General features: G+C 33.2%; 5 protein-coding genes across 7 annotated transcripts in view; all 5 read left to right on the top strand.

Annotated features, from left to right (window-relative positions):
- The first annotated feature begins 16,247 nt into the window (after positions 1-16,247).
- LOC132721056 (neuronal acetylcholine receptor subunit alpha-7-like) lies at positions 16,248-45,799 on the top strand. Of its 2 annotated transcripts, none has more exons than XM_060705306.1 (2): positions 16,248-16,558; positions 41,481-45,799. In XM_060705306.1, exon 2 carries the CDS (start codon positions 43,677-43,679, stop codon positions 44,928-44,930), a length of 1,254 nt encoding a protein of 417 aa, XP_060561289.1. In that variant the 5' UTR covers positions 16,248-16,558; positions 41,481-43,676; the 3' UTR covers positions 44,931-45,799. The 2 variants fall into 2 exon arrangements, with proteins under 2 accessions (XP_060561289.1, XP_060561290.1); XM_060705307.1 differs by lacking the exon at positions 41,481-45,799 and adding an exon at positions 21,052-24,174.
- On the top strand, positions 29,362-36,216 carry LOC132721055 (uncharacterized). Its single transcript, XM_060705305.1, has 8 exons — positions 29,362-29,883; positions 31,287-31,436; positions 32,053-32,227; positions 33,025-33,206; positions 33,661-33,826; positions 34,362-34,519; positions 34,965-35,090; positions 35,360-36,216. Exons 1-8 carry the CDS (start codon positions 29,571-29,573, stop codon positions 36,145-36,147), a joined length of 2,058 nt encoding a protein of 685 aa, XP_060561288.1. The 5' UTR covers positions 29,362-29,570; the 3' UTR covers positions 36,148-36,216.
- A 3,327-nt stretch (positions 45,800-49,126) lies between the features above and the next one.
- LOC132721045 (neuronal acetylcholine receptor subunit alpha-7-like) lies at positions 49,127-51,135 on the top strand. The gene has a single exon (XM_060705293.1). It carries the CDS (start codon positions 49,266-49,268, stop codon positions 50,508-50,510), a length of 1,245 nt encoding a protein of 414 aa, XP_060561276.1. The 5' UTR covers positions 49,127-49,265; the 3' UTR covers positions 50,511-51,135.
- An 11,724-nt stretch (positions 51,136-62,859) lies between these two features.
- LOC132721054 (uncharacterized) lies at positions 62,860-65,414 on the top strand. The gene is made up of 2 exons (XM_060705304.1): positions 62,860-63,016; positions 63,490-65,414. Exons 1-2 carry the CDS (start codon positions 62,984-62,986, stop codon positions 64,726-64,728), a joined length of 1,272 nt encoding a protein of 423 aa, XP_060561287.1. The 5' UTR covers positions 62,860-62,983; the 3' UTR covers positions 64,729-65,414.
- Positions 65,415-70,766: 5,352 nt separating this feature from the next.
- The window catches only part of LOC132721052 (uncharacterized), a 4,219-nt gene continuing 2,896 nt past the window's right edge, over positions 70,767-72,089 (top strand). The window contains exon 1 of one of the 2 annotated variants that reach the window (XM_060705301.1): positions 70,767-70,944. The gene's annotated coding sequence lies outside the window, so the exon portion shown is untranslated. Of the gene's footprint in view, positions 70,969-72,089 lie in introns of both variants that reach the window. The other variant, XM_060705299.1, reaches the window with a different exon arrangement.

Below are 72,089 nucleotides of genomic sequence, written 5' to 3'. Positions count from 1 at the left end.
AGCTAGAAGGTAGATTGCTATCCACAAATATGATATATTTATCGAATCTATTTCAATTGCAACACTTACTTATTAATGTACCTGCCTTACATGATCGTTAATACGAGTTTGTTTGTCAGCTTATTCAATAAAAAATATTGCATAGCTATGACTGTGTTAGTTTTCAGAAAGTCACATTAAAGATACGATAAACACAGCTTTACAGAAGTAAAGGATATAAAACAATGCTTCACATAAATCCGGTTGCTGACACATACTTTTTAGTAAAGTATGTTATATTATATATGCATACCAAAATCCCTCACCGCTGTGGGTTTGAATCCCGACAGGGACTTTGGATTCCTCTCTGTGAGGAAGCTATCCGGCTAGATTACGGAACGTCGGTGGTTCTACTAAGGTGCCCGTTCGTGCCTGAAATAATGCACGGAAGGGCACTTGAGGTCTTCCTCCACCAGTAAAGCTGGAACGTCGCGATATGACCTTTAATGTGTCGATGTGACGTAAACCCAAAAACAAACATACAGAACAAACATACCAAATTGGGTGGAGAAGCAATGCAATATTTCTTGATGTATTATGTATTGGAGAAAACGTACACAATATTTTGTTTCATTAATATAATCAAATTCTTATGTCTCAATATTACAAACCAGCACCGGAAAATAATGACAGGACACTTTTCCGTGTTGTAAATCTTCTTAATATCCTGAAATATCTTGGATGAATGTAATGTTAAAATTCCGATATTTCGACACCAAATGACGTAAAGCGGGATACATAATTTAGGACAAGTGAAAGTGGAAATCATTGGTTTAATACAATATGACAGTATGACCCGACAAGTGCAGTTGGATTAAGCACTATTTCTAGGTTGGTGATTTATTAATAGACGACAAGAGTCTTACAAGAAGCCCTCCTCCGGTAGGCCAGTAACAGACGCTTATAACAACGCAATTGTTGCTCAAAGTCCCAAGTCTGATAGAAGAAATTGTTTATGAAACGGGGATAAGTAAAAGTTCCGTTTATGTTATTCTGACGCAGAATTTACACATGAGAACAATTGCTGCTTGTAGGGTGCCGCACGCACTCCCAGAAACTAAAAAACATGTCTTCTAATTTGCACTGGATTATTGAAAAGATATTCAGAGGAGGGTGAAATTATGCGGAATAGAGTGGTCCTATCAACGAAACATGGATCCGGTCATTTGAGACAGAATTAAACCGCCAAAGCTCTGACTGGTATACTCCAAAATCGCGAAGATCTATGAAATATCGGAGCAGTATGAACTGTCAAAAGATGCTAATGAACTCCGCTTACGATATTAACGGCGTCTTGACAACACACGGAGTTCCACATGGAATTACAGTTAATAAAGAGTACTATGAATGGTATTTGACTAAAATTCTTCGACCACTGATACGCCGCAAACTTCTTATGTTCAAACTTCTCTATTTGATCACCACATCGTCGTTATTAGTGCCATGTGATGGCTGTCAAAAGTCGATCTGTACATTCCATCAAAGGAGTTATATTTCCGATCCTTAAAGGTCGTTTAACACGACATTATTGTTGTGTTTGTGGTATTTTTTAGTTTCAACTATTTAGCTTTTTCGATTTGGATGGTTCCAATATTCTTACTTGAATAATGTTGAATCAACCTTAGGGTATGTTGCCTTTGTCTTTATACGTCTGATCTGTGATATGCAGGCTTCATAACCTCATAACATTTTTATGCCCCCGCCATATAATGGCAGGGGCATATAGTGTTACCCTGTTCCGTCATTCCGTCATTCCGTCATTCTGTCATTCCGTCCTTCCGTCCTTCTGTCATCATCAGTTTCCGTTCATTATCTTAATAACCCTTGCACATATTGAACTCAAATTTGACATATGGATATGTCATGAGAAAATGAAGGTCAAGTTCGAAATTGGTCATGGTTCGATGATTTTTGGCAGAGTTATGCCCCTTTTACATTGAAAATAATATGAAATTTTCAGTTTCCGTTCATTATCTCCCAAACAAATTGACATATGGATATGTCATGAGAAAATACAGGTCAAGTTCGAAATTGGTCATGGTTCGATGATTTTTGACAGAGTTATGCCCCTTTTACTTTGAAAATAATATGAAATTTTCAGTTTCCATTCATTAACTCCCCAACGGTACAACACATTCAACTCAAACTTGACATATTGATATGTCATGAGAAAATACAGGTCAAGTTCAAATTTGGTCATGGTTCAATGATTTCTGGCAGAGTTATGCCCCTTTTACTTTGAAAATAATATGAAATTTTCAGTTTCCATTCATTAACTCCCCAATGGTACAACACATTCAACTCAAACTTGACATATGGATACGTCAAAGAAATGCGCAGGTCAAGTTCAAATTTGGTCATGGTTCAATGATTTTTGGCAGAGTTAGGCCCCTTTCACTTTGAAAAAATATGAAATTTCCAGTTTCCGTTCATTATCTCCCCAATCGTACAACACATTTAGCTCAAACTTGACATATCGATACCTCAAAGGAATGCGCAGGCCAAGTTTAAATTTGGTCATGGTTCGATGATTTTTGGCAGAGTTATGCCCCTTTTACTTTGAAAATAATATGAAATTTTCAGTTTCTGTTTATTATCTCCCCAACAGTATTAAACATTCAGCTCAAATTTGACATATTGATACGTCAAAGAAATGCGCAGGTCAATTTCAAATTTGGTCATGGTTCGATGATTTTTGGCAGAGTTATGCCCCTTTCACTTTAAAAATAATATGAAATTTTCAGTTTCCGTTTATTATCTCCCCAACAATATTACACATTCAACTCAAATTTGACATATGTTTTTGGAATGCGCAGACTAAGTTCGAATCTGGTCATGGTTCAATGATTTTTGGCAGAGTAATGCCCCTTTCACTTTGAAAATGATATGAAATTTACAGTTTCTGTTCATTATCAACCCAACAGTGTTATATATTCAACTCAAAATTGACATATGGATATGTCAAAGGAATGCGCAGGTCAAGTTGGAATTTGGTCATGGTTCGATGATTTTTTGGCAGAGTTATGTCCCTTTCACTTTGAAAATAATATAGATACATCTTAGGAATAAGCAGTTTAAGTTTGAATTTGGTCGTGGTTCAATGATTTTAAACAAACTTATCTTTCCTGAATGTTGGAAAAATTTTGAACTTTCAGTTTCAGCACTCATACTTTTGTGGAAATGTATATAGCCATTATGTTGGCTACAAATATGCAATATGCTATTTTTAAAAGGTTAAGACTGAATAATTTCAGTGCCTTGAACATTGTATAAAAATGGTTTGTGTTAACATTGAAAAGTTTTAAGGGCTTTGAACATAGAATGAAAAAAATAATTTGTGCAAACAAATTTGGAACTAAATATTATAACATTTGAAATTTTGGCTGCATGCGGGGGCATCCGTGGCATGATGACACATTTCTAGTTTTTTAATTCCGCCTATTGTTTTCTCGTTTATGTGACACGCTTTCTGTTACTTGGGGACCATAAGCCGCTTTTCATGGAATGACACATACGTGTCACATTTAAGGTTCCATGATAACTGCCATATGAACATATCTGCGGATGTTTCTTAATTCAAAATTTCACCGATTTAATTTTATAATAATGAATTTGCTTAAGCCGGTACTAGGTGGGTGGGGTGGACGGTAGTTTGCATTTGACACTACCGTCCACGAATATGCTCAATCAAACCGAGTCTGCAACATTTTCAATTTGCCGTTTTGGACTTTCTTTAGGGGTTCTTATTTTCTCTATTCCTACAGTAAACGCCATTAATTGCACATGATAAAACCACGCCGCACAAGTTCGGCGTTGTTAGGGACTTGTTTTGAGCGGTACCACTGGGAAGTTCTTAAACATCCGCCATATTCGCCAGACTTTAGTCCTCCCGACTATGGCCTGTTTCCAAAGCTTAAAGAACCACTACGAGGAGTCCGATATGACGATTTGAATGAACTATATGCCTCCGTGAACGCGGTCATTAGGGACATCAACAAAGGTTGCCTAGGAATGGGAGTTTGGGATCTGCCAAAAGGATGGGAGTCGATCATAGCATCCGTGGGGACTATAAAGAGATATTGTGGGTAACACTTGTATTTTTTACGTAATTACGTTACTCTCATTAATTTCTGGATGGCCCTCGTAAGTTTCCTTTTGTTAGAAAATTTATCAAACATTGAACCACTCGAGATATTGTTTTAAAGACATCAAGAATGGCCTGTTTTCCAAGTTTACAAAGAAGGTGGAATGTGTGTACTCTTTTATTTGGAGTCCGATGTGGAAAAAGAGAGCCGTCTATACGACAAAGATTCATACCACCATGCATAATTTCGAAATCCAACAGAAAACTCTTTATCACGTTACGAACGTAATTTCGCCAGTTCTGTGTATCACGATTCTAAGTTTTGTTTCATTTCTTTAACCTTAAGAAAATGACGAGAAGGTTCTATTTTTATTCAAATATTCCAAAGAATTTCTGTTTTCATGACAACTAATAACAGTTTGCTGCATGAATCATCTCAGAAAGTCGCATCCTTCAGCGTTTATGCTGACAGTACTGGAGATATATTATACAAGATGGAAATTTTTGGAATAAAGTACCAGTGCTGTTAGTCTTTCCACATGGAAATTTCTCCTTGGACCCCTCCTGCTTTTGCTGTACATAAATAAACTTCAAGGCACAGTCAGATCAAGATTTTGCCTTTTTGGCTGGTCATAAGAAGGAGAGTAGAATCTGCCAGTGTGGACTCTGATAATCTGGCGAGCAGGAATGGAAGATGACTTTAAACATTGACAAATGTCATATCATGCATATTACTAACTGTCCTATAAAACCTTGAATTCTGCTTAAGCCGGTGATAGTCGGCGTTGGCAGTAATTTGCTCTTTCCAAAACTGTCCATGAACAGACTAACCGCGCCTGTAACATTTTCATTAGTTTATTGTAGGCGTTTTTATATTTTACGGTTAATCAAACAAAAACTTCATTCAGCTTCACAAAGAACCTATATTAGCTGTTTAAGAAAAAGTGTTTTACTTCCTCATAAATCCTTATATTACAGGAAATGTCCCAGACGCATGGCGTCAAAGCATCATAATTCCTCTGTATAAATCGGTTGATAGAATTATAGAGGGATTTCATTAATGGATGTTATTAACAAAATATTTTTGAACATTATTTACGGATGGTTAGATAAACGAATAAATCATTTTGATATTATTGAAGATGCTCCAGATGGTTTTAGATCCGGTATTCTGTTACATTCCGCTACGAGATGTGACACATATGTTTGTTTGTTTGATTTAACGCCTTTTTCCAACAGTATTTCAGTCATATAGGCGGGTAGTTTCCTAACCATCGATCCTGGAGAGTTACACCAGTACTAGACTACCTTCCTCCGCGCTTAACTACCAAAGCATCTCCCGGGGATGGAACCCACGCCAGAGCGGTAACTAGATTAGATGTCATCGACTCTAACCCCTCGATCACGGAGGCGGTGCGATGTGACACATATACTTCATTTAAATTTTTATTGAAAATTAAACAATACTTATCGATTGCTTTGCCATTACCTTTTACGAAATCACTGGCGCGTTTCAGATGTTCAAATCATTTGTGCGATATTATGGCATTGAAAAAGTATATGTCCATACTGAGAATATGTAACTTATAACAAATCCGCGAACATTTCTAGCTTCAACCAAATATAAACATAAACATGCAGAATATTTATTATAATCTTATTACACAAAAAAAACAACATATAAACGCAGGTGTTATAGAAATGTGTAAAGAAATATGTATGTATGTTATGGATACCTGTTTTAACCCTGAAGAAAATAAATTGTCTATTGATAATAATTATCATGCTTACTGACGCTATTCGGTAGTCACGACTTATACAAAAGCATTTACAGTTTGCGTACATTGAATGACTTGGACTTTTTTTGCTTGTAATAGGTGTAATCCTTTGTTAAAATTACAATAGCGATCAAGTGCTACATTGATAAGCAGCTGTTATGTTGTTATAATATAAGCGATGTTCAGTCCGATACTGTGTAAAAAAACGTATCGACATTTTGAAAATAAAGTCAGTTATGATTCTGATTATGATGAGGATAAAAGCTAACGGATGTGACTATATCTTACTTAATCACATAATGAAAAATGTAAGGAAATAAGATAAAAATGTTCACGGAACAACTGTCTGTGTTCAACTAGTCTATAGATGAAAAGGGATTAAAAAATAAATTAAAATAACCCAACAGGCGAATACATGTATCACAAACGTAGCCTCTTTATGCCGTTACGACTTAATTTTCGCGGAATCCGCGAATGTTTGTATCCGCGAAAATGCCGACGTTGGGAAAAACGTGAAATACTGTATTCGCGAACATTTATAGGAATACAGTTATAGTAACCCTTAAGTTAAAATCAGTATCATGTCTTTTTTTATTTGCCTACAGTTTGATAGTATCATGTGATCATGTTATTATTTCGGGGAAATATTGTTTGATGTCTTTTTGCAAAATCATTCAGAGACTACCTTTATTGTACACATACAGTCGTTACGTGTTCGGTAGTGACGTCACTACCAGATCATGTGAATCTGAACGCAGGCAAAAAACTACCAAAAATCAAACAAGAAGTATGAAAACAAAATGGTCTTATTATTATTATTATTATTATTATTATTTTCTTGTTCGTGTTCTCTTTTCTGTTTGATAAAATAATATTAGATATTGCTTCCAACCCTCGAAAAAGAATGCAAAACTCGGTATTTGCATCCTCTCACATTATTCCTAGCTCCAGTTCAAGGGTCCCATTGGTATAAAGGCCGACTTACAAAATGCATGCACACAAAGAATAGTATAGTATTTACTCTGGTTGATCAAAGAAGAGTTTTTGCGTATATCAAGAACATTAAATAAAATAAGTAGATTTTTTGAAATTGCGTATAGACACATATTTTTTTCACTTTCTTGGTAAACATTGTATGTCGGGGCACGACCTACAGAAAGTTATACTACTACGTTGATAATGAATTTTAACTAAAACGCGTTCATTTGTAATAAATCAATCTAATTAACTAATGTATCGATCAATTTTCCATCCAATAAATAACTCTCAAAGTAGAAATATTCTGATTGTCAACTATTACAAATTCATTTTTAGTGTAATTTTAGTGTAATTAGTGTATAAAGTTAAAGAAAATTCCAATCTTCATTTAGCTATTATACTCTTATGAGATGTACATTTGGACCTGTTTGTCATAGTAAGATTCTCCAATTCAATTCTTCTTTACCTCACTATGCTTAACATATAATTTTTTAATTCAGGTTAAAAGAAAACAAATCTCAAGTAGCTTCATTGTTGAAATCAATGTGAATGCCAAAAATATAAAACATGTTTACTGTATTTCATTTTCGTTGAGTTTTTTACGGAGTAGTATAGTCGATAAACTGTACTACGATCATTCAATAAAAAAATCGTCTGCACACGAGTTTGCTTATATCTCAAAATCTGATAAAATGTGTTATGAAAGCAAACGTTGCAACATTTATTCATACACATACGGAAATTGCTTTATGTCTATACAAAATAAGTAGATATTAAATCAAACAACAAATATGTATATTGGGCATGAAAATTACTTTTTACGACGAACACCGATCTCAATATTTCAAAACAGTGTTGTATGGTGAATACTTCTAATAACTGAAGTATTATTAAACTTTGTGACAAGAAAATCTATCCAGAGTAATTCTATTATTAAATCTTTTAAAATATACTATGAAACTGCGTCATATATATACCATACCCGACTGGAAGCTTGCACGTAATAGATGATGCCGTGGTAATGAGGGCATTCGTAGTTAAATTAAGCAGATTCATCTAAATATCAATGTCCTAAATCATAACTTAAATTTTGATATCTATGTGTAGTTTAAAATTAAGATGAATTAGTTTACACAAGTTAAATATAATTCAAAAATAATGAAATTAAGTCCTTTTTATGATTATAATTTGTCGGATATTTAATCAATTGTCGACATGAGGACTTTCTTACACGGATAAAACGTATTCGAATAAAAAAAATAGTTGTATATACATTTCTGATAAAAAATGTTTAAAAGTTATTGATTATTCTAAATTTCATTTCCAGGTTTTATTGGTTGTTTTAACATGGTGTCCGATATAATGTACGTGTATGGAAAGATATGAGAGGTAAAGGAATCAGGAGAAAATTATGGAATGCGATGTTAGAAACTGCGGGTAATAAAATTGTTGGACTCGATAGTGTTTCAGAAATGAGGGAATGGTATAAAAAGCAGGGATTAGTTTACGAGGGAGGAATTTACTGTAAATTGCTACAAAGGAAAGATACCTAATGTTGAAACTGTCATTTCTGCAGACTCCTCATACATCTGCGTACCTTTAACAAATGAACACTTGTCGGCGTTACTTGTATATGATCAGAAAATATATCCTTATTCGAGGGACAAGGTGTTATTGGCATGGTACTTCGGATCCGATAAGTACAGTTTTGTAGCACTGTGTGATAACAAAATAGTCGGGTATGCAAATTATCACATGAAATCAGATAATGAATGTTTCATACGAGCATTATACGCAGATAATGACATTATAGCAGATAGATTACTGGTAAAACTTTTGTCTAATATCCCGAAAGGTACCTTGATAAGATTTGTTATCTTGGACGACAAACCACTACCGAAATATTTTTCAGACTTTGTGAATACGGGAACTGAATTTAGACTTCTTATGAAAGAAATGCCCGGTATTCAAACTGACAAAATGATAATTAATGCAGGTCGTGCAGTTTGACGATAACAAAGATGTCTGCCAACATTATTTGACGCTACTACGTTTTCGTTTGTTATACAACAACTTGATATATGTGCGACTGGTTAGTTTCATTTAGAGTGAAATTATGTTTTTTCCCAACATTTGACTTAGACACTAAGTAAGAAATTAAGTAAAAGCTAAACATATCTTCTGCCTACAGTGCAATTAGGGTTATGAATTTATTTATTTATTTGAGAGTTAGAAAAAATGCATGAAAATTGTGATTTGTTTTTAGAGTTTTAGTAGTATAAGGATACTATTTTTCCTAACAGTTAATCATAAGAGCATCACAGCACGGGGTGAATGGGATCGACAGTGCAAATGTGAATAAACATTTGAATGCAGACTTAATTATAAACTTATTGACTTGGGTTTTTTAGGAAACCAATGTGGAAGTTACTTCTTATAAAAATACTACACCACACATTGTAGTTTGTGTGTTTTTGAAATAAAATGTCATCGAAAGATAAAATTTCACCACAGACTTGTACATTTATATGGGACTAGATTATTAATACATGTTTTGTCCTACGAAAATACATCTAAGTAAAGAATTTACAATGTTTATCCTGCTGTTATTCTTAACGTTGTATTTTGTAAATATTGACGTAAATTGTAAACACACACATTAAGTGGTTGCAAGTAGATCAGTTGGTTGCTGGTATAAATTGTCCGTTTTTTTAATCCTGCAATCGATTGCTGCACAATACATCATATAATGTGTATATAGACATAACAAAATATCTTGGCAATCCGGTTTTAAAACTGATATTTATATAGTAATGTTATAAACATCAAGCTGTCCTACTCCAACATGTTCACGGGTGTGATTAAAGGGTGTTTATATTTGTGTCAAGTGAAACATAAAACCGTTAGAGCACAGTTATCTAATGGAAACTGCAATATTAAATAATTGTAAACAATTATGTTTATGTTTTAAGACTTGTTTTATGTGGCAGAGATGCGTTAAAGTTGAAAAATTGCACAAATTGCTTTTTTCGTAATTTTATGGTTCCAATCAAAATGAATCATTTTTGAATGCCTTAGACCAAAATTATGATTTTTGGGTTTTTTATTATCGTGCATGTAAATTTAAAGAAGAAAAAAACAAAGTATAATATTTACAGTTTATAGTACGAACAACAACTTGACCTTATTTATTACGGAAATTAAGTATTATTATCAGTGCTATGAATAAATACGATATATCTAATATGGCTTAGGCAGTTTCTTATGTATGAACCTGCGTAGGACTAGTAATCTAACGATGCTTGGCCGCGTGGGTTCAACACTCGTCAGGGCCAAGCCGTTGTCTGTCTCCTTAAGCAAGAAACTTTGCACTCATTGCTTAGTACTGGTTGGTTCCTGGAACAGATTCGAGAGTGTTTCAATAAGCTTACAGTTTGATGCTTACAGTTAACAACACAATCAAACTCAATCAAATTCGTATAAATTAAAAACGGTTGGTAGGTTTTTCATATCTTTTAATTGTAAATACAACGATTTAACATGTATAAAGTCATTGTATTAGGATGTATCGTTTTACTAAGACTAATATCCCATCAGCTCAAAAAAATCATTAACGAACTCAAGTTCAAAATTCAAGTGAGTCTTTACATTTTGTTATATAAATAAATGATTACATGTACAAATTATATTGTATTCTTCTATATTGTCAATTTGTGAACAAAATGGATATTAAAGTAACGTTTTTCTTATACCATGAAAAGGTTTTATACTCGTTAAATTATATGTATAATCAATACATTACTTAAACGTGCATGGACGTCCGTGGCCGAGTGTTTAAAGCCGTTGACTTCAAACCACTTGCACCTTATCGCTTTAGGTTCGCGAGCCGACAAGGACTTTGGATTTTTCATGTGCCATTCATGCCTATATAATGCACCGAGAAAACCCTAGGAAATTCACCATTTGACCCTTCCTGTGTTTTTGCGACGTAAAACCAAACCAACAAAAAAAGCTATAATATCTTCAGCCTGTTATTTGTTATTTTGAATTTTGAAAAAGTCGTAACTGTATATACACGTATTTATTTTGGAGCATATGGCGCATGACGTAATTATTGTTAACTATTTAACCTTAATTATCGCATCATTATAGAGCAGTCCATAGAATGGAATTCTCCACTCTACATAAATTTTGTGGATTATGAGAAAGCTTTCGACAGTCTGGACAGAGAGATGTTATGGAAACTGCTTAGACATTATGGAGTGCCTCAAAACTTTGTAAAACTGATCAGAAACTCATTTGAAGGAATGTCCTGCAAAGAAATACACGGAGGGTAACTGACAGAGAGCTTCAGAGTCAAGACCGGGGTGAAGCAAGGATGTTTGATATCACCATTTTTGTTTCTTCTTGCCATCGACTGGATCATGAAGTCCATAAAAAGGGAAAAGAGAAACGGAATACAATGGGCACTCTGGAAACAACTGGATGATTTGGATTTTGCGGATGATTTAGCACTCCTGTCGCACAATCACCAACAGATGCAAGAAAAGTCCCCAGAACTGCTTAACACATCAGTTTTAATAGGACTCAACATTCACAGAGGAAAGACCAAGGTCCTAAAAGCTAATACCACCAAAAATGAGCCAATAAATCTAAATGGAGAGCCGCTAGAAGAGATAGAATCATTCACATACCTTGTCAGTATAGTGGATAAGCAAGGAGGTTCAGATGCTGATGTCAAGACCAGAATCGGCAAAGCAAAAAGAGCATTTATCCAGCTAAGAAGCATCTGGAATTCAGGAGTCATAAGCAAGAACACCAAGCTTCGACTTTTTAACTCTAATGTTAAATCAGTCCTCCTGTATGGTGCAGAAACCTGCAGATTTACCAAAGCCACCAACCATAAGATCCAGACATTTGTCAACCAATGTCTTCGTCGAATCCTTTCCATCCGCTGGCCTGAAACCATCAGTAATAAGGAGTTATGGAGAAAGACCAACCAGTGTCCAGTTGAAGAAGAGATTCGGAGAAGAAGGTAGGGTTGGCTAGGACATACCCTACAAAAGCCGAGAAGTAGCATCACAAGGCAGACACAAACATGGACACCCCAAGGAAAGAGAAAACGGGGACGACCAAGAAACACCTGGAAAAGGGAGCTGGAATCAGATGTTAAGCTGACAGGACAGACACGGGGATTAGAATTTTGTTGAATCTGTTCTTACTCTATCTGTTTTATTTCTCTGAGAGAATACTAGTAAATCGAACTTTTGGTTTCTTTTTTTCACCAGCATCCTGGTTATGTTAATGAAAGCTGCCTCCTAATTATCCTATCACAGCAGAGGTGATCATTTGCTATCTCTGTATCTATCGTGTGTCATGAATGGCGTTAAATATTTGTTTTTTAAATTTATCATTTTCCTCTACACTAACTATATAAATGTTGTTATAGCGTTGCAAAATTAATTCCTTGCACGAAGATCATTCACATAGAGAAATCTGAATTCCTAAAGAACCCCCAAAAGCGAGAAAATTGAAATGCTGCAAGCTTGGTTTGATTGAGCCTGTTAATGGACGGTACTGAAAAGTGCAGTTACCGTCCACGCCCATTGCCCCCATCTGAACAATTTGCCGTTTTGGACTTCCTTTAGATATTCTATTTCGTTCTATTACATAGTAACCAAAAGTTGACCTTAAAATATGAAAAACAAGATCAACAAGGAAAGGCGGCGTTCAATGAACGCAACCCCCCCCCCCCCCCATGGACCCAGCAACAAGAACAACGGCAAGGAGCCCAGGCGGACCCCAAACACAAAAAGGACAGGGAAACGAGACGTTAATCATTAAATGATAATTAATTTGTAACTGATTAGGAATTCAAAGAAAATAATAATAGGCCCACAAAGGGGAAGGGGACAGGAGACCGGGGGAAGGGGGGGGTAAATCAAAGAAATAAAAACTAGAGGCAATGGGGAAGATACTTACCGTAGAAACCAATCACTTACATTGCAACCATTGACTTCCAGAGCAACCAATCTCTTTTCAAGCAAACAGTAATTTCCAAAGAACCAATCTCTTTCAACAATAACCATTGACTTCCAAAGCAATTATCAAAGTTGTTTTACAACATTTTCTAAACAAGTAGTGGCATTTTTATTTTTGGAGTTTAGCCTTTGAAACGTGTACCTGTTAAACAATATGGCATGTCATTAATTTTTATAACAGTTGTTCTCTGATTATGTCTCAGTGACTGACTTCCAAGTTTTAACATTTAATGTTAAATGATACAAGCCGGTGCTAGGGGGCGTGAACGGTATTTTTTTATACTTATAAATAAAGTATCGTCTAAAATTGACATATTCTTATTCATGTATGGTTCCTTTTAGTTCAGGGTCTTTTCAACTAAAATATTCAGAAGTTGCGAAGAAAAATATACAACAGAACATTTATTTCGTTTTAGACTACAGCATAGCTCATCGTCTACAAAAATTACATTAAATTTAGTTACATTTAAATGAACATCAGACAAATTTACAGACTAAAAGACAAGGAAAAATAACATAGTAAGCATTTAAGGTATAATGCGGCAATTTTGGAACTTTCAAGTAGCCTTTTGATAATTTCCCAGCGAAAAATTACCAATATTTTAGATTAGATTCTGTTTATTTTGTACCAATAGTTTCAGCATTTTTTATACACAGGACGTCAATGTTGATATGTTGATTCCAAAGCCTTTTAACATGACGTGGCTGCGTATTCTTGGCAACTGTTACGGGTATTACAACTCTACAGTACCGGCTTACAAATATTCTTAAATTAGAATTATTTTTCCTTTAAGCTGATATCGTTTAAAGACGGCAAATATTCGAATAATGGAAAGAAAATTGTCATTATTTGTGAAATATTGTACGTTCAGTTTAACTACATTTTTGGCTTTAAGCAGTTTACTAAAAAATATCCTGAAATAAATTTTTGTCTTTTTCAAAAGCTCTTCAAAAAATGTGTCGAAGTCTTTTTGTAATGACACTATGACATAACATGTTTAATTCATATCTCAAAACCTGATAAAATGTATTATGTAAACAAACGGTGCAACATTATGCATACATATCCTACATTAAAAAGTTTAGCATTGTATGTAACCAAACTTGTTGAATATTGATAGGAATTCATTTGGTTTCTATAGGTTTTTTCTGGACAATTACGTACATGTGCATAAATGTTTATTGTATGGAGTTTCATGTTTCATATTGATAGAAATTGACAAAATTGTTTTCTCCAGAAACATGCGTCTTTGTTAACAATTGTAATTGGGTTTTGTTATTTTTTTATGCATTTATAGGGTTTTTTCGTTTAATTTTTCATTTTCAGAACTTGATACGACGTATCTTACATTAATGGCTATGTAATATGTATTATTATCTACCTTGTTGTACAATGTTGAATATTATATGCTCATGTTTTGTATTTAATAACTTCTGACACAATCAGATGTTGACACAATCAGATGTACATCTTCTTGATATTATAATGTGTATTTGAGCCGATGGCCAAGATTTTACATAACAATAAACTCAAAACTTAAAGTTTACAACCTGACATCAAGCAATCAAGGCATTACAACATTTGAAAATGTGGAGCCTCATCAAATTTAAGCCTATCATGTGGTATAACCATCAAATAACATTAATAATATATATATTAAATTTTGAACATTTGACTAAAATCGCCGAATAGTGACTGGACTTGGAACCTTGTTGATGACACTGCAAAATGATAAGGCTTAATTTCACTTGGCGGGGTTTAATTTTATTTACACTGTATTGTCATATAGGAACATATTGGGGATAAGAGTGAGGATTGGCGCGCCTAAAACCGGTTTAACCTCCCCAGTGGTGTAACTACCACTGACCGTTCTAAGGCGGTACCCATCTGCGTACCTTCAAATGTCTCTAAAGTTATTTGTTTTGTGATGTCTACGTTATTAAATTGTCGTTAACGGTAAGAATTTCTTCAACCCTAGCCCCACCCCTCTCTCCCATTTTGACCCTTCTTTTTTAACCCTGCAAAAAGGATAACAATGATGTAAAAGATATTTTAAAAAAGAATACTTTGAACGGAAAATGTAAATGATAATATCAGAGTTTCATTACGTGCCATGTAGAGCTCTTATGACAATGACATAATACGGAATATGCAGTTAATTACTTCTGGATAACTGTATATTCATAAAGTATATGTTTGTTACATATTTGTATAAGATAAATAATAAGTAAAAATGTAAATTCGATTTTGATTTTGTAGTGTGATTTTCACTCCGTCATATTTATTAAAAGCATAGTACTATGAATACAAAAGAATATTTAGAAATATCTTTATAATCCCTTTTATATTTACGTGCGACTAAGTTGTAGCCATATAAACGACCCTGATATATTTATTCCTATTGAATATAAAATTACTAATGATTTTACCAATATTCGGTCTACAATGAAAATAGATATTTTGACTGATATCTTCTTTGGTATATAACTAAGTAAATGTCAAGTCGTGTGATCATGCTGTTATTTCGGGAAATATTGTGTCAGGTCTTTTTGTCAAATCATTCAGAGACTACCTCAATTTTAAATAAAGTCAAGATGTGTTTAGTAGTGAAGTCACTACCAGATGATGTAAATGTGAATTCAGGCAAAAAAAAAAACTATCAAACAACAATTTTGAAAACAAAATGATATAATTATCATTATTGTTGTTATTATTATTATTGTTATTATTATTATCATTATTGTTATTATTATTTACTTGTTCTTGTTTTATTTTCTTTATGATGTATTAAATATAACATATTGCAGCCAACCATCAAACGATAACAAATGCAAAACTCGGTTTTTGCTTCCTCTCACATTATGTCCTCCTGTCCAAGGGTCTCGCTTGGTCTAAAGGCCGACCTACAAAATGCATGCACACCAAGAGTAGTTTTTACCCTGGTTGATCAAAGATATGTTTTTGTGTATATTAAGTACATTAAGTAAATTAAGTGGATTTTTTGAAATTGCGTATAGACACATATTTTTTCACTTTCTGGGTAAACATTGTATGCACGCCCTACAGAAAGTGAAATCACTACGTTAAAAATGAATTTTAACAGACGATCCTCTCTAAATCACGTTCATTTATAATAAACCAGTGAATTTAACTAAATTAAATGTATCTCTCTATTTTCTATCCAATAAATAACTCTCAAAGTTGAAATATTCTGATTGTCAACTATGACAAATTCATTTAAAGTGTTTTCTTTAGTGAAATCAATGTGTAATACCATACAGATAAAATATGTTTACTGTATTTCATTTTCGTTTGTTTACGGAGTAGTATAGTCGACAAACTTTATCACAAGATAACGTGTGTTTATATCTCAAAACCTGATAAAATGTGTTATGAAAACGAAAGGTGCAACATTTATCCATTCACATGCGGATATTGCTTTATGTCTATACGAAATAAGAGAAAATAGAAAAGAAAATGGCGTGTATACGTCCACACACATATGAAGACATCAATGTCTTGTTGGAATTTACACGATCAGAAGGTTGGGGATTTTCTGAAATCGACTGTAGGGCAACTATGATGGTCGACCCTGAGGGATTGCTTGTTGCTGAAGATGATACCGGAAAACCTGTTGGTATGTAGATATTAAATCAAACAACAAATACGTATATTTTGCATGAAAATTACTTTTTACGACGAACACCGATCTCAATATTTCAATACAGTGTTGTATGTTGAATACTTCTAAGTACTGAAGTATTAGTACTGAAGTATTATTAAACTTTGTGACAAGAAAATTATTCCAGAGTAATTCTATTATTAAATCTTTCAAAATATACTATGACACGGCGTCATATATGTAATATTTGGTACTTTTTCTAGACAATATTCCATAATATTATAATGGCATCTAATTCATTGTATAAACAACTAACACAAAGTGTGTCTTGACTGTTTAATTTACTAATTCCAAGTGCTTGGAGCTGCATACATTTAGGCGGTAATCGTGGGAAGTATAGACTTGCTATAGTGATAACATAAATGAATTATAAGTACATTATTCTACAATATATATACAATACCCGACTGGAAGCTTGCACGTAATAGATGATGTTGTGGTAATGAGGGCATTCGTAGTATAAATTAAGCAGATTCACCTAAATATCACTGTCCTAAATAATAACTTAAATTTTGATATCTATGTGTAGTTTAAAGTTTAGATGAGTTAAATATAATTCAAAAATAATGAAATTTAGTCCTTTTTGGGGAGGCTATGCCTCACCAATGTTAATACTACCCGTCAAATCTTACTGCCGCGGTAATCAGGTAAAAAAATAGTACCTTCATTTTTTCTAAGCTGACTCATCACTCATCACAGACATTTACAATATGAAAATATTTTCATTCTTTTATTTCATATCTGCAATTGTAAAGATAATAATTCTCTGAAAAATTCTGGATTTTTGTTTGTTATTTTTTCAAAATCACTACTCCGTGACGTCATACTGCCGCGGTAATCAGGTTTAGGCATACGTACGTTTGTAATAAATAGTTCTGGTATGAAAACCCTTCTATATAATAACTTTATCAATATTTTTTAAACAAAAAAGCATAAATGAAAATTTATAGGTAAATGCTTTAATTAGGTGGCAAATATTCTTTATTATTTTTGATAACAATTTTCCAATTACTACGCAGCGACCAACTGTTTATGACGGGTCATTAACTAGAACGTTGCAGCACCGTAGTCTCAATATCATGCATGTTCTTTTTTGTTGTTATAAACCATTAATAGTCCTTAATATTTTTTTAAAGACAAATAATGGTAAACTGTCGCTTACATCAGAGACATGGATCAGGCTTGCGTGATAACTAAGGAAAACTAACTTATTAGTACACCTTAGGAGGCCGTACGCGGAAAACGCTCATAAACCGCTATATCATATAACTGTTAGTAAATATTTTGCATACATTTAACTAAAAATTCACTAATGGTGATGAACATACAGTTTGAAAACATTTTATTCTTAAACCATGTATCGCCGGAAAAAAACTATTTAACTACAAAATCCGTAAGGACCCTCCGACAAAATTTCACCACAAGATTACATTTAATATTAGCAAAATAAAAAAGCAATACTTACATTTTCATCTTACATAATTTATTAATCAAACTTTTAACATAAAAGTATTTTTTAAAAATATGTCTGGCAATTGACAGATCCCTACTCTGATCTTTTATTTGTAAAGGAATAAATTTAAACATGTGCTCTTTTGTTTAGGAATATTTTGTAGTGAAAGTCTTAATATATCCACTAATCTCATAATTACAATCAGACAGGTCAGGGATTTATACAACCAGTCGTTTAGTTATCTACGCTCATTTTAATCCCAATAGAAACATTCAAATATTTGGGGTAAAAAACATGACCAAAGTACCTAGTAGTCGTTTACCCGGTGGTGATCCCATTAAACTGATTATAGATTCGAATAGAAAACACAAATAGAAACATGTGTTTCGGTACAACAAAAATCGGAAGTAAAGTGAACAGTTAAATGACAGAAATATGTGGTCAAATATGTTTTAACAAGGAAATAATTATTTCAGAGAAAGACGCAAAGATCAGTCTTCAATCAAATGAATGACCCCGTATTGTGTAATTAGAAAGTTTATTCAATTCTAGGGCAACGAATCATAATTTGATAGTCCATGTGTAATAAAATTTTCAATACAGATTATGAGATACATAAAAATATTAAAGAATAAGAAGCTTTAAAAAAAAACACAAAAAACGCATATATATACGAATGACTTACAGCCGAGCATCGGAAATTCATCAACATATCTTACGAAATTATAATTTGAAAACGATATTTGCGCGCGCTGAAGTGATTAATGATTATTTGAATAAATCAAATAAAAAGAACTTATATGTTTGTGTTCTAAAAAAAATTGGCGGCATAAGACGAATTTCGTTTTCATTTTACAACACTTGAAAAATTACTACAGAAAATATGTTGTTGTTTTTTGTTTGTTTTGTTTTCAACAAGAGTGTGTGTTTTAAGTTCATTTATTCTCGGCGCCGGAATAACCATATGTCCGAGATTATAGCATCGGGGACGTCTTTTTCAAGCAGAATCTTCCTGGTAGCCCATTCTTCGTTCGTTAGTGGTAAAGGAGACGAGAGTAAGTTACGACAGGTCAACCAATCACCTCTGGTACTTGAGATGACTTGACCTTGACCTGCCGTGTGCCTTCTCCGCGACGTGCATACCTCTGGAAGGATTTGGAGAAGTTTCCACAAAAACCTCCAAAACAAGCTATTTATAACACCATTCATAGCACTGACGCTGCGATGTTTCTCATCTATTTGCGGCAAATGGTCGACAAGGAAAACCCTACGTAATAACCGCACACCCTGTTAACAACAGATTTTCCGCAGTATATATTTCAAGCTAGTGAGGTTTAAAATCTATCGATTAACTACCATAAGTTGGTGTTGAGTGTTGGCGGTAAAAAAGAAGATATAACTTCCTGATCAATTTTCACTTAGGTTGATTCAATTTTGAAGAAGAAGAAGAAGAAGAATCTTTATTTTGCAAATTAACTCTCAAAAGAGTCATGTACAAGCATTCATAATATATACAATAACATGTATGCATAAGTAAATAAATAATTACATAGCAAGATGACGTGACTGCAAGTTTTTCTTTTCTTTCATTATTATAATGGTTACCATTGATTATATATTTAATTTACAAGTTATTTACTTTTTTAGAGATTCTACATTCAAATATATAATAATAAGAAATACTTCGTGTATGTATTAGGCTTGCAATCACGGGAGAGACATTGTCAGTATCTATTACATAGTATACTTTCAATTCTCTTCTATACACTGGTCTTTGTATTACATTTACTAATCTAAGCTATATGGTTTTGATTTATTGCAATAGAAATATGGCACAAAATATCGAAATTATACAAACAAAACAAAACAAATGTTACTTCTAAACTATACTTTGAACACATATAATGCTTCAAACTTGATACAAGTAAGACCAGTGTATGATTTGAAACTTACAAATTTATAGCCTTTATAATCATCGTGTTACTTAACCTATTATACATTAGCTTTGAATAAGCTTTGCAGATATGTATTTTTTTCAAGAAATATTTAGCTTTAATATTATCCGAAGCCGTCGAGTAATGAAATGGGAATAATTTTCTGAAACGTGATTTAAGACAACTTTCTGTCCGTAGAGCATGAATATTAATACTATATAAATATGTATAATTTTTATGGCCAGCAAGTGGTCCAATAAAACGAGGTTCTAGAATTTGCGAAGCTTGTTAAACATAATAAATAAAAACAAACAAATGAGTAAGTTGTAATTGGGCTTTTATTAAAGCCGGTATATAAATTATACAGTGCACCTTTAGATTTTGTTATGACTAGAAATAGTACACAATAAAATGTTATTATGTTTTATCTGGGCATAAAAATACGCCATAGGATAAAGATCTGAAAATTCAGAACTTTATACCCGCCCAGACAAGCAAATTCTTTTATGTTCAAATAAAATGTTGCTTAACTTGCAGTTGTTATTATCATTCAATGATATTAAAATGACATAAAGTATTTATGATGAACAGTCCTAGAATGTTTTGATAAGGAACCGTCAGTTGTAAAATGGTATTATGATCTTATAATGAACAGTCGTCATACCTGCTGGTATGTCATTTATGAATGGTTTTTAGGTTTTTCAAAATTTGAATGATTAACAATCCTAATGTAGACCTCAATTATTAACAAAATGAATAGTCAACCATATTAACCATATATATGAATGGTTGAACGATAAATGCCGCAATGTGCATATCTTCTTATTTAACAGCACATTTTAAGCAAAAAGAAAGGAAATTATAAGTCTGAAACATTCTGTCATAGCCTCCCCATCAGTACATTCAGTGTTTTGATTATGATTATAATTTGTCGGATATTTAATTAATTGTCGATAAAACGGACACGGATAAAACGTTTTCGAATAAAAACCCTGTTGTATTTTACATTTCTAATAAAAAAATGAATAAAAGTTATTGATTATACTTAATTTCATTTCCAGGTTTTATTGGTTGTTTCAACATGGTGCCCGACATAATGTACGTGAATTTGTTCATTGTAAGGAAAGATATGAGAGGTAAAGGAATCGGGAGAAAATTATGGAATGCGATGTTAGAAACTGCGGGTAATAAAATTGTTGTACTCGATAGTGTTTCAGAAATGAAGGAATGGTATAAAAAGCAGGGATTAGTCTACGAGGAATTTACTGTAAAAGGCTACAAAGGAAAGATAGCTAATGTTGAATCTGACATTTCTGGAGACTCCTCATACATCTGCGAACCTTTGACAAATGAACACTTGCCGGCGTTACTTGTATATGATCAGAAAATATATCCTTATTCGCGGGAGAAGGTGTTGCGTGCATGGTATTTCGGATCCGATAAATACAGTTTTGTTGCACTGTGTGATAACAAAATAGTCGGGTATGCAAGTTGTCACATGAAATCAAAGAACGAGTGTATCATACGAGCATTATACGCAGATAATGACATTATAGCAGATAAATTACTGGTTAAACTTTTGTCTTATATCCCGAAAGGTACGATGATAGGATTTGTTATCTTAGACGACAAACCACTACCGAAATATTTTGCAGACTTTGTGAAAACGGGAACTGAATTTAGACTTCTTATGAAAGAAATGCCCGGTATTCAAACTGACAAAATGATAATTAATGCAGCTCATACAGTGTGATGATAATAAAGATGTCTGACAACAATATTTGACGCTACCACATTTTCATTTGTTGAAAGCACCATTTTCTTAAACAGTTACTTGATATACGTGCGATTGGTTAAGTTTGTTTGAGTCGTCAGACCAAACAAATAATGGTAGCGAAATTTCAGACTCTAATGCTGTTAATTGCAAGTGCCGAAAGTAGTCCGCTTTTTTGAAGCGGTTTCTTCCCTTTATATGTAAACTAACGCCGATACATTCAGGGGAGATCACTGCGTAAAGATGGTCAAATGACAGGAGCATTAATTTTAAAGCAAAATAATTCCCGAATGGTCGAAGATTTCTAATATTCTTTATAGATATACGTGCTTATAGTAAGCTCCATGATTATTTACATCTGTGTTAAACAACAGTTAGCGTCGTTACAAACACTTATATAGAATAATATAGTTTTCTTCAAACTGTTAACTAATAACTTCACCGTGGCCGAGAGGTTTGCGCGCTCACTTAGGAAGCGAGAGGTCTGGATTTCAAATCCCAGTTAAGGCAATTCATTCTTTTCTTCTAATTGTTTAAGTCAAATAAACATTGGATTGAATATCAGTGTTTAAATTAGTCATACAGCCAATTTACTACAATTAATACGCTGGAAATCATTGGTGGCACATTACAAAAACAAATTGGTTTATAATCTCATAGCCTTCACCTTTCTGAAATTCTGAGACCCAAACAAATTCAGCGCCTTCTGTGCTTTGATTAATAAAAGCTAAACTACAGTGCAAGTAGGGTTATGAATTCAGTTATTTGAGTGTTAGAAAAAATGGATGAAAAGTGTGATTTGTTTTTAGAGTTTTAGTTGTATATAAGGATACATTTTTCAGTTAACAGTTAATCATGAGAGGATCACAGCACTGGATGAATGCGATCGACAGTGCAAATGTAAATAAACATTTGAATGTACACCTAATTATAAAGTTAATAATTGACTTGGGCTTTTAGGAAACAAATGTGGAAGTTATTTCTTATTAAAATTAAAGCTACTATCCCACACATTGTAGTTTGTGTGTTTTTGAAAAAAAAATGTCATCAAAAGATAACATTTCATCAGAGGCTGATGCGTTTATATATGTCTTGTCCGACAAAAATACATCTAAGTAAAGTATTTGTAATTTTTATCCTACTGTAATTCTAAACGTTCTATTTTGTAAATATTGACGTAAATTATAAACACAGCAAGTAGATCAGTTGGTTGCTGGTAGAACAATTGCGCGATTTTTAATCATGCAATCGATTGCAGCACAATACATCATAGAAATAGACATTGACAATATCTTGGCAATCCAGTTTTAAAACTGATATTTATATAGTAAGGTTATCTTCATCAAGCTGTCCCACTTCAGCATGTTCACGGGAATTAATATCTGTGTCAAGTGAAGCATAAAACCGTTAGAGCACAGTTATGTAATGGAAACTCCAATATACAATTATGTTTAAGGTTTTAGACTTGTTTAATGTGGCAGAGATGCATTTAAGATGAAAAAAATTACAAATTGCTTTTTTTGTAATTTTATGGTTCCAATCAAAATGAATCATTTTTAAATGCCTTAGATAAAAATTATGATTTTTTTAACGTGCATGCCATTTTAAAGAGAAAAAATTATAGAATAATATCAATAGTTAATAGTACGACCTACAACATGACCTTATTTAAATCGGAAATAAAGTATTATTATCAGTGATATGAATATATACGATATGTCTAATATGGTTTAGACACCTACTTATGTATGAACCCACGTCGGACTTGTAAATCTGACGATTCTTGGCCGCGTGGGTTCAAACCCATTCAGGGACAAGCCGTTGTCTCCTTGAGCATGAAACTTTACACTCATTAATTAGTACTGGTTGGTTTGAGAGTGTTTCAATAAATTAAAAACAATTCAAAGGTTTTTTTTATATCTTTTAATGGTAAATATACATACACGTATATATGATTTGATTTAACTGCTCACAACGATTTAACATGTCATAAAGTCAATGTGTTAGGATTATCGTTTTACTAAAGAACTGAAGTTCAAAATTCAAGTGAGTCTTTACATTTCTTTATATAAATAAATGATTATATGTACAAATTATATTGTATTCTTCTATATCGTCAATTTGTGAACAAAATGGATATAATACGTAACGTTTTTCTTAACATGAAAAGGTTTAATACTCGTTAACTTATATGTATAAGCAAGACATTACTAACGTGCATGGACGGCCGTGGCCGAGTTTTTAAAGCCGTTGACTTCAAACCACTTGCCCCTAACCGTTGTAGGTTCGAAAGCCGACAAGGACTTTGGATTTATCATGTGCCATTCATGCCTGAAATAATGCACCGAGAAAACCCTAGGAAAGTCACTATTTGACCTTTCCTGTGTTTTTGCGACCAACCAACAAAAAAGCTATATATCTGCAGCCTGTTATTTGTTATTTTGAATTTTGAAAAAATCGTTACTGTACATACACGTATTTATTTTGGAGCATATGGCGCATGACGTAATTATTGTTAACTATCTATTGTTAACCTTAATTTAAAAAGCAGCAAACCGATCATACGATTATGAAACAATGTATTTACATTTTACAAAAGAAAAATTTCAATAGATAAAGCTTTATATACTTTAAAGGTTTTTTTTACTGTATGATGAATCCGGAAATATTTATAAACCATTAAATTTTGATGCAAGATATACAAAATTTCATATCATATGTTCCAGAATAACTAGACTTCTATTTTTATTGTGAAATATACGCTTTAACATTTAACCTTATTATCAAATAAGCATCATATAAATACCAAAGTGAATTTACTTTTTAAAGAAATGCATTATATGGAATAGAATCTGGAAAAAAAATGTTATAAAAAGACAATTTTTATTGAATTCGACCATTTTGTACTCGCCTGACAAAAGTAGGTCGACAACTGTAGAAAAAAGTGTAGAAAAGTAGTTGATCACCTTTTGACTGTTTTTTATCCTTTGAAAATACAGGATGCTAGTTGGTAGTGAAAGAAATGAATTAGAATTTTGTTGAATCAGTTCTTACTCTATCTGATTTATTTCTCTGAGAGTATAAATTGAACTTTTGGTTTCTTTTTTCACCAGCATCCTGGTTATGTTAATGAAAGCTGGCTCCTTATTATCCTACCACAACGGAGGTGACCATTTGCCTTCTCTGCGTCGTGCGTCGTAAATGGCGTCAAACATTTTTCTACAATTATCATTTCCTTCTACACTAACTATATAATGTTGTTATAGCAGAGCAAGATTAATTCCTTGCACGAATCTCATTCACATAAAGGACTGAATTCCTAAAATGAACACCAAAAATGAGAAAATTGAAAATGTTGCAAGCACGGTTTGATTGAGCCTGTTAATGGATGGTACTGGAAAGTGCAGTTCTATCAGATTGGGGGTATACATAAAACCAAGGCTCGATATGGTTCACGTATATTTCTGCTTTATTTTACCAGTGGGTCCATTCAAATATTTACACACAGGTCTGTATACCACTGTATAAGACTGTACAATACCATATAATACTTTCTGGATCTTGTTTGTAAAACAAGTACCCTGACAAAACACTCCACTTCACTGTCAACTGTCACACTGTGAATAACTACTGTGCTCAATCCTATATCCAAACTATCAAATTTATATCAAATCTGTACAAACTAATATTAACCAACATACGATCATTTAACAACAACTCAACTGAACTTTAAACATGGCGTCTTTTCCCGCAATGCTATACCATGTGACCACAAGCAATTGAAACGCAAGTTCCGATTGGACGAGACAGACGAAAGAGCCAATCAACAATACGGAAAGTCCGTGGGAAATATTGATTACTGCTCACCTTTACGAACTTAAAATATTCACCACGTCGGATACAATTAAATGATTTAAAGGCCCATCATGTTTACAAAATGATAAATAATGAAAAGTTAAGAATTTAATAACTTGTTAAAATTCACATCTGCTACACTTTCCCTCACATCTGAAAATGATGTCTCATCATTTCGAAAAATGAATGAAAATATATTTATCATCTGAAACAAAGAAAATCTTTGTATGACAGTAAATATCACTTTGGACAAAGAACACACTTGAAAATCTCAATCAAAATATTCTTGTTTAAGTCATCAGCAAATGATTAAGTGCTGTATAAATGTAAATATGTGTACTTCTGCAGACATGTTCAAAATCAAACTTTAGTCTTATCCCCTGCTGTCAAAAATTGTGTCACACAATTTTCAATCCATAGTACTTGTGCTCTGAAAAAAATGAAAATAATAAGGTGACTTATAAGGGCCAGGTATCTTTGTATGTATTCTTATCATGCATGTGAATTGATATATGCACAAGGTCACTATAATTAAACTCACTCACTCACTCACCAACTCACCAACTCACTCACTCACTCACTCACTCACTCACTCACTCACTCACTCACTCACTCACTCACTTTTACATAGATATTTCATACAATGGTCCTTTATAATTATGTTACTTGCTTAGAAAGGAACTTTAGATGTAGGGACTGTGAATATCATGCATTTTTCCATTGTTGTATACAGACCCATGTTAGCAACTGACATATAATTATTACTATAACTGTATTACAACTATATATACATAACCATTTTATTCTTTGATATAACAAGTTTTGGCCGGAATGTTGAGTTGAGTTGGGGAGGCTATTTATTAAATAGTGTCCTTGTCGTGTGTGTGTGGGGTGGAGGGGGGTGTGAAATGTGCACTCAATAGGTTGCAGAAGGGGTATCTGTCCGGAATATACATTTTCTATTGTTAATTGTTGTGGTTGGAGAGCTGAAAAAAAAAACATAAAAAGACAACATTTTATAACATTTCGACAAAAAAGTTACTGTTATATAATGGATTATATATCTACGCACTTTATCTTTTTAATTAGCCAGATTTTGATCATATTCCTGTATTTTAGATTTAAAACCTGCCGAAGGGAACGTGCCGCTTTACATCATATTACTCAAATTTATAGCGACGATTAGTGGCGTACAACAAATGATATAGCTATGAACTTTAGAAAAAATACCTTTTCTGTTATCAATGTTAATAATAAAGGTGTATTGTTAAGAATGGCAAGTTTAAAATTTGTAGTATTATAGTTTCATATGTTGGCCATTTTCTGGATCCGTCCCTGTTTAGCTTCAGATCAACTATCCCAGCTAGAAACAAGATTGAACCAAAATTCATCTAACATTGTACATTGTAAACATTATAATTTTTGAAAACGCTGATTTTTTACGGTATAATTTTGAAGGTATATAACTGCTGCAAAATGTTCATAGGATGCTTCGTAAATACATGCATGAAATTAAATGTTTAATTATTTACACGAAAGCGAATGCCTGAAATAACGCCAAACTTCAAACACATCAACTATTTTGCAGATACATTAAGGATCACAAACCCATGTTGTTCAATATGTTGTTCAATATGTTGTTCTTTACAGTGTTCCGTTTGAACAATCGTGACTTTTTATTTCTCCTTACCCGCGATGCACGATGGTACGATGACACGATGACTAAAACACAACAGTACGATTATGAAAACACGAAAGTACCGTGGTACGATGGTGAAAACGTGATGTTATATTGCGTTTTCACCATCGTATCACTTCTTTTTCGCCATCGTACCATCACGCCATTGTGTTTATACAATCAATCCATTGCGTTTTCACCATCGTGCCATCGCGTTTTCACCATCGTACCATCGCGCTTTCACCATCGTACCATCGCCTTTCACGTTCGTCCCATCGCATTTTCACCATTGTGCCATCGCGTTTTCACCATGGAACGATGATGCGATGGAACGATGGTGAAAACGCGGAGGTACGATGGTGAAATCGCGATGGTACGATGGTGTAAACGCGATGTAACATCGCGTTTTCACCATGGTGATATCGCGTTATCGCACTTTCATCCATCGTACCATCGTGCATCGCGGGTACAGACTAAATAAAAAATCACGATTGTCCAAACGGAACACCGTAGTAGTGACAATGATAATATGACGATGGCAATGACAGCGATGATGATGATTATAGTTTATTTTGCTTTAGTCTGGCATCCGGAATTACAGTTTATTATACTGTCATGGTGTCTTTTTTTATAAACATCTATGGTACATACTTAGTGATAAATATCCAGTAAAGAATACACCACGCTCAGACCTTACTCGTACTAAAAGATACTACCATCAAAATGCTTTTTTGCAATACCACTGACATGCGATTGTGTCAAATTTAAAGTAATTTCAGCGCCAATTTTAATGTTAATAATGTTACATAATTGATACGCAACCTACTGAATCTTTTGGATGTACATTTATTACATCAAAAGTTTGTAGACTGCTCTTTTCATCTAACCTACCATAAATCAACGCACTTGATAATTACATTCAAACATTGAAACGTTTATTTAGTACCATATCAATCTAAAAGTGATAGAATGGTGAATAATGTTGATAGTAATAATGTAAATTTCTTTGTAAATTTTAAAAATATCAGATAAATTCATTTGTATTCTTTGACACATAAACAACCATTTCTTTCATAACTAGGTTCTGGTGGTCTTTTTTTGGGGACAAAATAAGAGAGTTAAGTCAATAGTTTAACCCATTGTTTATAATGACTCCTAACAATAACTAAATAAACTATTAAAGTATCACTAACATTAACAATGTGGCATTCAATTATTTGATTTAAGATAGTCAAACTATCCTTTTGTTTTAGTTTTAAACGAATCCCCTTTAAAGGTTTCAAATACAAAAATAATGTACCTCTAGACAAAAGCTTTTGCATATTATGAAATAAGCGTGCTTCCACGAAGTCATTGTGAGGGTCATTTTCTATAATTATGTCAAGTCTCGATCTTAAAGGGGAATGCGGCATTTTATCAATCAGAGTATAATTTTGAAAGAGAATATTAAATATTGTAGGTTCAACACAACATTTTTCAAGGAGCTGAATTAATTCATATTATGCGAGCCTCTAGTAAGCATATTCTTATTTTATTCATCTCGATTAATTAAAACAGTATTGAACCTACACGAATATAGTATTTTATTTATCATATACCTAGAACAAAGACCGCCGCTCAAAGTGCAAAATAATCATGTTCTAAGCATGGTTACAAATTGACAAATGATCAAATCTTACACAATATTTAAACTAAAATCTAGATATCGCAATTATAGATCTTAGATTTCCAAATGCATTAATTGCTTTACATAGCTAGAAACTTAATAGACAGAAATGATATAGAAATTAATACTTTTACATCTAGAAAAATGAAGTCATTCTTCTTACTCAAAGCTAATAATTATTACTTTATAGACAGGAAGATTTACAACTTTCTGTAAGAGTACATGTTAATGTTATTTTTGGACAACAACTACACGGAGGAGTCACTTTAAAAAAGGACATAAATACCCGATTCATGATTGATCTTCGGTTATTTACTTTGGCTATTCAATCCTAAATAACAAAAAGCGAGCAATAATCATACGCTTAAATGGACATAACTTTGTTGAGACAAGTACAATACTGAAGGTAGACTTAAAATTGTCGATTACCTACAAGGTAGTGCACCTACACGCAAAAATATTGTAACATTTTGGAGAGCAGGATCGGTCTGTTTGTACACCTTACTTTTGTCATCACATATTTGGACAGCGTGACTAATTTTGAATTTATATTAATAGATGCACTACAAGGATTTGTTAAATTCGCAATATTAGTCAATACACAGAAATGTTAAGACACAATAATGTCGTACCGTCGCATAACATAGTAGCAGACGAGCCTGTAACTGTCGGAGTTGGAGATGGAGCTCTAGAGCTCGAACCACCTGAAGAGGGCGCCACTATCGAAAACCCGCCAAATGGAGGACATCGAGCTTGGTTCATAGTTCTTTCCAGCGCTTTGATAAATGCGTTGCTAGGCATAATGGAGATGTTGAAAATCATCTCTATTTTTAACGACAAAATGTCGTCTGATACCGGAATTGACACACATACACAAGCAGAAATACTTTTACAGTTCATGGCACTTGTTAATCTGTATGGTAAGTTTGCATTTGGAATGTTTACATGTATTTGATAATCATTTGAATGATAAACTATACAGAGTCCTTTTATCTCATTATGATTGAATTGTTATCCGTTATTTCTACCATTAATAAGAGTAATTGAAGTTCCTTTTCCGGTAATTATAATGTATAATATATTTACACTACTCGTAAAATAAAGTTTTATGAAAGTTAATAATAACATATCCTCATTAATGATACAAAGCATTTATTCTTATATTGTAAACTATTAGATTCTTATGATAGCTATCAGAGAAAATGTGTATCTTTACAATATACGTTTAATACATACCAGTGCCGATTTTGCGACTATGTAATTTAAATGGTATTGCACGACTGTGCATACATTTTGACGTGACGTCATTTACATTTTATAATACTGCAAGTTTGTAACGTCGCTTTTCATTGGACAATTGTGACGTTTATATAGTTTTATATACACGGCTGTTGTCGATTAATGAAGAAATCTTACTTTTTTCTCTAAAAAATGATGTTTGCTGTATTATAAATTCGCTATAAAGATTGCCGTATTTAAATGGCTGTTTGCAATATAACCCTCGCCTAGCGGCTCGGGTTATATTTACAAACAGCCGTTTATATAGGGCCATATAACCTGTCAACAATCTTTATAACTTAAAATATAATTCTGGCGTTAAGACGCGCTAAATGTTAGCGTTATTCTATAGGCGCGTCAATGAAAAATGTTTCTTTTTCACTTTAAATGGTCTTTATTTTTGGTATGTGATAAATAGCCAGAGCCAGAGGCTCGCATAATATAATTTTATTCAACTCGTTCAGTAAATTCAGTATTAACTTACACTCATTCAATATCCTCTATATAATTAATGGTATTGAGTGTCATATTTAAGCAGAACATTTCTTATATAAAAAACTAAAGTAGAATCTTATATGATATGAATATGAAAAAGAGATTTAAAAAATAGCCTTTCATGGAGGGGAATTAATAATCGTATAATAATTCATGATCCGCACACACATATGTATACATATATGTGATATAAATTGATTATATATGTTTTTCAGATAAAAATCATTAATATATACCCGCTTAAAAATGCATTGCCGCTTTGATTATCTTTGAATATGTTTATACATTTGTATAACAAATTTATTAAGACGGTTACCATTTCAAATAGAATCAAAGAATCAAATCTTTCAACACTCATTTCAAAACTTACAAATGGAAAATGTCATATGAGGACAGCCAGCTAGTTTGAATTATTATAAATGATCCAATCTTAAGTAATACAAAAACTATGATACAGGTTTTTAAAGATCAAGAAAAAGTAATATTCAAATACATTGGCATATTTTCTGCGGCTTTTAAATTGTAGATCTATGTTATTATTTTTTCACAGCTCCACTGGGTGCAATTGTTATGATTCATTTTGGTTACCGGGCAACAGTTTGTATTGGAGCCGGTATCGTCATGGTAACCGTTATCATACTATCTCATCTTAAAGATGATACCGAAGACGCTGTAAAATTCTTTCTTTATGGACCCGGCGGTGAGTTCAATTCTAATGAACGAAACTGAGTTAAATAGTGAAGATTTTTTCATTTTCAACTGTTATGCATGTACATGATAATCTATACTACGGTAATAGTCGAAATAAAACAATTAACTGACCGATCGGTAATTAACTTTTCGATCCTGTTGATTGATTGATTGATTGATTGATTGATTGATTGATTGTCGTTTTTTTCTAACACGACCCGCATTTTTCCTATTGAACAGAAAGTGTGTGTAATTATGCCGACGTTCTATATTTAGACATGAGACGTTATCATTACATATGTGACGTAACCACTAAAAATGTGACGCGCTGAAAATAAGTAAGGAAAGAAATCAGGCGCAATTTAGCTTAATATCAGGTATGGCAGCATTTATTTGTTAATGTTGTGTAAGTGTCGAAATAATTAATCCAAATCGGTGGTTTTATGGCTTGATAAAATCACTGTTTGTCGTTCGGATGCGCATCCTTATATCACTCGGGCTACGCACTCGTGATATATAATTCCCCGCATCGGAACTCCGAACAATGATTTTATTGAGCAATAAAATCACAGTTTTGGAAATGTTATTTCTTAAATAGTAATCATTTCTATATTTTGGCTTTTCAGCAATAGGGATGAGTTTCATCAAAGTAGGCGCATTGATCCCAGTATTAGAATATTTTTCAACAAAGAGAATGACAGCTTTATTCTTATCAAGACTTGGGACATATGCTGGACAGATTATCTTTTCCCTCATACATATACTAAGTTCATCTGACATTAATTGGAGGGCTTATTTAAGGTATTTTTGTAAAGATGTATGGGTACCCAAACGTCAAAATGCATTTCAATGCATAAATAGCTACACAATTAAGTCAGAATGATTTGATAAACATTGTGCAAGGGTCTTTCAAAATTGAATATTTAAAAGCCCTGCAAATTCATGAAACGAGGGAATACTTCGATGTTAACGCAACATAAACGTAGAAAAACTTGTCTTAAAAAATTCCGGACTGGTACTGAATTGAATTAAAGACAGAAGATATATCTCATGTCTGTTTAATGATGTCTCAATATTCGCTTGTCTATCGATCTCAGAGCTGGCCTTTTAAAAGAGATTCAATTTTGAGCACAGAAATGACCCCGAATTCTGGGTCAGTAAAGATAACCTCGCTTCATTGATCTTGAAACAGTGATCACTGATCTCAAAGCTTACCTTTTTTAGCATTGATATAATAAGGCAAGCTATTGATCAGTCTTTTGTTTATTTATAAACAGGTAAACTACCACACTGGAACAAATTTAGTGCAACAATTATAAACTTCATTTTTGGGGAGTGAAGTTAAATATTTTTCAGTTTATATTTAAATGGTTTGAAACGGGTGAATGTTTGTTTGTTTTTCTGTTGAATCGGACAGCGCATGCGCGTTGAAACCAGCGCTAAGTAGCTAAATAGTTTGTTTCCTTAAAAAATGTATGTGTATACTTATATATAATGAATACACATTTTGATTAAACTCCGTCTGATACGAAGACAACCAATTATATCTGAATGCACTAGTCTTGTGAAAAGTTCAGCTTTAACCTTTATTTTTTAAGGGGCTGCACAGGGTTATGTATCGGAATAGGACTGCTCGGCTTAACGTTACAGGAACTTAAACTCAACATGAAAGATGGAACAGGAACATTTGTTGCAAGGACCCTTGGTGTTGGAAGTAAACAAATTTTTAAGAGCACACTATTTTGGTCAACATGTGCTATATATTTCTTTTATCAATGGGGTAATTCATTTATTTGTCATATTATTTATTTGAACTCAGTAAAATGTTCAACGTAGGCAATAAATGCAAAGCACATTATAAATATTAGTAGTTAATAGTTAGAACTTGATGAAAACACACAATTCTCTTTAATAGATATAACTCTCTATTCGTCGTTGTTAGTTCTAAAGTTAGCATAAGAACGATATACATTTTTGAAGCCTAGAGGGTAACTAAGTTTTCACCGTTAAAGGTAAACTTTATACGATATGCTTTCAGCATTAGTATGAAAAGACTGTTTGGTGTACAAGCTTATTCTTTATTTGTTTGTCTCTGTTATCAATTGTTTGTTGTTGTTTTTTTCTTTTTTTTTTTTCATGGACAAAAATGGTCTCAAATCTGTACTGATCGTTTTCACAAGGTTTCTGTCATTTCGTGTAAGAAAGTAAAGAAAAGTTTTATTATATATTTTTAGGCATTGAAACGCCTCTAGGTCAATTAAGCTCAATGTCTGACCACCTGGGGATTGAGAAAAAGGTAGGACAGAATCTCGTGTACGTATTAAGTCCGGCCTTCGGCAAACTATTTGGAATGTTTTTAGCATGGATATTCAAGAAAGTTTACTATGAGGAAAAGAGCCGGTTTGTACAATTTTAATAGACACATCAAAATTGATTCAGCCAATCCTCCAGAACGAGTAAAGTTTAAAAACCTCATCCATTCATAAAAATCCCAAAAATCATCATAAACATCATCATCATCATCATCATCATCCACATCATTCTCCTCATTCTCAACATCCTCCTCATCCTTATATCATCATCCTCATCTTCGTCATCATCATTTTCATCCTCCTCTTCATCCTCCTCATTCTTAACATCCTCCTCGCCATCCTCATCATCCTCATCTTCGTCATCATCATTTTCATCCTCCTCCACCTCCTCATCCTCCTCCACCTCCTCATCCTCCTCCACCTCCACATCCCCCTCCTCATTCTCATCATCATCCTCATTAGCCTCATCCTCCTCATTATCACCATCCTCATCATCACAATCATTATGATAATCTAGCTTAAGATGAAAATAATCAAGACAAAAAATGTACTAGTATATTAAACTGCCAAATCATCATTGAAGTAACACTTATAGTTATCTCTTTGTTTATATTTACTTTCAGACTGCACATGGGAACATTGGAGAAAGACCGCATGATAGTAGTTTTTCGTATCTTATTTGTGGCAGCATTTAGTATGGCTATTGGGTGCTTTATAGCGCCTAAAGCAGTTAACTTTTGGTATTTCTTCCCATTTAGTATCCTGTTTGCGGCTTTGTTTGGTAAGGGGTAGATTCTTCGATTGTGATCAATTCAACTAAATGACATCATAATTTTTAAATATATATCTTATTTATCACTGATTTAACATAGAATAGTATCAAACTTTGCTCTTTGAGCAATGTTTTACCTATTCCATATGTCTATACATAGACATAAAATTCCGTAAACTTCTCAAGTAATTATGCTAAAACAAACTTGAAGGACTGTCGATCAAAATTTAGGGATCATGCAATCGTTTTGTTTTTTTTATCTCAAGCGTTCTCTGATTTTTTTATTCTGCTGGTATTGTGGCTTTACTTGATGATGGCGATTTACAATCTCGGGTGTTTGCTACAGCGATAATACTGAGTACTCAAAATGATCAAAAGTATGACACGCCCTTAACACTATGACAATAAACTATTCTTAATAGTCAAAAATTCTGTAATGCCTTTTCTCTATCAGCATTTTGCGAAGGTTTACGAGATGATGCTGTACCGGAAGAGTTTGGAAAGGAAAATGTGCGAATTGTTGAAGGACTTATCCTGATGTTTGCTGGTCTTGGTGGTGTTATTACAAATGAAATTGGAGGTAAGGCAACTTATATAGAGATAACATTGGCAGGTAATTTTCTCGAATGAATTAAAACTAACTTCTTGTTGTTTTGAATAATGAAAAATACACTTCTGATTATTTTGGTAAGAATCATGAGATGTCACCAGTGTTCTTTTCATAAACATTTTGTAAAGAGAAATACATAGAAGATTAAATGTTGTTTACAGCAAGTGGTTATGTATATTTTAACTGAAATAATATATTTTGAGTCTTTATTGTATAGATCTTTATTTCGACTTTTTAAGCTGATATTGAAGATGACGATGATGATAACTGGAAGAAACTATTCTATTATGGTGGTGGTATGTTACTTCTGTCAACATCTGTTACAATGACTGTTCTTGTATTAATACAAAGCAGTAGTATACCGTCCAAATTTAAAAGCAACGCCGTTCTCCCATTGAACCAAATTAATGAAGGATTTACTGGTAAAAAAAGTAAAAAGACCACTGTCGTAAACACAACGTTACAACAGCAGCCCGGAGCATCCACAAACAGCAATGGCGGTTTTCAAAATAAAGACACCAGATCTGAAACGGTTGATAACCAAATTGTACTCCCATTGAACCAAATTAATGAAGGATCTACTAGTAAAAAAAGTCGAAAGACCACTGTCGTAAACACAACGTTACAACAGCAGCCGGGAGCATCCACAAACAGCAATGGCGGTTTTCAAAATAAAGACACCAGATCTGAAACGGTTGATAACCAAGTTGGCGGAAATGGATTTCAGGAGCCAAATACAATCATTCAAAATCAGGCAGGTAGTTTCCAGTACCCTCAACAACAACAACAGGCGGCTATGCCAATTCTCTATCTACACAGCAGCATACAGCCTGCACCAGAACAAGCAGTATTTATAGGTAATCCACACATGAATGCCCAACCTTATCTGGAAGCGTCAGTATTTCTGCCAAATCAAAATGGCAGCTTTATACCGTATCTAATTCAAGCCAGACCGCAGCAGACGGTTCAGAATGATGTCCCACAAAATCAACCACAATGCGTTGTTACCACACAAGACCTGCAATAATTTGGTTTGAGGATATTTTTAAAACATTTCAAAAATATGTATGCAAGAATGGCGAATATTCCAACTTGTCACAAACTTATGATAAAGAATTAACTTCCTTATACAGCCAAGATACTAACATTATATACACGTAGCCATTATTCTTTGTTTACTCGACTGCAAAATATAATTTTAAATAAGACGCATGATTTACTGCGGAATGACAGATTTATTTTGCGAGTCGACAATAAAAATACATAAAAATATTCACATACATCAAGCTTACACTTAAGGACCTATTTCAAATTTCTTTTTATTTACATTTTCTTCAAACGGAGGGACAATGTTTTCTTATCTCCGTATACAAATAATGGACTGTACAACTGTCTGTAGTTAATTGAGATTTAATATCGTGGAACCAATATAAAATCATGCGTTAACACGTTTTCTCCACCTAATTGGGAGCTGTTTTGCATAACAATTTGGACGAAACACATTGGTGTAAGAGTTGCATTGTAGTAAAACATGTGAATCTTTCAATCTGTTTACTTTAAGGAACTGAATACGAGTTTGTTTTGAAGAATCTTAAAATATGTATCTTTAAGAGCTTTTTTGTTTTAAATATTTTTAGATGATTTATGTAGTGCTGTGTGGACATATGTCTGGCTTCAAAAGTTTAGATATAGTAAAGCTAGATCACCGGTGTGCTTTTTTTTATATTTTGGTTAGATTTGGTAATGGGTCTGATGCCTTTATGTCTTATATACAACATTCATGCTTTGATATTTAATTGTTAGTAATTTCTTTATATGTACGTTTACGTCATTTCCTTTATGTATCAACTGACGAAGCTAATAAAGCGCAACATGTTTTGATATTTAAATTTGTGTTGGTTTTTGATCTATTTGTCCTAATTTCCTTATTAAAAGTTTATTTATTTTTAATCTGGATATAGTTACCTATATAATATGCTCAAATTTGATATGTATTACAAAGTATGTAAGTTATGTTTAAAATTCTACACACTATAGCTGGTCACAATATGATTACATAGTGTCGCTAAAAAAACTGGAATTTTTCTAGAGAAAAAACTAAACTTTACTTGATCTGTAATAAGGAATGCAGCTTCCCATATCCATATACAGTTTATTCATTCTTTAATTCAAATAAGACATATTCAGTAAGAATTTCAATGAATTCAAAAACATTTCTGTGATTTGTGATTAAAATATTTTACTCAAGGGTGAGCATGCATAATATATCTTAAATTTAGACCCAAGACATTAGGATAAATCATTACAAACGTGTCAGCACTGTCTATATATATATTTCTAACAGAATATACAAAATGAATAGATATGTATATTAGTTTACAAATCTTTATGTAAAACACCACGTAGGTTGTTTTATAAGTTGATTTTACCAATTTTGTGTTATTCCTCAGAGGTCTGGGGCTTTTACAAAGGTATACAGGTAGAAAGAACTTTTTATTCCTCTAGTAATTGGAATTTTGATACCGACTCAAAATGATTTTGTATATAGTGAACTAGGCAGATTTAAATTATGTTCAATAAATTAGATATTGGTTGATATCGTGTATGTCAGAACTGAACTGGCTTACTTGCTATTAAAAGCAGATTGTTAAAATAATAGTAGGAAAGTAAATTGGGTTTCGAAAATACGATCGTTATTGTCTAGGCTAGGTTTCAACAATGTATGGTAAAACCGAGGTGTTCCGCATGTTAAACTATTTCTTAATGTATTTAGCCAGAGAGTTAAAGAACATGGAAACAGGATTTTAAGTGCCCGAATCAGTAATTCTTCAAGAGTCGTTTTTTACAACACTTTCAATAACATGTATTTCGTTATTGTTGGTATTGAAAACGTATAAAATAGCTATGTCACGTTTTAGAATGGCATCTCATTGCCTAAAAATAGTGGTTGTAATGGAGAAAACTCCATGGATAAACTGTGTAGCATGTAATCGATAAGAGAACGAGTTCTATTATGTTATAATATTTCCTATTTATAATGAACTCCGAACAAGATTTAGGAAGAAATATTACTGGAGGTCATGCAAGCATGTTTAAATTTGTTCATTTGATTACAAGTGAAATTGTACAGGACATTAAAAATTTAGTCATGTTTATATACCACGCATTTCATTTAGACAACAGTTACAAATAGTTCTCGTGTTAATTAACATAAATGTTTTATCTAAAATTATATTTATAAGTTTTATACGCATAACTAGCCCCATGAAAACATGCGTGTATAGAAGTTGTATTCCTATAAATGTGTATTATACGTACATTAATAGTCGTGTAATTGTACATAGATGAATAATTGATACATTGTATTTCTTTGTGTCTTATACGTATAACTGTTTAAGCAACACGATGATTATAATCAAGAGCCACCACTGGGAGGCAACTTTTTACTTTTTTCTAAGAGTAAATAAACAAGTTAATTGTTAATACTGCACATCAAAGACGCCGTCAGATGATGTGAACAGTCACAGATAATACAAAATCAGACTTGACAATTGTTCTATACATGTATTACCGTTGAATATCCGAAGCACTAATAAATTGTTATTCATGTTCTTTGTATGTGCTCGTTGTAAAATGATTGAGTTGCATATTTTGGAGGAAAGTTAGAACCTAATGCAAAACAAAAATTCACAAAGTAATGCCATGTATGACAAAGATTGAAAGGTTTGGTAGAAGCAAAATAAATTGGATAACAAGTAAAAATGAAATGATTGGTATTCTTAAAATAAATTCAAAACAAAGACGGAGGTAAAAAAAATAGATCTTCTTTGCGCCGAGAAAATGTCCTTTTTAATATAGGTGCGAAATGCATAATGTTCTTATAGTTTCTATATGAACTACGTAAATAACCGAGGTATATCGAGTGAAAATAAACAAATTGTTTCCCTAATCTTCTAGTAAAATCAATATCTCTTATGCTAAACAATGCAAATTTAGCAGTTGTTTTGTCCGATTTTACAAATTATTACAAAAATGAAAAGCTTGTGATCTTAGCTTCGTCTCAGTATATATTTCACGACTTGTTTTACACTGAGTGTATAAGTTAAACCACACACATTACAATAAATATTAAACATTTTAATGACCAACTGACAAATTTACAAACTAAAAGACAAGGAAAAGTAACATAGTAAGCATCTAATCTCAGTGTGATAAAGAAATATTATTTGGAAAATGAAGGAAATGAACATGAAATTTCTTTACCTCGCCATGCTAAATATTTTGACCAGTAGATGTATATTGCGGCAATTTTGGAATTCTCAAGTAGATTCTTGATAAAATCTTAGCGAAAAATTACCCATAATTTAAATTAGATTCTGTTTATTTTGTACCAATAGTTTCATCCATCTTTATACACAGGACGTCAATGTTGATTACCAAAGCCAGTACTGTAACATGACGTCGCCGCGTATTCTTGGCAACTGTTATGATATTACAACTCTAATGGCTTCAAAATATTCTTAAATTCTTTAGTATTCGACGGAATTATTTTTACGCTATGCTGATATCGTTTTAAGCCGACAAATATTCAAATGATGGAAAGAAATTGTCATTTTTTTGTGAAATGTTGTACGTCCAGTTTAACTAAATTTTTTTTGGGCTTTAAAGCAGTTTACTAAAAATATCCTGAAATTTTTTCTAAGCTTTTTAAAAATCTGTCAAAGTCTATGTGTAATGACAGTATGATATAATATGTTAAAATCATATCTCAAAACCTGATAAAATGTGTTATGTAAACAAACAATGCAACATGTATGCATACACATGCGGATTTTGCTTTATGTCTATACGAAATAAGAGAAATTATAAACAAAATGGCGTGTATACGTCCCCACACACATGAAGACATCAATGTCTTGTTGGAATTTACACGATCAGAAGGTTGGGGATTTTCTGAAATCGACTGTAGGGCAGCTATGATGGTCGACCCTGAGGGATTGCTTGTTGCTGAAGATGATACCGGAAAACCTGTTGGCAAGTAGATATTAAATCAAATAACAACCATGTGTATTTTACATTCTATGCAGAGCACTGATATCAATATTTCTGGATAGTGATGTATGTCGAATAGTACTTAAGATCTAAATACTGCAGTATTAAACTTTTTGACAAGAGAATTCATCCTAAATTATCTTGTGATAATACATAATAAAATGGCTTAACATACAAATATTTACTATTTCTGACTGGATATCATACAGGTCATCAATGATACCGTGGTAAAAAAGGAGAATGTAGCACCGGTTATAGATATGTCAGATTTACCTAGATTTCATTGTCATAAATAATTTAAATAGTTTGAAGTAAAGGTTCACAAGTTAACACCAGTAAAACAGATTTAAGGAATTAAGTCTATTGTATTTTTTATTATAATAATGTATCGATTATTCAAGTACCGTTCTACACACGATGGCATCGATCCTAAACGGTTATGAAGACTGTGTTGAATATATATACATTGTATCGACAAGCCCGTCGGCAAACATATATATGGCCGCTGTTGTAAATACTACAATTTACTCTGGAGAATGAAGGAAAACACATATCTTGACCACATAAATTACTGATAAGCTCAAGTATCAGATAACATTACAAGTCTATTTTCAGGTTGTCATTATCCATTAATAATTTTCACTGTGTTGATTAATAATTTGTTAATGGCTCACTAGTCAATTATTGTTTAATTTTATGAAAGGATAAGAATTTTAAAAAATCACAAAAAAGTAAAACATTATACATGTGAAATATTTGCCTGATTCGTTGAAGCGCGGGAAAAAAGATTAACATGTCAGGCACTGCGCATACAAAAGTAATTCAAGTTTATACTCATCATTGCAATGTAGCTTTCAATAATAATAGAAACGTATTGATATTATAATATATATAATCGAGTAAAATGCCATTAAGAACAAAACGCAACAATTATTTTTAATGCGCACGCGTAATAAACAGTCTACGATATATGGTTATTGAATATGAGTTTCAATTTACTTTTAGACTGGGAAAATCCAATGCAGTCAGTGAATATGATACTACACCCAGTGAATATGATTTTATGACTACTGTTTGGAACAATGAAATTGCAGCTATATTTAGATCATATAAGAAATAACATAATTTGTCAGTAACCACCATATATTTGTTGACTGATAAGAAATTTGTAGCAAGATTAAATGTTCATATACCCCGGGCTGTGGGAATGTTTAACTCCTACAAGTCACGTGACTCCCTTTGTCGTTACAGTGTATATTTATAACAAACATATTTAGATGACTTAACGATAATAATTCTTATTTTAAGGTTTCATTGGTTGTTTCAACATGGCGCTCGACATAGTGTACGTGGATTTGTTCATTGTCCGAGAAGATATGAGAGGTAAAGGAATCGGGAGGAAATTGTGGAATTCGATGTTAGAAACTGCGGGTAATAAAATTTTAGTTCTCGATAGTACTTGAAGGAATGGTATAAAAAGCAGGGATTAGTCTACGAGGAATTTACTGTAAAAGGTTACAAAGGAAAGATACCCATTGTTGAAGCTGAAATTTCTGTAGCTGTAGACTCCTCATACATCTGCGAACCTTTGGCAAATGAACACCTGCCGGCGTTACTTGTATATGATCAGAAAATATATCCTTATTCGCGGGAGAAGGTGTTTCGAGCATGGTATTTTGGATCCGATAAATACAGTTTTGTAGCGCTGTATGATAACAATATAGTCGGGTATGTAAGTTGTCATATGAAATCTGAGAATGAATGTTTCATACGAGCATTATACGCAGATAATGACATTATAGCAGATAAATTGCTGGTAAAGCTTTTGTCTAATATTCCCAAAGGTACCATGATTAGATTTAAAATCTTGGATGACAAACCACTACCGAAATATTTTGCAGACTTTGCGAATACGGGAACCGAAGTAAGACTTCTTACGAAGAAAGTTCCAAGTATTCAAACCGACAAAATAATAATAAAAGCAGTTCACACAATTTGATGATAATATAGATTACTTTTTCGTTTTCTTTGTTTATATGAAATACTTAGTATTATTGTAATGATTTAAATATAGTATAACCTTCAAATTATTGTTATCAGCTACACGCTAGATTGATGTGAACAAATATGATTCAAATGTTATCATCTCTTTTAAGGGTAAATGTGTACGAGTTTGAATTTGAACGTGTGCACAAACAGATAAAACATCAAAGCTTTTTAACGTATCTTATGCAATGTCAATTGGAAATTCAGTAAGACTAATATCACATCAACTGTATACGACTCTTTATTACTTTTAACATATTTATTCCAGAATATATACATATATGCATAAACAATTCAAATCAAACATTTTATGTCCAAGAAAATGATAAGGACGGAAGATTAAGCTTATAAAATTCTTCTTCTTGAATTTCTGTGTCGAGTTTTGTACTATATCAAAAAGTATGACAAATCGGAATAAAAATATTTTGGAAAGAAATAAAGATGCGAAAATGTGTAAGAAGTAACAGACTATACAGCTATAAAATGGCTGAAAGAATTGATAAAATGTGATGTTGTAGCTAACAAAAACAAGTAAGTTAAGTAACACATTGGTCTAGTTAAGAGGAGAGAAAGAGTGTCTCACAATTACATCAGAAAAAATCGTTTTATTTCGGATATGTAAATATGAACATGCTTGAAAATAGAGGCATCAAGAGTATAAGAGTACTGTTGAAATTGTTAAGACATTGAAATAGCTTTTGTCGAAATGTGTTTAAATATGGGCATTCAAAAAAATGGTGGAAATTAATTTTATTTGCCCGCATTCACATAAATGATGAAAAACGGTGAATTCTTATTCTATAAATAAGAAATAAAATGGCTTGATTTTTCTGTCAGTGAATGAACTTATGTCAGAGATATTATGGTCCTTTGACATAATTATAATTGTCATTAGATATTCCTTTTTAACATTCATACGTCTAAGGTTCTGCATAATACCCCGTCCCAGACCTAGAATTCATTGATTGCAATGGATAAGAATCATCTGAATACATTTAACGTTATCCAATTGACTATCTGTATGATACCACCCACGAGAATTATCATTTATGTTAACTTCCATAAACAGATTACTTGCCTAATTCATTCATTGTGTCGCTACGGTTGACATGTGCCACATCGCTATAAAACCCGCTTGTTTCATTTGTCTATCAAATTATGTTATTTCGCATGTGGAGAGATAAACTTATTTATCTACCGAATCTCTATACAGTTGAGGCACTCACTTATTTATGAACGCGCCTAACATGATCGTTAATCTGTCTGTCAGCTCTAGTTGTTCTATAAAAAGGATTGCATAAACTATTCGAATGACAGTGTCAGTTCAGTACTATTGTTAGATAATTTAATTGGAGAGACGATAAGCACATTTTTGTTTGAAAAAAGGAAACAAAACGTCGCGGTTAACATAAATCTGGACAATTGCTTACAATAAAATCATATAACAGTAAAGTGAAAATGGGTACATCAAGAAGCAATGCATTATTTCTTGCTGTAACATGTATACAATATTATTTGCCGATAACGTGTTTGAATTTAAAGGAAGTAAACTTACATAAGGAATTGTTCGATAAATATAATCAAAATGTTATGCCTCAAGAAAACAAATCAGCACCAATCGAAGTCACTCTGGATATGGTTTTGATGTCTATTGATGAAGTTGATGAAAAAAGGCAAACTATTTCGATCAAGGCCTTCCTCGAAATTCAGTGGCATGACGCATTTCTGTCATGGAATTCTTCCAAATATCCTGAAATATCTAGAATCAATGTAAAGAATTCCGATATATGGATACCAGATGTAGTGTTGCGGGATACATATGATAAATTAACAGATTTAGGACAAATTGACGGTAAGGCGAACGTCGAAAGCAGTGGTTTAGTAACAATCTGGCCTTACAGTATTTATACTGTTACATGTAAAGTTTTTATTGGTAAATTTCCTTTTGATAAACAATCGTGTCAGTTTGATTTTCAATCATGGAGTCATTCGAGGTCAGATCTTGTTTTGAAAAGTAAACAGAAAAAGCCTGGTTTGAAGGTTTACAAAGAAAGTGGAGAGTGGGATCTTGTTAGTACAAAAGTGGAGCTAGAGAGCCGCCCATACGGTAACGATTCCTGGGACCATGTATTATTTCACTTCGAGCTCAAACGGAAATCTTTATATCACGTTATGAACGTATTTGTACCAGTTCTTTGTATCTCGGTTTTAAGTATTGTTTCATTTCTTTTACCCTCAGAAAGTGGCGAGAGGGTTACTTTTTCAATTTCAATATTTCTAACACTAGCTGTTTTCTTGACAACTGTTAACAGTTCGATGCCAGAGTCGTCGGATGAAGTCGCTTCCTTCAGCGTTTATGTTGGACTTCAGCTGTTTGGAAGCGCTCTAACAATTATGCTGACTATTATATCGTTGAATCTTTTTCATCGTGATGAAAGTCGTTCTATACCAAAATTATTCAAAATGTTGGTAAATATTTGCGGCGTTCAAAACCCAAATGATGAGTACCACATAACCATGGATGTGCAAAACGAAAATACTATAAACTGTCAAAATGAAGCATCTGCTAATGAGCATATCAAACTTGGTAAAGAAAATGACAATGTGACATGGAGAATGGTTTCAAGCGCTTTAGACAAGCTTTGTCTATTTTCTGCTATCTTTTGGCATATTATCCTTACGGCAAGTTTAATGATAAGCGTTACGAATTAAGAATTATGAATGATCAACTGTGTTGTTTGAACACTTATGTACAGGGTTTTCATTATCAATGTTAACAATAAACAGTGTAAATATAGTTTATTTGTAAGGGATATTTACTGGGTACTAAGTTATTTCCTAAATCACATTATAATTCATATTAATTATATAAGTATGTAAAGCGTGAAAAAGTATTTTGTGAGTTTGTTGACAAATATTATACAATAATTGACTTGTGAGCCATTCAATATGATATGATATTCACCGGCAGATGATATATTGACCGAGATGATAATTTTTAAGCGGTAATTCTTTTTATTATATGAATAGGCAAAGATTCAAAGAACGCATAAAGTAAATCATTATAAGGAAAAACAAAACACAACATTTGCCTGTTTTCATTGAAGCGCGGGGAAAAAAGACGCACAGTGAACAAGATGACGTCTGGCGTTCAACTACTACGCGATTACTGCGCAAACAAAAGTTATTCCAGTTAATACACATCATTGCGGTGCAACTTTTAACTTTTGTAGTAAAGTAAATGTTATTTTAATCTAGAAAAATGACAATTGTTTTTATCCACACGCGTAATTAACAGTCTACGATGTATGGGCATTAAACAGCATATGTTCTAGTTTGGGGAAATGTCAATTCAGCCAGTGAATATGATAATTCAGCCAGTGAATGTGATAATTCAGCCAGTGAATATGTTTTATAATAGTTATTTTGTTGATTAATGGACCAATGCGAGTGCAATTGTATTTAGATCATAACATAAATACAGATAATTTACATAACGATTGTAAATAGTTTTATCATAACATGAACAGACTGTGTTCTTATTAATAAAATATTGCTAATGTATAATTTGAATTGTTTTAGATATACATGTATCTGCTGAGTTATTGCACGAATTGTTAAAACTTATAATTCCTAAATATTTGTATCAAGAAGTATGGTTGTATGTTTAAAGCTAGTTGTGCATGTACGTAATTATTATAAGTATGTCTGAAACCTACTTAAATACCACTTAAATATCTTGTTTTGGAACATTTTATTCTGTTAACATACAATATACATGTGTGTAAATAGCAGAGAATATCTATGTAACAAATCTTTTCACAATCAACCAACCCCATGTTAAGAAATGATCCCCGCTGAAAACTGATCTTCTATGGACAGATGAAAACTAATACATTGTTACTATAATTTTGCGCAAAACGCCTATGGGCATACAGATGATTTTTAAATATTTCTATTGTCATTTTAGTGCAACAAGTTCCTATTATACTTCATTTTTTTGTAATACAGTATAAGCTGTTATATGCTGCTAATATAAAATGAGCCGCGTCACGACAAAACCAACATAGTGCGTTTGCGACCAGCATAGATCCAGACCAGCCTGAGCATTCGCGCAGTCTGATCAGGATCCATGCTGTTCGCTTACCAACTCTAATACAAGTAGAGAAACTGATAGCAAACAGCATGGATCCTTATCAGACTGCATTGTATGCTTTTTAATACTATATTGCCATCCGATGAAGCAAAAATAAAAGTATTTAACAGTCTTCTTCTGTTATCACTGATGTATATGACATCTTGGGTGCACCTTCAACATCCATCAAGCTCCCCGAGCACCGGCTTAACAGTACCTAATCTTGCAAAATGTTGTACATTTTCACTATCCCTCATGTACAGACTCAATCAAAGCGAGTCTGCAATTTTCATGTTGTTTTATTGTAATTAATGTTTCCGAAAGATCACCCTTCTTCCAGATTTTTTTTCAACAATAAAAAGTGCTGGAATCAATCAGGGATAATAAAAAACAACAACATCCATCATGCCCCCAACCACCGGCTAGGGCGGTTTCTTAATTTTCAACACTTAAAAGTGATCCCGAAGGACCAAAAAAAAACAGCACTGAAGTGAATTATGGGGCATTTTTTTACAGTTGCCACATGTCACTTGATACCTGCTGTTGTCAAGTATAAAATCTGCATAAAATGTGATCCCTCGGAAGCTAAAATTGTGGATACGACGCAGTTCATGTTTCTGTATCCATCTTTTTTTTCCAAATAAATTTTATATGCGTTTCAATTTTTACCATGAGCTTCAAAATATAATTTTGTATCAATTACTAAATTTTCATTTAAGTTATCCAAATAATATAGTTCTGAATATATTCTGTTGTTTTCATCAATATTTGAAATATTAATGAAAAATGTGCCAATTGTAGATGGCTATGCACATATTTTATTAAATATCATTGACTGGTACGTCTTGCTTATAGACCCTTATACATTTTAGTACATATTCCTTGCTTTACATAAAGTGACTTTCTTTAGAAACTAGTAACTTTCATAGCAACTATTGACTTTCTTAAGCAACCAACGAGTTTCATAGCAACATTCTTTTTTCAATTACATGTTCACCTTAAAACAATCCTTATCTCAAGTTTCCTCTAAGAAAAATATTTCATCTATGTAACAGGGTATTCAACAATTGAAATATTCCGAAGTTTCCATCAAACAAATACAGAACAAAATATTTATTTCATTTTGGACTACAGCTTAACTCCTCGTTCATCAAATAACATGATCACAAAAGATAAAACCAAGTCGCCTAACGGCTCGGGTTATATTTACAAATAGCCGTTTATATAGGGCCATATAACCTGTCAACGATCTTTATAAATTATAATATAAAGGTTGTTTGTAAATATAACCCAACCCGCTAGGCGAGGGTTATATCGCAAACAACTGTGTATATACGGCCATGTAACTTGTCAGAAATATTTATATGAATTTATAATATTGTCAATTTCCTTTTTTCGAGAAAAAAATGTGAGATTTCGTCATGAATTGACGGCAGCCGCGTATATAAAACCATATAAATATCACGATTATCCAATGAAAAGCGACGTCACAAAAGTGCAGCTCGCGTTATATTTCTAAACAACCGTTTATGAAGGGCCATACAACCTGTCAAAATCTTAATAACCAATAATATACACGGCTGCTGTCAATGTATGAAGAAATTTCATTTTTTTTCTCTTAAGACAAGAAATGCTTGCTGTATTATAAATTCGTTATAAAAAATTGACATGTTATATGGGGTATTAACTATTGTTTGCAATATTTATTTCAAAACAACTATTTATTTAGGGCCATATTACCTGTCAAAAATCTTTATAACTAATAATGCAAACCAAAAATACTTTGTTGTATGAAAAAGGTTGTTAGAGGCAAAACACTTTGGTAAAAATCGGAAAAAAAATTCTTAGTCTATTTTATACCTTAATGCCCATGACTCCGAAATATTTCCACACAATTTATTTTGGATAAATGAAACCGCATTAAAACAAAAAGGGCTCGAAAATGATACATGTTTATTATTCAAATATTGAAAGAAATATAAAAAATAAACAAATAATTTTTGTCGTTGATGCGGCCAGTAGCAGGAACTCAAAAATTACCATAAAGAAATGTCACGTGCTCGCCAAGCCTGACATTAGCTTTAAGCAGAAACACTTAATATAAAATAGTAATATAGGAATGCTATGGATCACCAATAATACAAAAATTGATTGAAATGCCAAACAGTGCGAATAAAAGTAGAATAACAATTTTTATGATTATATCTTGTATCTCTGTAAATTTATATACGAGAAGGCGTTTTGAAGTCCCTGTGTACTCGGTACAAGCACAGACAGCCATACTTAATATTTGTGTTGAGGTTCAATAAATGATGATCTATAACTGGAATCATATTCCCTTTGGATAGTTTCTTTTCATTATATATTCAGTCCATTATAAATGTATTGGGTCTTTAACTGCGTCCGTCCCATAACGGGAAATAATTGATAGTAATGTAATAAAGTATGAATTCGGAATGCATTTAGCCTTATCCAGTGAACAATCTGATACCACCCGCGAGAGATGTCTTCTATTCTCTTATTCTAATAGAAAAATAATTTACTTTATGAATTCATCGCGCTCTTGTGAATTTCAAATGCAACAGTGGTACATAGCGGAATCAACGAGGTTTTGATGTTTATAATATCTAATACAGAGAGAAATGTAGATAAGGAACCGTTTTCAATTATTTATGCATGACTAAACAATTATGTTTCTAATGTTATCAAACAGCTTTGCAGTTATATACAAATACTCATAAACAGACATTGCACATTCCGTCAGAATCTCGGTGCTCAGGCACAAACTAAATTTAAGTCTGAAGAAATTGTTTTAATTCCGGCGAAAGTCTGTTTAAAACCACTGCTTAACAAACAAACAAAAACAGATAAAACTAATTCGTGGATAAAAAAATAAATATTTCCAACAAGTTATGGGTAAAAGATCTGCGGTATATTTTCTTCTAACAGTTTTCCACTACTGTGTGCAGATCAAGTGCTTGAATTTGCAGGAATTAAACTTACATAAGGAATTATTTAAAAACTATAATTCAAATGTTATGCCTCAAGATAACAAAACAGAACCAATTGAAGTCACTTTGGATTTAATTTTGATGGCAATTGATGAAGTTGATGAAAAAAGGCAAACAATTTCGATAAAGGCATTTCTCGAAATACAGTGGCAGGACGCATTTCTGTCTTGGAATTCTTCCAAATATCCTGAAATTTCTAGAATCAGTGTAAAGAATTCAGATATATGGATCCCGGACGTCGCATTACAGGACACATTTGATAAATTGACGGATTTAGGACAAGTGGATGGGAAGGCAAACGTCGAAAATAATGGTTTAGTAACAATATGGCCGTACAATATATACACTGTCAGCTGTAAAGTTTCAATCGGAAAATTTCCTTTTGATAGACAATCGTGTCAATTTGATTTCCAATCATGGAGCCATTCGAGATCAGATCTTGTTTTGAAAAGTAAACAAAAAAAGCCTGGCTTGAAGGTTTACAAAGAAAGTGGAGAGTGGGACCTTGTTAGTACAAAAGTGGAGCTACAGAGCCGCCCATATGGTAACGATTCCTGGGACCATGTTTTATTTCATTTCGAGCTCAAACGGAAATCTTTATATCACGTTTTGAACGTATTTGTACCAGTTCTTTGTATCTCGGTTTTAAGTATCATTTCATTTCTTTTACCTTCTGAAAGTGGCGAGAGGGTAACTTTTTCAATTTCAATATTTCTAACACTAGCTGTTTTCTTGACAACTGTTAACAGTTCGATGCCAGAGTCGTCTGATGAAGTCGCTTCCTTCAGCGTTTATGTTGGACTTCAGTTGTTTGGGAGTGCTCTAACAATTATATTCACAATAATTTCACTAAATTTCTATCATCACGATAAATGTGTTCACGTACCACAACTACTGAAGATGTTAGTCAAAGCCTGCTGCGTTCAAAAGAAAGAGGACTTTCCAGTGAGGCAAGACATCGAAAATGAAAACGCCTTGAAATGCATAAATGATACTGCTGCTCAAGATACTAGTATGCTTGGAAGAGAAATTGGAGACGTGACATGGGAAATGGCGTCAAAGGCAATAGATAAAGTTTGTCTTTATTCTGCAATTTGTTGGCACGTTATCCTGACGGCAAGTTTACTGATAAGCGTTGTGAGTTAAACATTGATGTGATATTATACGCTTTAATAACATAAATTTACATGATATTTAAGTGCTATCCATTTATTAAAAAGTATGGAATTAAAGGTAACTTATTGTTTGATTTTATCAATCTGTCAATTGCATACTGGTTACATGGTCAATGCACACGGTATATTAATATTCGATAAATTTTCGGTAAATTTCGTGAGATGTACGCAGAAATATGTGATTGAATTTAACTTGTTTCTATAAAATAGTTAAACAGACCGTTATAGAGAAATAGGGTTAACTGCAGGTTTATAATTTCTAAAAGCCATATGTGTTTTAAGATCGAGACCGCGTATGTCCATGTTTTCTTTTCTTATTTATAACTATTTTCAACATAAGTGTAGCTATAATTGTTTTTATGTTGTTCTATTTGTTTTTAATATGTTTTGCACAAATTTCGGTAAAGACTATACACTTTTTAAAAAACATGGTTTAAGAATCAACATTTAGAATACATTCGGATAAAATCAATTAATGTCATTTCAGTGCCGTAAAAGGCGATACAAAACGAGACAAATCAGTTTCTAAGTTGCTTCATATCTGTGCAGACAATTTGCAAGCACTTTTCATTAAAACATACTTCAAAAATAAAGAAATAATTGTCTAAAAACAATGGCAAAAGTAAGGATCTAGCCACAGACCTCTCATATACTAGGTAATCACTTTACCAAATATGCTATTGCGGATGTGATGAGAACCTATATATTTAGCTAGTGTGACTCTTCCAAACATACTCCATTTTAATAATTCTCGTAAACTATACGGACAGAACCGAAGTGGGATCGTGCTGTAATGTATTTATAATTGACAGGACAATAAAATCAGGCATATACATTGGTTATTGGAGAAGAAACTGCAATTTCTGTTGCAGGTGTCTACAATATATCTAATTTTTATAAGGGTTCTGTCAAAGGATTGTTTTCTTATTTATTATGCCTAGATTTTTGGAATAATACCATTATTATCAATTAGTGGTTAGACTTGATATTTACAACGTTATACTTGTGTAATTCAAACAAAGGAAATCGTTAGGCAACAAATTGGTCTTTGAGAACGTCTTTAATATTAACTAACTATAAAAGAACTACGTTATAAATGCGATTAATTTTACATGTATCACTTTCCTTTAACATTACATGTAGTTTAATAAAAAAAGACATTAAATAAATATCAACACCAACGACAGAATTGATGCAGTCTAGTGATTTTTCATGAGTTTTTTATGATAAATAATTGTATGACATATTGCATTAATTGTATTTGTTTGGCAACACACATGTATGCCACAAATCTGACATTTGTTGTGTATTTATACAGCTTCTACGCAACTTGTCCTAGAAAATGGAAGTTCTATTAAATATGTAAATAGCCTGTTTTAAAAAAGGTAAAATGCAGAAATATTGCACACAAGACGACCATGATGACCGTGAATAGCTTCCTAGAATAACAACAAGTAGCAATTGTATTACAAGTTGTTCATTTGATTTGTTCTTGTTGTTTTTTTTTCATAAGTATTTGGACACGAGTCTGTCACATATAAGGCGATAGCCGTGTTTGACCAAATATTCTATATTATGCTATTAGAACAACTATGTAAGGTACTAGTAATTTCTGAAAGACATCTACCGTCTTTGTATTGAACCGTAGTAGGAACGCTCAAAAGAATTGCTTTAATTTTAATTGTGAGAAGAGGTCCTCGTTCTATGATGTTATATTTGTTTATCAAACACTCATTTAGTTTGTAACTTTAGTTGTATTCCGTGTATTCATCAAAGTCTAGACTATTATAAATATTGTTTAGGATAAAAGAAATAAAAAAAGAGAAAATACAAAAAGGGCCAGGCTATAACGCTTTTTAGGTATTTAAATCTTTTAAAAGATGAATGTGTAGAACCAGGTTATTTTTGTTGGTACCTCATGCGTTGAATGTTTCTACGAAAAGTGAAACATCGTGTTTTAACAGTGTAGTGTCCCTGATTTAACCTTCAAGTCAACACACTTTAAGTCGATACTATTTTAATCAGCCTGTAATGAGCATGTAATTGTATTTTTTTTATAAAAAAAAAAATAATTAAGTGCAAAATCTGTTGACCCAAGAGGGTTATTTGAAATTGGCATATCAATGTTTAAATGTGTCTACTTAACGGAAATTGTTGAGATCTTTTTATAGTTTCACATTGTACGACGAGATAACTTGGTTAACTTTATTTTTCCTGCCAGGGTTACATGAACCTATCATAATTGAATGTTGTCATATGACAATTTCATAGAAATAAATAAACCATTTTGTACGAACATTGCGCAGACAAATTACTATATGTAATGATGGTTTTACAGTAGCAGAAAAAATAATTTACTGAGGTGATGTAAGATTTTATGGTGACACTTCGCTAGATTATAAATATGATGACATTTTTGGTAAGGTAAGATTATAAGTATGGTGCCATTATTTTACTCTGGTGAGGTGAGGTTATATGTATGTGTCATTACTCTGGTCAGGTGAGGTTAATGTATGGTGACATTACTCTGGTGAGGTGAGGTTATATGTATGGTGACATTAATCTTGTGAGGTGAGGATATATGTATGGTGGCATTACTCTTGTCAGGTGAGGTTGTATGTATGGTGACATTACTCTGGTAAGGTGAGGTTATATGTATGGTGACATTACTCTTGTCAGGTGAGGTTGTATGTATGGTGAAATTACTCTGGTGAGGTGAGGTTATATGTATGGTGAAATTACTCTGGTGAGGTGAGGTTATATGTATGGTGACATTACTCTGGTGATGTGAGGATATATGTATGTGACATTACTCTGGTGAGGTGAGGTTATATGTATGGTGACATTTCTCTGGTGACGCTAGGTTAAGATATGGTGAGATTATTTTAATTAGGCATCACTATATCACAATTGTTATGGCGCATTTACTTTTCAAATAATGTTACAAGAGATTATAATTATGGTGTCATTTTACTCAGGTGACATTAGATTATGAATATTGCAATATCTGTTATAACCTTTACCTACTCGGCCAGTATCATGATTTAACAGAATTCGATTTAATTTAAGGTGCCCTCACACATAAACCACGACCTTACTGCGACCTGAAAACTAGTAAAATAGCATTTTTCTTTCGAAAATCGATGGTTTTCTTTCAAATTTCTCTCGCAGACGGTCCGGGGCTCTGCAGTCTTGTGTTCAGTACGTTTTCTCTATGTCCTCAATACGACCCTTCTACGTCCATGGCGTTTCCACTGCGACTGAATTGCGTCCCCATGGCGACCCCACGGCGATCATCGGCGACCCAGCTGCGACTGTGCTATGTTCTCTGCGTCCTTACGGCGACTGTACGAAGACTATTGCGTTTGTCCAGCGACTGTCCTGCGACTGTACGACGACCCTACTACGTTCTTGCTACGTCTATAAAAACAATACTTTTTACCAGTAAATTTCATTCTGAGTCTGACCTTCAACGAGTGAAGACGTATATTTAATTAGTATTAAGTTAAATCATCCATATTATTCCAAAGATGAGAGGCGGACGAGGCAAAAGAGCGAGGGTCTATAAAGTGCTACAAGTTGACCCGGTCGCCGCTTCAGAAGGTTTCCGAGCAATTTCTTGTAATTTCATCGGTGACTCTACGGCGTCCTTAGAACGAGTGTACTACGTCTATTGCTTTCTTATTGCGTCCTTACTACGATGCTGCTGCGACTATGGCGACTCCATTGCGATCCCACGGCGACCTAACCAGGACTCAGCAAGAACGCAGAGTTTCTGCGACTGTTTTGTGCATGTTCAAAATAGTCGCCGACGGTCTGCGACCTTGTGCGTCATTGGGTTCCTGGCTACGATCCGCTGCGTCCCTGCTGCGTCCATGGCGACTGTGCTGCGTCCTGGGTCGTAGCAAGGTCGCAGTAAGGACGCAGTAAGGTCGCGAGGTATGTGTGAGGGCAGTATTAGTAAAGTAAATTTACATATACACTCAAAACCATGCTACATGTAGACATGTTTCAGGTAATCAGTAAAAAGTATTATGAAATTCATTTTATTACCAATGCCCCTTTTATTTTGATGCATGTTATATACATGCTTCTGTATTGGGAATCAAACAGTACCAATCAATAGACAATAGACAATATTATTATCTCGGTGTTCACCGTTTCGTCCCAAAACTTGCACTCACTGAGGTGGCTACCAAGTAACTATCGCCGTTGGATAATTGGAATAGGCTTATTAAAGGATTACTTAACGCGTCTTCAACATGGACTTTGATAAATGCATAATAAATGGCGCAGTGACGTTAAAACAGTTATGACAAAATTGAACTTGGTCAGTCATTTTGAGAACAAAACCGTTATAAGCAAAGATTATGTTAGGACCAAGATAACTCAATATTATACGGATATTTGGAAAACTGACATACAAAAAGTACCGTAATTACGAACCTATGTTACCCTTAAGGACAATTTTATAACAGAAAAATATGTACAGTTAAATTTGAATAAAAATAAAAGATCAATGTTATCTCAATTTAGGTGTGGCATTCTCCCGTTAAGGATTGAAACTGGACATTATATCAGTGAAACACCAGAGCAGAGAATTTGTTTATTTTGTACCGATAATAAAATAGAAGATGAAAAGCACTCTTTAATCCAATGTCCCTTTTACAACAACATCAGAGTAGACATTTGTAGTAAAAGATTTATGAATACAGATTTTATGAACATGAACGATGATATCAAAATGAAATATCTTGTTGTAAGATTTCCACGAAAAGTAGTTAAATACCTTGTTAATGATTATCTAAAAAGGAAGAAATCTTTGTTTAATCGTTAAAATATTTTAGTTTATAACAAAAGACTAAAGTTTTTATATTCCCGAACAGCTTAAGATATAAATTCTATTGTAAATTTAATGCAATAAAGATATGTACATTGTTTTGTATATGCACCTTGTTATGTGACATACACGACTATTTATCCTGCAAAATTGATGATGTGTACAGTACAATAATTTCATTTGAACTATTTATGATGTATATATATTTCAGTTGGCCGGGTGTTATGTTAAATTATTTAATTTCGTTATTTGTAAAATGTCATACACATGTCACTATAATTAAATTATATTTACTTACTAACTTACATGAATTTTACGAAAGACAATGTCTGTCTTCGATTTATAGTAACTATGTCAGAACGGTAGATAAACATTAAAAATTACGGTGGCTGAACTGTGCTCTGGTATATACAGTAGTATAGATTGATATTTGCAGTCAAACACGGCTATCGCCACGACTTATTATTTCAAGATATTAGCTCGTAGCCGCAAGTTATTATATTGTTGCCGCAAGATATTATCTCGTCGCCACGACTTATTATCTTGTCACCACGACTTATAATCGTATGACTCAAGATATTATCTCGTCGCCACAACTTATTATCTTGTGGACTCAAAATATTATGTCGTGGCCACGACTTATAATCTTGTGGACTCAAGATATTATCTCGTTGCAACGATTTATTATCTTGTGGCCACGACTTATTATCTCGTTGCCTCCAGATACTATCTCGTGCCCACGACTTATTACTTTGTAGACTCAAGAAATTATCTCGACTTATTATCTTGAGGCAACGACTTATTATCTCGTGGCCTCAAGATATATCGTGACCACGAGTTATTATCCTGTGGCCTCAAGATAAGTTGTCTTAATAATTGACAGCTGTTCTTGCAGACTCGAATAGTTCTTCCCTGAATACAATACCTTACCCTAAAATCCGCCTGATATTTTACAAAACGGGTTTGAATATTCATTAAGATTTGAATTAAACCTCAAAGAATTAGAAATGTGTCCATAGTACACGGGTGCCCCCACCGCACCACTGTTCTGGCAATCTTATGACTCTAGGTCAAATATTTTTTGAAAACTAAAAATCTTTTACTAAGTAAAGGGCAAGAACTTTACAAATACTGAATAAATCCACAAGCAAACCCCAAGATGCATAAGAACACATGCTGAACAACATTCTTGTAAACTTTCAGGCCTACAAGTGAAATTCTTTTTGAGCTATTCATGAACAAGTTGAAAATTGCAAATTTATACTACTGTAACTCAAGGGCAATAACTCTTACAAAACTGAAAAAAATCCACATGCAAAGACCCAGGTGCATAGCTTCACAGTGATGTGAATCATTTTTCCTGTAATTTAGTGATGTTGATCATTATTCCTGTAAATTTGGTTGATTCTAACTCAAGCACTCAAGGAACAAAAAACAACATAATGAAACACTTTTTACTAAGTCAAGGGAAATAACTCTACAAATACTGGATAAATCCACAAGCAAAAACCTAGGTGCAAAACTAAATATGCTGAGCAACCTTCCCGTAAGGTATAATGACTCTATGTCAAATCCTTTTTGAGCAACATGCGACATAAGCTGAAAATTGCAAAAAATTTCTAAATCAAGGGCAATATCTCTAAAAATACTAAATAAATCCAGATGAAAATACCCAGGTGCACAACTACACATGCTGATCAGTATTGCTGTAAAGTTTCATGACTCTAGGTCAGATACTTTTTGAGTTACATGCGACACAAGTTGAAAATTGCAAAATTTTACTAAGTCAAGGGCAATAACTCTAAAAATACTAAATAAATCCAGACGAAAATACCCAGGTGCACAACTATATATGCTGATCAATATTCCTGTAAAGTTTCATGACTCTAGGTCAAATACTGTTTGAGTTACATGCGACACAAGTTGAAAATTGGAAAATTTTACTTAGCCAAGGACAATAACTATAAAAATACTAAACATATCCAGACGAAAATACCCAGGTGCACAACTGCACATGCTGATAAACATTCCTGTAAAGTTTCATGACTCTAGGTCAAATACTTTTTGAGTTACATGCGACACAAGTTGAAAATTGGAAAATTTTACTAAGTCACGGGCAATAACTCTAAAAATACTAAAAATATCCAGACGAAAATACCCAGGTGCACAACTACACATGCTGATCAACATTCCTGTAAAGTTTCATGACTCTAGGTCAAATACTTTTTGAGTTACATGCGACACAAGTTGAAAATTGGAAAATTTTACTAAGGCAAGGGCAGTAACTCTAAAAATACTAAAAATATCCAGACAAAAAAACCCAGTTGCACAACTACACATGTTGATCAACATTCCTGTAAAGTTTCATGACTCTAGGTCAAATAATTTTTGAGTTACATGCGACACAAGTTGAAAATTGCAAAATTTTTCTAAGTCAAGGACAATAACTCTAAAAATACTTAAAATATCCAGACGAAAATACCCAGATGCACAACTACACATGCTGATCAACATTCCTGTAAAGTTGCATGACTCTAGGTCAAAGACTTTTGTAGTTACGTGCGACACAAAAGACGTTCTCACAGGACAGTAATTATGTGGCTACTCTATTGTTCTCTCTATTGTTCTTTTTAGCCACGCAAAAGAAAATAGCCACATAAAAGCATTACGGAATGAATGACATCAAAGAGAAAGAACAGTTACCTATTGTCCCTCTAGCCACATAATTACTCTCCTGTGAGTGCGGAAGGGCGGAGGGACGGACAAGGGTAAATCTAAATGCCCGCCACTAAAGGGGGGGGGGGGCACAATAAAAAGAATGGTTCCTTGTACAGGCCGTTATTGTTTAAAGACATTTTGTCTGAATCACATAGGAAAACGCGAAATCTGTGTTCCATGTCTTGCAAGCCTATACAATTCAATATGTACCACAATTTATGATTAAATGCACCTTTTACTTCAATAACAATACCTGTCTTACGTGTCTATATATAGTAACTTATACCATTTTTGCAAAAGCATGAAGTTGACTTGCTTATAAATTAGACAATGAATTGTAAAATACTTTATGATGGCGTATGTCATTATGTTTGACGAATTACTCTCACGTGAATCTAGAATCAAAGTCATGCCTCCATTGATTCGGAAAAGAACACATATATGATCTAGACTTTCAGTTTCAACTGATAACAAACACTTGATACATATAAACAAAACAAAACGGGATTTGACTTGTATACATGAATCACTTGTGAGATTTGTATATCAAGTAACATTTTTAAAAAAGTGAAAATCAACTATTTAAAATCAAAGTCCATGACCCTCTGCAAAATGCCTTAATGAAATTTTGCGACTCCTGTTTTACAAATTCTATATACGCACCTGTATGTAATATATACATTTGTAGATTGTCGCCTTCTTATCTTTAAATATCCTAGTGTTCACGAAAGATGAAACACATATGATAAGATCAACTACTTATAGAAACACAAAACATGCAAGACCTATTATAAAATATGTTAAAAGAACTTTTAGAAATAACGCTGTGCAAGTATGGAATAATTTACATGTATATATTTAAGTATCTTCGTCTATATGCTTTTAAAAGAAATATGAACGAAACATTTACTTGATATACATTTATACACATATATATTTAACGAATCTGATGAATGCATGTGTCTGTTAATTTAAATGTTTGTTGTTTTTAGTTGGGACGTAGTCCAAACTAGTGTACTTACAAACAAGAAATTTCAAACCATACAGGGTAACGCCAACTGCGGTGACGTTTCATCAACACTATATATGCTATATTGTATTCCTACATTTTTCAAGGAAGTTGAATTCATAGTGATCATCCGACCATGACCGACGCATAACCGCCGCCAGTGAAAAATAGTGCTCTGTATTTCTGAAAACTTTGATTCATTGCCAATAGAAGAGGAGATAAGAAATTTAATTTTTTGAAAATCATGTGCAATTGAGCTTGAATTACGATTATTTGAAATGTAGCGGATATAATTTGAAAGGTCGGGTAATTCTATGAATGGAGATAGAAGTTGGTTCATAGTAATTCAATGAATGGAGAGAAGCGATTGACGGCACGCAATAATATTCAACTTACTCATCCGTACCTTATCATCACATATTTTGTATGATATTCCAGAAATCTTTGAAAACGACAATTTTTATCGAATAAATTTTGTAGTTTATAATTGCAAAGTGAATATTGAAATAGAAATAGCCAGAGATGTAGATAATCTATGTCTCTGAAATATTTTTTAGCCCTACATGTAATTACAGTAATAAAAATGAATCCGACAACTTCCCGGTTACTTTATGACCCCCCCCATTGTAAGCATATCGCCTTTTAGCCCATAAGGGAAGTTTTAAAGCAAAATTGTTTAACTTTGATGAATAATGATAAATAAGTTTATTTATTGATGCCAATTCGTTCCCGAGAGGACTAAAACTTTCGTTAAAATAATTTAAAGAATTTGAGAGATCTCGAAGTATTTTCGTCCCTGGTATCAAGACATTTCGAATCCCTACTGTAGCCTAGTCCCTCAATTTTTGGACGCAAACCCGACAGATTTTACAAATTGATATTACAAGATGTTCTGCCTTTACAGGGAAAACCGGCATTTACGCTTATAATTTGTTGGTCTTGTCATGGCCGTAACGTCACTACCAAATGGGACACATTCTTAAATATTTCAGAATAATCTTATTTTTATCTTTCATGTTTATACATTAAGTTATTCAATGAATAAAGGGATTCTATGAAAGATTAGGGGGTAAAAAAATGATTAATAACCCTCAATATGAGCCACTTAGCTGTTAGGTTTAGCCCCTGCAAATGCTGCAGGTCTTGTGTAATTGAGACATTAAGGTATTAGAAGCACTGTCCTATCATTTTAGAAATATACTGACTAAACTCTTATTGGATTGCAAATATCCGTGGAATCCCTTTAAATTGGATTAGAATTGATTTTTTTAAATGTATGGGTAAATCCCATTCTCAGTGGTTGGAATTTGATTTTCCCCTTTTCTGATTTATCAAGCTATATTTTCCCCTTCAGAAAGCCACATGTTGTTTTGAAAATAGAGAAAAAAACACTGCCAGTGCCACCATGATAACTGTTAACCTGACAAATCTTCAGGCACTGAAAGGGATTTGAACCCCAGACCTCTTGATTACAAGACAGACTCACTACCATGTTGTGAAAGTGTCAACACAACAGCAAGACTGTTGGAAATGATCTATACCTGTTCACACTACATGGTTGAAGTAATTTAATCAGTGTTAATTAGAATTTTAACAATTTTTGATAATACTGATATTCACATTGTATTCACAAATCTACATGTAATAAATAAATCATAATAAAATGATAAGAACATTTTCTATTTTAGTGGTAATATTGTGGAGTAATATGAAGAAATATTATTATCATAAATTTTCATTTCATTTTCATTACATGATGTAGACAATCATATAATGGCGTACACATTTATATACATTGAATATGCACACACTAAGAGAGTAGTAAGATGAAATCTCTAAATTGATATTTTCAGTGAAATAAAAGATCATTTACTCCAGTATTCACTTGGAAAGGCTGGTACATGTAGCTAGAAAAAAAGTATAAGATTAAAGAAAGACAAGACAATTATCACAAACAACAGGTACTTGTATAATATTTGATGTATATTTCACAAATCAAACTGTTTTCCAAATATTATTCATAAAAACATACGCCTTTTTACCAGTGTCACCACGGGCCAGATTACCAGACCCATTCCTAGTGGCAAATAATGCAAAATATGCTTTTTTTTTCCAAGTTTAGAAATAAATCATAATCGAGTCAAAATTAAATTTCCGTTATCAAAGCTGACAATTTTTCTTCATTCCCTTTTAATATCCAATATGGTACCAGACAGATGATGTTCAGAAACACATTTCACTGTCAATTTTTTATGTATTTTTTATGCTTTGAATGATATACAATTTGTTGGATTAACAACTTTGTACATGGTACTGAATATTTTTCCCAATCAAGATGCAAAATTTCCTTACCTGTGCTAGGAAAATTTTACCAAAATGTCTAGGAAAAGGCTTGAAACTGAAATTGTTTAGTTTGCATTTCTAATCTACATACTGAAATAGTCCAAGACTTGTTCATATATAGTACCAGCTAAAATAAAAGAGTGTCAGTGCGTGCTCACAGTTTATTGTAGTGTTAGTTAAGAACATACTTTAAATATTTCTGTCAATTGGTATTAAGATACTGCCTATGACATTCGATCTTTTTCCTTTGCTGAAAATGATCACTTACATGAAATATTATAGTATGGTGTTTTAAGGTGGTAAAAATCAATCCTACAGGGCATTACAAGGAACTGCAAAATTTACAATACAGTTTTGTTGCCTTGAACAAGACATCAATATGTATGCAAAAATTACAATACAGTTCATTCTTATGAACATTGTTTACATTTTGATTATTCAAGATTGAAACAAATGAAAAAAAAGTGAAGTGATTGTTTCTCCACCAAATGATTTAAATATGTATAAAAAAATGTTTCCCTACCCTTTGATTGACCATTTTTTCTGCTTAGTGTGCCTCAATTGCTAAGATCTGCTTAATTGACAGGCTGTTTTTAAAGTTTGAAGGGATAATCTTTGAAACATTCATATTGGTTATTAAACTAACCATTATTTACATTTATTTGTAGCCAATAAATAATTTTACCTTTAAATTGTATGCAGTCTAAACAAATTAATTGTATACTGTCTGAACAAATGGGACAGAAAAAATATCACAGAATGGAATTTAGTATAACTATGAGTATTTATTAAAGAAATTGTATTTCAAATATATTAAAATAGTGTTATTGAAAGTCATTTTGTATGACAAACACACAAATCTAGTGCTCTGCATTATAGATATAAGAAGAGACAAATAAGATTTTAAGCATTTTTTGCAAATTATTGAACTTCATATAATTGTTATTGCATTTTTTAAAGGTGGACATGTGTCACTGTCAAGCAAATGAAGATTAGCATCACAGTCTGTGGGAATCTCCAGTTTCCAGATGTAGTGATCATAACTGTACCATGAACACTTGGGACTAGTTGGACTATTTCAGAGAGGTACTCTGAGTGCATGTTAAATCTAGTTGTTTTGGCTTCAAACAAAACCATCACACTTACCCAGCAGTGATAAATTAAATCAATTGTACGAAAGACCGGTGGTGACTTCTGACTTCAGAGTTCGGATTTCAGACTTCAGAGTTCAGAGTTCAGAGTTCGGATTTCAGACTTCAGAGTTCAGAGTTCAGACTTCGGATTTCAGACTTCAGACTTCGGATTTCAGACTTCAGAGTTCAGAGTTCAGACTTCGGATTTCAGACTTCGGATTTCAGACTTTAGATTTCAGACTTCAGAGTTCAGAGTTCAGACTTCGGAGTTCGGATTTCAGACTTCAGAGTTCAGAGTTCGGATTTCAGACTTCAGACTTCAGAGTTCAGACTTTAGACATAATAAAAAGCCACGTCATTACACGTCATTTCCGCACTTTCAGTTCAGTGATTAGTACGCCATGGGAAAGGGCATGTATTCTTGGATGTTATTGGTAAGTTATATATTAGTACATTGTCTTTGTATTTGGCAAATTATATTTGTATGGTTGAGTTTATTTTAATACATGTTATTCTAGAATGTAATAAAATTTCTCAAAATTAGAATACTGTTTTGTTTGATGATAAAGTTGGTAAAATGTTATCAAACTTAGCCTCGAGGCACCAGTAATCAGACGATTAATACACTTACTTCCCTGCAAAGAGAAAACAATGGGATATATTGTGTATTTCTTTTGTTTTTCTTTTTGTAAATTTTTACTATGGACGACAACAACCATGTTCTCAAGTCATATTTATTATCTCCTTTCGGCATCGATTTTAAGGTCAAAATAAAAAACTTCAAAGCAATTGTCCCTTCTCAAAATGATGACCTAATGATAATTGGTTCCTGTCGATAATTGGTCCCTTTAGGCTAAATGATAAATCGTATGTTTTACAAAGTTTCTTTTATTTTGATCATTTTCAGATCTTTATACTATGGTCTTGTTCTATTGTCGATCCAGTACTTGCTGTGTTGCCAGTTGACAAGCAAAGAACTCAGGTGTTTCAAGTAAAGTTGGATCTAATACAGCATTACTTCTGTCGTGGATACAAGTACAAGGAAATTTTAGCTACACTTTTGGTCATTCATGGAATAAGAATAAGTTATAGACAATTAAAACGACTGTTAAAGCGAATGAGCTTATTTAGAAGAGGTCCAGAGTCTCAAATTGAAACGATTATAAGTGCCATTTTAAAAGAAATATCTGGAAGTGGTCGATGTTTGGGTTATAAGACTATGTGGAGGCGGCTAAAAGATTTCTATGGATTACATGTACGTAGAAAAACTGTTCTTCGTTTGATGTGGATAGCGGACCCAGAAGGTATGCAGAGACGGAAGGCCAAGCGTCTACTTCGTCGCCAATACTCATGTCCTGGTCCTGACTTTATCTGGCACATCGACGGATATGATAAAATTAAACCCTTCGGATTTGCAATTCACGGGGCAGTAGACGGATTTAGTAGAAAGATTATATGGCTTGAGTTGGGTCCAAGCAATAACGATCCAAAAATAATAGCTCGATATTTTCTAAACAGTGTAAAGGAAAGTGGTGCTTGCAGAGTTCCAGCAGTGATACGCAGTGATCTGGGTACAGAAAATACAATAATTCGACAGTTGCAAATATATTTCCGTTTGCACCACCATGATGATCATTCAGCTGGAAAAGGCTTCATTCAAGGTAAAAGTACCTCAAATCAAAGAATAGAATCCATGTGGAGCATGCTTAGACGTCAGTGCATGGACTTTTGGATAAGTTTTTTCAAAGACTTGCGAGACACAGGTATCTATTGCGATGGTGATATGTTCCAAAGACAATGTTTAATGTATTGTTTCACACCTGTTATACGAAGTGAATTAATTAAATTTACGAATGAGTGGAATTCACATGATATTTCTAAGGGGAAAACAGATGGACCACGAGGTAAACCTGATATCATGTATACATTACCTGAACTATATAACACTAAGAATTATAGCCACAACGTTAACAAAGAAGAAGTTGATGTATGTACGGAAATATATTCGAAACCACCTAACCTTGAAGGCTGTTTTCCTGAATTCTGCCGATTGTTCAAACTTGTTAACCCGACAACGCCGACCACAGCAGAGGAAGCATTTGATCTATATCTAGAAATAATTTCGCAGATTCGAAATTATCTATAAAACGAAATAAAATTTGACTTGACTAAATTGCCTCATTCTGAGCCCACATTTTTAAACTTGACCTGAAGATCATTTAGATACAGTATAAATATAGAGGATATCACATGAGTGTCTTTTCATATTGAATTTATTAAATGAGTTTGATAAAATGATGGATTACGGGGCTCGGTCGAGCATGTTATCGTCAATGAGTTTAATAAGTTCAATGTTAAAAGACACGAATGTAATATTCTTTAATATCACATGTTAATTTAAAGGGGATGTCTTCCAGAATATGAGTATTTTTCTTTTCTTCGGGAAATTTATTTCTGGACACACTGAGATCGTAAGAACAAACTATTGAATAAACTGAATTTAATAAATAAAAGAGTGTCACCAGCATGGCTCGAACTCACGCATATAGTTCCAAACTCCTGACGCCTCGACAGACTGCGTCACAATAACTGTTGATTAAGACGGAACTAAATTCAATTTTATACAAATCAACTTATACCGTAGCGCTACGCTATAGATTTAAAGGTGTTAAAAATACAATTTGTAATGTGTTTATTTAGTTCATTCCTTGACAGTAACTTACTTACATATCCCTCTTCATAAATAGTACAAGAAATTTCATATACAAAATTGTTTTCAAAATTCATTTTTTCAGCCATCCGGTAGACAACACCTTTAAGTTTGATATTGAACTACTGAGCATTTGTCATTTCTGGTCCTAAATTAATGCTGTGAATTCAGCGAACGTCCGCACACATAAGATGAAGTCGACGCCAAAACGATATTACTCAAGTGTAAAATAGAAAAACATGGTTACTTCACTCCCGCGACATCAAACGTGATAGACAAGGTTTATTAACATTGTTGCAATAATTAAATTCTTGGAGTGATTTAAACGTCAAAATGATAATGTTTGCCAACTGTTTGATTCACCTTAGTTACATCAAATGAAACATTTTGGTAAGCAAAAATTGTCACTTTTTGGAAAAAAAATTTAATTACGTGTATCTATTTTTTACAGCGGGAAAAAATGAACTTTTGGCTACTAAAACAAAATTTTTCAAAATATTTTTTTCAAAAATGAAATAAGATCAAAATGATGTATAACTAAATATGAAAGAGGTGGATCAAACAGTAGTTTTCAATGTCTCTTTGACCTAGTTCTAGTTTTTATACCGCCTCCGTGGTCAAGTGGTTAAGGTTGACTTGTATTTACTGATATCCCCTGATTTAGGTGTCACGGGTTCGAGCCTTGCTACAGTCTTCTTTGTGCGAGAGGTTGATGCCTAGTGCTTTTTTCCACCAAGGAACGATGGAAAGGTAAACTTAACCCCTTTATATCACTAGAAAATTGTTGAAACGGGCGTTAAACAAATATCAAATCAAATCAATTTGGCCTAGTTCTTCGAACTTAACACGACTCATTTTCGATCTTGGCTTTATCTAGTTACATTTTCTGACTAGCGTTGATAAAAAATTAATGCATTTATGAAGTTGCTTGAGTGACAATAAGCTGAAAATGGTCATTTTTGCAATTTGCACGGTTATGTTGACCCAGGTTTAGACCATAGATGATCCATTTTTAAACTCTACCTGAAGTTCGTCTATAGTGTCCAAAAAATTCGTGTACCTAACCTAGGCTGTTTCTGTACTTTAAGTTTGAAGAAAAACAGCTGTCTATCTTTTATTGGAAAACCAACTAATAATGTGTCTTCTGAAACTGTGTTCTTTTCTAGCAATTGCATTTCCAGTATATAGAGTAGTTGCTAAGCAACGGACTTAAGTCCCTTCTCGAACAAGACACACGGACAAAGGTGTGGCGCTCCGTTCAGACACAATGAATACGTAAATCCCCGCTATTCTTCAACTGAGACATCATCACAGTTACGTGTTGGTGCATTGGTAAGTGTTTAGTGTTCCGGACTACAAATCCAGAGGTCCCAGAGTCGAATCCTGGTCAGGGTATTGGAAATTCAGAGAAGCTTTTCAGTGTTTTCCACTAATATCTAGATATAGAAAGTACGAAACCCAGCTGTAGTGTAGCACGTTAAAGAAGCAATGGGTCTATTTGTAACGACGAAGAACTACTACTACGAGTACTACTACTACTACTACTACTACTACTACTACTACTACTACTACTACTACTACTACTGCTACTGCTACTGCTACTACTAATGCTACTGCTGCTACTGCTACTGCTACTACTGCTACTACTACTCCTACTGCTACTACTACTACTGCTACTACTAGTACTGCTACTACTTCTACTACTACTGCTACTCCTGCTGCTCCTGCTACTACTACTGCTACTACTACTGCTACTCCTACTACTAATCCTACTACTGCTACTACTACTACTACTGCTACTACTACTACTTCTACTGCTACTACTACAACTACTACTACTGCTACTACTACTACTACTGCTACTACTGTTCCTGCTACTACTACTACTACTACTACTTCTCCTACTACTACTACTACTACTACTACTGCTGCTGCTACTACTGCTACTGCTACTGCTACTACTACTACTACTACTACTACTACAACTACCACTAGTACTACTAGTACTAGTACTAGTACTTCTACTACCACTACTACTACTACTACTTGGCAGGTGAGCTAGAAAACAGACAAAAGGACAATGTTAATTGCATCAATTAAAACTTGTTTATTAAAATTTCTGGCTTTAACAATTAACTGCAATAAAAATCTGAATTCAGAAAATACATGTATTCAAATATTTTTCACAACTTTAATTACATATGGCATATTGCCTGCTCTCAAGTTAAACAAAAGGCCCATAAAAGCCCGAGAGGGCACTAGAACCTTACCCTGGCAGCCATGATTTCCTAAGAGCTATAAAGACCTGTGCAATGGTGGAGCAGGTCACCTTGTGTGTTATTGTGCAGGTAAAACGGCCAAGTTCTGCTTTAATTAGGGTGCATCCTGCAAATGTACTTTCTTAGAAATACTCAAATAAAAGAGAAAAAAAAAACTTTTAAAACAGGTAAAATTAAATGAAAAGTTTACTCATAATAAGTAAATGTGCTAATAATAATTAACATTTCAAATAAAACAAAAGCAGATCATCTTGTGTGTAATTGTGCAGGTAAAAAGGCTGTTTACTCGTCAAAAATGCGCGACAATAGTATGACGTCAGATCACGTGATTCATGTAATCCCTTCAGAGTTCAGACTTCAGAGTTCATACTTCAGAGTTCAGACTTCAGAGTTCAGACTTCAGAGTTCATACTTCAGAGTTCAGACTTCAGAGTTCAGACTTCAGAGTTCAGACTTCAGAGTTCATACTTCAGAGTTCATACTTCAGAGTTCAGACTTCAGAGTTCATACTTCAGAGTTCAGATTTCAGAGTTCAGATTTCAGACTTCGGAGTTCAGAGTTCAGACTTCGGAGTTCAGATTTCGGACTTCAGACTTCGGAGTTCAGACTTCGGAGTTCAGATTTCAGAGTTCAGACTTCAGACTTCGGAGTTCAGAACACCTTAAATGCTATATGTATAAAGCATTATGTTTGAAGTCTGAAGTCTGAAGTCCGAACTCTGAACTCTGAAGTCAGAAGTCACCACCGGTCTTTCGTACAATTGTGATATTTTGACTGATTTCCCCAAAAGTTTCCATGAATTGAAGCTCCTTGGACTTAAATTGTGAAACATATGACTGCACATTCCAAAATTTATGTTTAGCAATGTTGTGTAAATATATTCAGAGCTAGCATACTTCATAAGTTATAACATGTATCTTAGCTTGCCTGGTTTAATGAAAAGTAATAAACCTGAGAATAAATTGTTGTTATTAGTCCCCTACAGTTTTCACCAAGAGGGGACTAAAGGCTGACCCCTTTCTGTATGTCAATGAAATCTGAATTCTGATATTACTCAAAAGGTACAAAAGCAAGGTTCATCATACTGGTATCTGATATAGAACTATACGCATATTTAGCATGTTACTATGATTTATGCTCCCAAAAGGGAGAGAATACAGTTGCGGTCTTAACCATCTGTCTGTATGGACTCAAGAAATATTATGGATAAATATTCGAGTTCATTCCATACAGACTTGTACTTTTGAGGAAAAAGGTTGCTCATTTGAGGAAAATATGTTTCTTATGGTGTTTTTGAGATTTTAGATGATTAAAGAAAAAAAACCACATTGTGAACTTAGGAAGACACCCGTCCTTGAAATATGAATATAACTAGATACGTATTAAAGGGATTTTATGTAAACTTCACAAAGTGATAGAGACTTTTGAGAGGAAGTGCAGTGTTCAAGAAACATAACTCTACCTTGCTTCATGTTTTAATTATCTCCCTTAAGTTAAAAATGCTTATTCCAAACTATCACTGAAACTACACCCAGTTGTACAGACTCGAATTTGCCAAAGTGTCAAAGAACCATAACTGCATTCCTTAGTTTTTTAATTATCTCCCTTTATAATACATGTACTTAATTATGCTTGTCCAGAGAAATACTGGAAAAGAGTTGATGGAATTTGATTAAAATTTTACACAGCGAAAACATTCAAGTGAAAGGAAGTGTATTTTCAAAGAACCATAATTTTTCCTAGCTTAATTTTACAATTATCATCTCTTATAATACATCAACATTTAAAATATTGGTTGTCTTGAGTAAATCTTTTCAATGATATCTGACTCAAACTAAATACAGTTGTAGAGACTAGTGAGGAGAAGTGCTATGTCAAATAACCAAAATTCGACATCACTTAGTTCTTGAATTATCTCTGTTTATATTTTTTCATGACATTTGTTCAGAGAGAGGATTAAAATATTAAAGGAATTTGATTAAAACTTCATACAGTGCAAGAGACTAGCATGAGAAGTGCAGTGAACAAAAGCCATCAAAAGTTCTAATGACATGTGATGCAAAAATATTGACTATTTGAGTGTTTTCTTGATACTGATACAGAAAATTTAATATATTTATATCACAATTGATTATTCTTTCATAGCTATGTCTCCCTTTATTATGTCATGTGTTAAAATAGTCAAGCTTGCAGTTTCCTCTGGTAGCTCTTATTTCACATGCTGCTCTTGTCAAAAAGGGCCAATAACGGTTTGTGATGGACCTACACGTACATGTAACCTAAATATTATATTTGAACATCTGTGTCAACTACTGTTCATTTACTGAATTGTGCACTTTATAAATATTTAACCCTTCAAGTACGTCCCAAATGCAGTGCCTTCAGCACTTTGACTTTATGTGTTTTATGCAATGTATGTGAGTTTCTTTACCTTGCTTAATTGAAGGCCATTTTGTAAATAAGGATTGTATTTCTTAATATGTTTCCTTCTTGAAATCAAGTGTTCAGTATGATTATATAGAGGATATTTGTTTAGTTCAGTGTAAGATCGGGAAACAACGTAACAGGCTTATGAAATTGATAATATCAGTGTTTAAAACAGTAAATTTTCAGTTTTTTATTTCACTGATATATTTCTATAAACCGCCGAAAAGCATGTAGTTATATGATTATTATTATCATTAGTAGATCTAGTTGTATACTAAATCTGATAAAATAACCTTTGATGTCATTATGCCCATTCAAGGGTATAAATGAGTGAACAGGTGAAAGTCAAAATAAGTTTTCATTTTGCCATAATTCATTTTAATATAAAATATTATTTCACATTAACAATAAACAACACATGGATCCAAATGACATGTTCGTAAATAACCATTTGAATTTACCTGTATCGTTTAGTTCATTAAAAGAGTGGGGCAGTCTTTTTATATTTTAGGCAAATTTAAATTTTATCCTTATTATTCTCCAATCTATATTGTTAGTCAATCACCATTTTAACAGTCAATATTTTGAAATATATAGTCAGTTCAACTCAACTTGACTATGAAAATATGAGCATAATGTCACTTTAACTAAAAACGAACTGTTTTAGATAAAGCATTGGACAATAGCACGGAAGCTGCGCAGAGACCATTAAGAAATAAACACAGCTACACCAATGCAAAAATTACCTTTATCTATATCGATAACGAAACAAGACATTTATTGATATGAGGGAATTATGGGAGAATAGTGGGCGTACAGTAAAGTTAGCACGTATTAAATTGTTAAGTTATTTAATAAAATCAAAGTCATGACAAATTGACTGGATTAATGTAATAGATGAAGAATTACGGTGTATATACGTATTTGGTGGAGACATTATAACAAGGTTTTTAAGACAGTGTAGGAAAAGGTAAATTACATATCTATATTTAAAATGTAACCCTTCACTTCTTAATTTCAGAAACTTACTCGTGCCACTGTCTGTTTTGAAACTTTTCAAGATATTTGAAGTAGGACAGTCATCATTTTTTCAGAATCACAATTTTCTACAGACTTTTTTGCCAAGAGCCAACAATTTGCTTGCATTTATTATAATATTTTTTCAATTCCAATCAAATCAATCAATCAAGATTCATTTTGCACATAGCATCACTCTTGGTAGGAACAGAAAAAGGTAGAACAGTATGGTGGCTGATTTGTGCCATTTCGTGTTTTCGCCCCGCGAACCTGCCAATCGAAAAGTCGAGAATTAACGTGTCAAAATGGCGGGAGCGGGGCGAAAATACACTAATTAACGGGGTACGGGGCGAAAACTAGACATTAAATTAAAAAATGGCGGGACCGCGAAGAGAAATATTTATTGTAATAAGGCGTTTATTAGCGTGCTGTTCGCGCTCCCACCAAATTATTCTTATAAAGCTCGACCCCCCCCCCCAACCCGTTAATTAGCGTGATTTCGCTCCGCACTCTCGATGTTTTAGTAGTTTAAATCTCGACTTTTTGCGCCGCGACCTAGCCAGTTAGCGTGATTTCGCCCCGCGACCCCACCAAGCGAAAAATCGAGAATTAAAAAGTTAAAATGTTAAAATGGCGGGGACGTGGAGCGAAAACAGGCTTATTAGTGGGGGCAAAACGTCGCAAACAAATATTTTCAAATTTTCGAAAAAGTAAATTGCGTCACGGGCGACGTACTCAATACGTTTCAGAGAGTGTTTCAATATTCCCTGTGTCACACTTTGCTCCCCGAAAAAAATATCATCTAATATCACAGATGAACAAAAGTTGAATCATTTCATAATATAAGCACCAATTTTGAAAGATATGATCAACCAAACTTGACAGCAAAAAATGAGCCAAATGCCACTTTACAACATATTCAACAATGTTTAGATCTATACATAAATATACTGTTTTGTTTGTGATTGTTGTTTTTGTTGTTGTTGTTGTTGTTGTTGTTGTTTTGTAAACACTTAAGTGAACATTCACAGAAGAATAAAATTTGAGTCACTGATAATCCGTACAAAATATGAT

Source organism: Ruditapes philippinarum, unplaced genomic scaffold (assembly GCF_026571515.1).
Source record: "Ruditapes philippinarum isolate M1 unplaced genomic scaffold, ASM2657151v2 ctg1846_1_1_1_1, whole genome shotgun sequence".
NCBI lineage: Eukaryota > Metazoa > Mollusca > Bivalvia > Venerida > Veneridae > Ruditapes > Ruditapes philippinarum.
Note: the sequence above shows the minus strand (reverse complement) of the source record. Positions and strands in the feature narration are given on the sequence as shown.

Coding starts and splice junctions, on each gene's coding strand:
- LOC132721055 (XM_060705305.1), top strand. CDS start 29,571: ATGTTAAGACACAATAATGTCGTACCGTCGCATAACATAGTAGCAGAC. Junction 33,827..34,361: donor TACTATGAGGAAAAGAGCCG/GTTTGTACAATT, acceptor ATTTACTTTCAG/ACTGCACATGGGAACATTGG. Junction 35,091..35,359: donor TATTACAAATGAAATTGGAG/GTAAGGCAACTT, acceptor CGACTTTTTAAG/CTGATATTGAAGATGACGAT.
- LOC132721056 (XM_060705306.1), top strand. CDS start 43,677: ATGGGTACATCAAGAAGCAATGCATTATTTCTTGCTGTAACATGTATA.
- LOC132721045 (XM_060705293.1), top strand. CDS start 49,266: ATGGGTAAAAGATCTGCGGTATATTTTCTTCTAACAGTTTTCCACTAC.
- LOC132721054 (XM_060705304.1), top strand. CDS start 62,984: ATGGGAAAGGGCATGTATTCTTGGATGTTATTG. Junction 63,017..63,489: donor TGTATTCTTGGATGTTATTG/GTAAGTTATATA, acceptor GATCATTTTCAG/ATCTTTATACTATGGTCTTG.